The sequence below is a fragment of the Pinus tabuliformis genome, chromosome 9 (assembly GCF_031772625.1).
Source record: "Pinus tabuliformis cultivar Carrire ecotype Pingquan chromosome 9, CPIR1, whole genome shotgun sequence".
In the NCBI taxonomy this organism is placed as follows: domain Eukaryota; kingdom Viridiplantae; phylum Streptophyta; class Pinopsida; order Pinales; family Pinaceae; genus Pinus; species Pinus tabuliformis.
In genome coordinates, this window is record NC_142307.1 from 331,841,356 (window position 1) to 331,913,444 (window position 72,089).

A 72,089-nucleotide genomic window follows, 5' to 3' on the forward strand; every position below is an offset into this window, starting at 1 on the left:
TGCTTCCCTGATCCAGAATTTCAAAGTAGTGTCTTTTCCCAACTATAGGATTATAGAGCACCACCTAAACTATTTTCCTATACCAATGTTATACGAGAAAGGTATAAGGTGTTGGCAGGTACCCTTTGAGGCTTGAAGGCTTTATCAGTTCATTAAATTAATTTAAACTTTATTCTATATGTTAAATGTTTTATTAAATTTTGATGTATTTTTAAGTTTTTACTATTTGGTATTTAGTACATCTATTCACGAACCCTTGCCACTTGCTAGGTATTTGGTGGCAAAACTTGTGTAGTGATACACCAGATTTGAAGAGATTTGTCATTCGAATCTTAAACCAAGCATGTAGTGCTTCAGGTTGTGAGTGCAACTCAAGAATGTTTGAGAAAATACATTCTAAGAAGTGCAACCAATTGACACAAAATCTCTTAAATGACCTTGTATTTTTCCATTACAATATACAACTTCGCAACAAGAAAATACTAGGTGAGAGCTTGAATTTGAAGGTTTCATAATCTGATTTGGAATTTAAAATTTAAACTTTAAAGTTAAAATTCAAACTTAAATTCACATTTCAATGTCTCATGATAATGATAGGTTTGGATCGTTCACCAATAGACCGTGAAGAGATAGATTTGCAAACTACAAATGCAGCGGATTGGGTCTAATTAGAGGAGGCTCCTCTTTTAAGTCTACATGACTTGAAGAACGTTGAGAGTCAAGCAAGTGGAGGAGTGGGAGGAATCTCTTCTAGTTCTCACTGTTAAGAGTCTTAGACTCTTAGTTAGTGATTTTTTCTAAATAGCATGTATTTGTTTGTAAACTTTTAGAAGTAGTTGCTTCTAGTTCTATATAGTAATTAGTTAGGAGTCATGACTCAGTACTTTGGATCATGTTTGGACTCATAACATATATGAGATGCTTATTCATTCATGATATTTTGGACATATATTGATATTATGAAATGTTTTGACACGGCTTTACTGAATATCAATGAAAAAAGTTTTTTTTTTTTTTAATTCAATATATGTGTATATTTTTATTTATTGAATTCATTGTTTTTTTCCCAATTTTTCCCCAATTTTTCCCCAATATGATTAAAACTCTTAGCTATTTTTCCTCATCGATTTATCATTTATTATGAGTTTGGTAACATTGGTTACAAGTTTCATTCTTCACTTATGAGTGCTAAGGTGTGCTAGAGAGTGCCAATGCATGTTGAGGAGTGTTAGGGAGTACTAGGACAACAAAAGGGAGCACTAGGTCAAAATGCATGGAAGTGAATGAATATGAGGGTGTGTTGGGGAGTGTCAATCAGTGCTAGTTATCATGCCAAGGAGGGAGTGACAAGGTATGCTAATAATGGGTAAGGCATGGCAGGGAATATCAGGGAATGTGAAGAAGTGATAGTGTGTGCTAGGTAGTTCCAGGGTGTGCTAACATGTGCCAAATAGTGCCAAGGCATTCCAGGTGCTAAGACATGCTAGGATGTCTAGGGTGCCAAAGTATGTCAATATGCATCAAGGAGTTTCAAGGCAACAAAAGGAATAACCAAGCTAAAATGAAAGGAAATGAACACATAAGAGGGTTAATAAATCGGGACTTTATCTTTTTCAAAATGGGCATGTTAGGCACACTAATAATATGTTCCAATACATGTCAAGTGCCAATATGTGCCAAGTGCTATTTTTTGTCAAAGCAATATTATGCCAAGGAGTTCTAGGGCATGCTAGGGACTGCAGGGAATGCCAACACATGATAGGGGAGTGTTATGCTATGATATTACATGCTGACATGTGCTTTGGTGTCCTACTCATGGCAAGATGTTTTAGGTACAAAGATGTTCCAGTTACAAAGATGTTCCAAGACATGTGAGGTGCTAAGGAATGTTAGTGTATTGTTCCAAAGCATGTTAAGGTGTGCCATGACTATTGACGAGTGCTAGGTCTCTCTCATTAATAGAATTGACATAGCTTGATTATGTATTAAATAATATAGGTCCTACACACACTAGTGGAACTTTATTTAAAGTAAATTTGCTAGATAATAAACCTAATAGAGATGAATCATGTGTTGACTCATAGGAAGACTATATTCTTATGACTTGAGGGAAATGATACACACTATATACTTCTTAAAAAATTGACTAGCTATTATAACCACTATGACCTTGGACACATAATGAAAAAGACTCCACAACAACAGTCTTAAATCATTATATTTTGATGAAAAATATGGTAACAGGTACATAGCGTCATCAAAAACTCATTGGAATGATCAATGATGACGAACATTTTTTGACTGTCACCAAAAGTAACCAAAAAGAGCATTGGTGCAGGTCAATAAAAGATCGTCACTTGAAGTGTCACCAAAGAGAGAATTAGTGATGGACCTTTAATGACCCTCACCAAAAGTGTCACCAAAGAGAGAATTAGTGATGGGAAATTAACGACCCTCACCAAAAGTGTTATTGAAAATGGCTTTGGCGACAAACCTTAAAGGACCATCACTATATACACTTACAACAACAATTTTTTAAAGACCGTCACCATATGCGACATTGGTGATGGACCTAAAAGGTCCGTCACAGGCATGAAGTGTCATCAAAAACTCATTGGAATGATAAATTATGACGAAAATTTATTGACCGTCACCAAAAGTAACCAAAAAGTTCATTGGTGATGGTCAATAAAGATCGTCACTAGAAGTGTCACCAAAGAGAGAATTAGTGATGGGCCTTTAACGACCCTCACCAAAAGTGTCACCAAAGAGAGAATTAGTGACGGGCCTTTAATGACCCTCACCAAAAGTTTCATTGAAAATGGCTTTGGTGACAAACAGTAAAGGACCATCACTATATACACTTACAACAACACTTTTTTAAAGACCGTCACCGTATGCAACATTGGTGGCAGACCTTAAAGGTCCATCACAAGCATGACCCTCACCAATGACCTTTTTTCTTGTAGTGTGAATAAATATTTGTGGGAGAAATTAAAAATAATATCCAATGTGAAAAGTTTAACAATTTCTAAAAACCTGAAAAAACCTCCAAAATGAAAAATATATACGTTATAATAAAATTGCATTTGTTTTATTGCAAGAAAGTATCTCACTCCCTTGGACCTGAAATATAATATGAAAAGCTTGGAAGAGATGATAAGACATAATCAGACCTAGATCTTCCTATCTTTGAGTATTGCATAGAAAAAATGTAGAGGAAAGTTGACTAGGCTAATTCACAAATCCTTCTGGAAAGGCAAACTTATCTTCATCAAAAACCCCAAGAAACAACAACCTCCTTTCTTAATGTGGTTTCCTTCCTTTATTATATTATTTTCATCTTTGTAACCATTTGATAGTTAGGTTTTTCCTCTTTGTATCTAAAAAATCAAGATCAATTTGGAAAATATGAAGTTAGGAATTTGCACTCCAACCTAGGTCCCACTTCAGATATTCCACATTTCTTTTATTTATAAATGATTTTCAAAAAATAATTTGGTGATAGGCCCAAAATTGGTCATGATTTTTATTTTAATTTTCTGAGATGATATGTATAATTTTAGCCATGAAAAACACTCTCATCATGTTCTTAATGCTTCTAGCTTTCCAATGAGCTTTCATTTTCTCAAATTGGACATCGAGAAATCAATGGACTCCAAAAGTTAGTGACTCAACAATTGTTGATTTGCATGATCTCAACAACCATTAATATTCTCCACATAAATTTTGACCTATTGATTTATGAATCTGATAGTTCCAGTATTCACAGGCTGTCACTAGTGATCAAAATGGGCTTTTACTACGTCTGGTTTTCAGAGATGTTTTTCACATGAGCTTCAATGAAAAACATTTCATAACTGCATTCATAAGAAGTGGCTCGGAAAGAGCTTTCTAAAGGTATATCACACTCCTAAAACTGACTTCTGGATTAGAAGATATAACCGAATGAATGATTGACTCAAAGATCTCCCAGTGCAGCAGTTCATGTATTTAATGATCCTGAGGAAAAGGAGATGCAGTTCGTGGTAATTGAGAACCTACTTCCAATTCATGGAATAGGGCACTATACATTGTTGATAGTGATATTATTTTGAATGACAAAGATTTTCAGTTTGCTAAGGTGGCTAGACCATCAATGGCTATGCAGACATATCATCAAGCTCTACATAGTCTGTTGAAGTGTCCAACAAATGGTCCAATTGTTCTTGGCCATGCTATAGCACTAGCTATCCATATGCAGCGAGATTTCAAGAGACTGTTGGGGCCATAAAACCATAGAAGCACAAAACCTCCACTTACTCTCGTTCCTGGGAAGTGGGTTTGCAAGAAAAGTAGAACTAAATGTAAAGTTCACTGTTGGTGAGGAGATTGTAACTTTTCTTGTTTCCTGCAAATTTCTGTTGCCCAAGGCTTGGAAAGAATCTCTTCATGCAAGCAGAAATGTTTCTTTATCAAGTATATTGATGTATGTTTCAGAGTTTATTTAATGATGTATTAATAGTATTATACATGACAGAGACCATTAGTTAATTACACATTTAAGTCAAGAGAGTTGAAAATATCAAGATGCACCTATGCTATGATGCACAAATCATATATTTAGATAATTCATGCCTTATGTTGTTGGGAAAAGTATTTATTCAGAACGCCCCTATCCCACTCTAAGGTGTGACAGTGCCTTAGCAACAAACAAGGAAAACTATTTTCGTATTCTTCTTTATGAAATGTAAACGAAGAGGAAGGATGAACTAACCTGTGTCTTGCGCTAGTTTGTTGATCCAATCGCTCTCCTCTTTGTTTGCTTCCCGCTACCTACTCCCTTACTTGCCCAGCTTCACCAAGTTCTTGCAAGATCACAGAAGAGGAAAACTACACAAAAGACATAGATTTACATTCATAAATAGCTTAGGATCAGATTTAATCTAAACATGCATATATAACAAATATCATTGATACACAAACATGTAGGAGAAACTCAAATAGTTTTATTGATATGATAAGAAAGTCCAAGAGGAGATACAACCAAGTGAGTCTCGATCCAGCATCTACCTCCCAGCAAAGGAATCCCTTCCTCACCTCCAACAAAGCATAAATCACCCAATGCACTAATCTCAATCTGAAAACCAACAACAATTCTCTGCAAAGTACAAAATTCCAGCCCCTGGATCTCTGGGATGAGGGATCCATATATAGATGTAAGCAGAGAGGATGAGTCAGCTTATGTTTTGACTTGTGGCTTCTCTCTATCAGTTCTTGCTTCCACTTGGAGGCTGAGAGCCTCTTACTCATCCTTGGTCGAACTCAGTGAGGCAAGTGTCATTGAGGAAGATTCTGGAAGCTTCCATTGTCTGTCCACCTCGCGGAATGATACTGCCATTTGGCATTTCCCGCTCAGCACACCCTGGTAGTACATTTAGGTGCGTTGCAATGCACCTAGCTAGTGTACTGGGGTGCTTTGCAACGCAGGCAGCTAGTGGAGCAGCTGAATTGATCCTGATTTGACTGATTCTGAGCAGTTTTTGGTGGAGAACTTCTGGGAGAAGCTGTCATTGGTTGACCTTGTTCCTTTAGGGGTAGTAACAACACTTTTACGGACTTTGGATCCCTTGGATTATGGACATTTCATGCTTAAAGCTGTAAGGCACAAAAATGTCTATAACAGTTGCCCCCTAAAGTATGAGGCCGTTTATCGGGTGAAATGCTTTATTAGGAGGATCCGAAGTTCTTTCAATGCTGGGAGGAGACCTGTAATAAGATACAATACAATACATTATTTTCATACTGTTTTCATGATCTAGCTGAGGCGGGAATTCCCATGCTCAGCTTTATAAATTCATTTTTATGTACATAGGACAGACAATCGTCTGATGGTAGACTGATGATCTTGATGAAATCATCATCCTTTTGGTAGGATGATTATCTGTGCTGCAATGCTGTACATGTCAATGTTTTTATTTTTCCTGAATATATATCGCAGCCCGGATGGATGAAACTAGATCCGGGGTCTTCAATATCGTCCGATCTTCACTCTAAGTACAAGTCGATCCATGTGAGAAATGTTCTGAAGTTGAACATGGAAAGACATCGCTTGATTACCAGTCAATGATGTAAACTGTTAACAAGCGCAAGAGGAGTCACCGATAATGATAATGACCCTCAAGGTACTGCAGTACAATTCACGTGGTGTGAATAAAGGACTTGGCGTCGAACACCACGCAAAATCTTTTGGTCGAAGGTCATTGATGTATACCTGTCGCCGGAAGTGAGAAACTTGCCATTGAGGCATGCAAGCTTCAAATTACTAAAGGGGTGTTCCTAGATAAACTTCTTGGATAATGAGATGATGTCGACAAGAAGTGATCCGTCAAAGGAGGGCCTTAATGAATCCCACATCAATGACATGGAACGGATCAAATGATTTTGATGGAGGTGAAAACGATCTGATGATATATGGTTGAGGGTGGCGGTCATGAAAGAATGAAGTATAATGTATGGTAGTGGATGGGACACGGGTGACTTCTCTGGATGACTTCTCTTGAACATATCGGCGACACTTATATGATGGATTGGTAGCATTTACCCCAAAGGTGGATGGTATGGCGAGACCATGGTGATGTGACCGGTGAATGAAACAACCCAACCCGACTCAGGCACGGAGTAGAAGTGTCATGTTCAAGAGCGACTTGCTACCAATAAAGGTTCTTTGAGTTTCTTCCCAATTTTTCCCCAGTCATTGCTGACCAGTACCTCTTTATTTTTGTCAAGCTTGAGAAGGATAACATATGCTTGTTCTATAATTTTCCCTTCGGGCAAACCCATCGCTATGTTTTAATGAGCCTAGCGATAGTGAAACTCGTTCTCGCCTAAAGACAAGTTTGTCGCTATTAATCTTTTTAACGAGTCTAACGACAAAGATAACTCGGTCCTTTTCATTTTTAGAGAGTCTGAAAAGGTACGTAAAGGTAACTCCAAATTTCCTTTTTCGTCATCTAATCCCTTAAGTCCGAAAAAGTATAAAACAATACAGAAGGGATGAATTTTCGATAGTTTTAATGAGCCGAACAAAACAAGCGCTCGATATTTTTGTGCAATAATCCCTCAGGTCCAAAAAGATTAAAATCTAGAGGAGGGATAGCACTTCCGGTCGCTTTAACGAGCTGGAAGGCCAAAACTCGGCAATCTTTTCATATTTTACGAGTCAGATGAAAAGAGCTTAAAGAAGACTCGTCTTTTGAGGAACGAGTGATAAAATGGGTAGCAGCTGATTCTAGGTAAGGGTTGGAATTTTCCAATCACGGCAGTGTCACAAGGATGGCTAGTGAAATCACTCTTCGCAGTTGTTCCTCAAAATGGGTAAACAATCAAATGGAGGTGAATGATCGGCCAATGGAAAAGTGGAGGTGACGGTGCAAACACGACCAAGGCTTTAATGGCTGATAATGTTACATTCACGGTGGTTATTTACCGGAGGATGCTTCATTTTTTAACGAGCTTAAACACGGATTGAAACACTTGCTCGGTCTTATGTTTATTTTATAACGAGCATGAACTATGTGCTAAAACTGCTCGATCTTATGTTTATTTTTTAACGAGCATGAACTATGTGCTAAAACTGCTCGATTAATCCAGTCATATGATAAGAATGTCTCACTGAAGATGCCATTTTTTATGGAGCTTGCACCTTACAAAGCTTTGCCCCACATCCTTTCTTTATGCAAGTTTGGAAACGACTAATCCTACGAGTTTAAAGGGTTAGAGGTCCTAAAAATTTAAAAAATAAATAGCCGCCCCTTGCTTGCACTCCAAAAGTTTTGCATGCCCCCAGGTATAAAGTACGATTTCAATGTTACCCCTCAATTTGCAGATAAAACATTTGTTCTACCAGGAAAGGCCTACCTCTTTCAGGTTATTCAAAGTCTGTTTTATTTGTGGTGCAAACAAAACACTTCTTCGACGATGTCTACCAAGATAAACAAAGGTAAGCGGCACCGACCCAGCTTACATAACTTTGACAAGAGAATCTTATTCTAGAATAACCCTCTTCTAGCATGGGCGGGGTACAGACTAGTCATATTCTCCCGCGGAAACCTACCCTATACCCAAAGTTTTCCTGCCGAAGCAGACCAGGATGCATGCACCCTGGGTTCCAGTCATATCCTTCTGAATTACTCGCGCTCATCAGGAGGACGGACCGTGGGTTGAGACATTTCTTGCATGAAGAGACCATTTAGGGATGGTATATGACTATTTGCGATGCGTGATCCGGGAAATGAAAGTTGGTCCACGAGCTTGACCACTCTTCCTTCGTGCGAAAAACACATTACTCTAAAGAGTGAGGAGACGATGGCTCCCATGCAATAAATATAGTCTCGTCTAAGGAGTAGGTTATAATCCAAGGGTCCTTGAACGACCATCACGTTCATTTGAACGGTCTTCCCTTTCAATGTTATGGGCACATTGGGGAGGATCCCTAAAGGTCGACTGGTTCCTTTATCAAAGCCTCTCAGATTTCTCATTTCAGGCAATAGCGATGGCGAACCAAGCGCTTTCCAAGCAATAGAGGAAAGGATACTCACAGACGCCCCCTCATCAATGATGGTGCCAACCATGACCATTCTGTATATTTGAATGCTAATTCGGAATGGTATGCTTGCTGGCAAACAGGGTCTGCCAAGTTGGTTCCAGTCGAAGGATACAACTAGGTTGCTTGGAGGTGGGACCGAGTAGACGGCCGGGTATGGCTCTGATGAACTTCCTTCCTGCAATAAAGGAATGGGTGGATTGCCCCCGTGTTCGTCGGAGTCTGTGTTGATGAAGAGAATTTGGATGGTGTCATCCTTATCCTCTTCAATGATTGTATCATTCGAAGATAAAACCTCTGAAGGCAAGACCGGGTCAACTGCCGCCTCGACCTTTTGACTTTCGTCTGGTATGGATTCAGTTGGTTTATCTTCAATGATAGACACTTCAGCTGACCACTTGAGCGGGCCAGCTGGATTCTCAACTAACGAAGGACTCGGCAAGAGTTTTTTATATCCAGGAGGAAGTCGTAACGGTGAAACCGGACGATCATCCAAAACTCTTTTAGCTTCGTCTAAGAAGGGACAACGGTGGAGGGCATGGTCGCCTTCGCACAATCTACAGGGAAATCTAGCTCTCCCTTTTTTTCCTGGGAATTCACTTTCGCTAGTTGACGGTGTGCTTTCAACATGGCCATCAGAGGTTGACGACATCGGATTGTGCAAACGGGGAGACCAGTCCCTTAGTATCCGAGGGATGCAAGGACAATCTCTGTGAAAGTGGTCTCCCTTGCAAATGACACATGGCGATTTAGGCCTGGTCAGTGTTGTGTGTGGATTTTCTTTAGACGACACTTGTTTTCCCTTATTTTCCTTTGGCTCCTTCTTCTTTTTCTCTTTCTTCTTCTTTTCCTTCTTCTCCTTAGGAACTTGGTTTTTAGCTTTACCAGTCCCGTCAAGCGAAGAGGAAGGAAGAGAGGAAGAATTAGAGGAAGTAGAAGGTTGGTGGGAAACTATGGACTCGTCTAATTGCTGATTCGACTGTTCAGGAATAATGGTGTTCTGAACGACATTGGTTGAGAAGAGCCAGACTGGCAAGCCAATTGTCAGTCCTGGAAGCAACAATGTGGCCATATGGGGCGCACCAACATCTCCCCAAGAGGAGAAGGGACTAGGATTTCCACCAAGGGGAATTCCTTGGTTGGTATGCTCCATTTTCTCAACCTAAAGATCAACGCAGGAAAAAGGGTATGAATATTCTGTTTAAAATAAATTTTAACGACGCTTGGACACAACTTGTTTTTTCAATTTTAAAGAGTCGAGAAAAAACAAAAGATGACTCTAGTCTCCTTCGATTTTTAATGAGCCTGAAGTGACAAGTGCTCAGATGGACCTTTTCCATTAAGGAGTCTGAAAAGGAACGAAAGGGACTGCTCTGGAGATCTAGGTAGAGGGTGTGCCAAACCAATCGCAAAACCGCAGAATACTTTTTAGGGTACGGGCGGTCAATCTTCCCGAATGCTGTGTTCAGTGCATTGCGATCAGTAGGGCGGCCGACACAGCTTCCTATGGATAAAGGTTTTATGCCTATAGGGGTCTCCCAATATATACTCGACGGTACGTGGGAGCACAATCCGTACTGGCACTTATCGTCTCACAGTGGAGGAATCACCCAACCAATAGTGAGGACAACAGTTACCAGGCTTTATGACACCGGAACACGTCTCTAGCCTAGACCTCTATGTTGTGCGTTAAGTTCCAATGCGTTGTTAAGTTCATTCAATTTATTTTAGGTTGATCTTTCTTAGAAGTTTGCCTTTTTGGATCACCACGAGATGTAGATGTAATTCCTAAATGCAGTCTAAAGATGATAAGCAAGCTTTTATCTCTTTTCAACAATGAAAATCCTAGCTACAAGGGGAAAAGAAAGACACAATCTTTTCTCAAAGAGCAAAGAGCACACTGTAAATGCACTTTTCCTAAATCAAGCCATACAAACTGTCAAAATGAAAATGCACATATGCATGTATTTGTTTTTCACTTTCTTAATATTGATGCCTAAAAAGAAAGTTGTTGTACAAATTTGAATTCGATTTCAAGTGAAAAACACAAACAAGCTTCTTTTCGAAATCAACAAAGTAGAGACGATTACGACACTTTATGATTTTGAAGTAAACACTTGTTTTGACACTAGAAATTCAGAAATTCAAACCAAAGGCAAAAGTAAAAGCACAATCAACTGTCAACAGCAAACAAACTTTCTCCTAAGATCAAAACGACACTTACGACAGGTCTAGATCTAAGGGTGACAGTATGACTAGTTTACTTTTGCAATGGGAAACTGTAAATGACGTAACAAATACACAAAAACAAATACAGTTTCTTTTATACAACTGAGGCGGAATTAAGGCAAAGAAAAGGGGTTTTCAGATAGGTACACACACTGATAATAAGCTGCAAAAATCAGAGACAAAAACTGAACAAAATGAAGCAAAGAACCTCAGCTGCACAGGGCAAAAGCTGATCAGCGCACTTGTTGCACAGAGAAATTGAATTACAGCGCAGGTAGCCCTCTCGGGACCTGCGTTGAAATGCAGAACCTCTTCACAGAGCCTGCGCTGAAGCAGAAACGAGAATTTTCTCTGGGTTCTGGGTCACGGTTTGCAGTTTAATCTATGGTTTTTGGCCGGATAAAAGCTATCAGTAAGGTACAATCAGAGGGATGATTTAAAGGAGGACTAAGAGCTATCACAAAGGGCAATTAGAGCATTTGTGGATCAGTTGTTCAAATCATAAACAAATCCTAGTGAATGGATTGAAGTAGCAGCTACTTTGCACTTGATAATGGCAAGTGCAGTTCGATTGCTACTTCTGTGTTTATGAAACAAACAACAAGAGAAACACAAATAAACTAACTAGACACGATCCCCAGCGGAGTCGCCATTTTGTTGTTGGGAAAAGTATCTATTCAGAATGCCCCTATCCCACTCTAAGGTGTGACAGTGCCTTAGCAACAAACAAGGAAAACTATTTTCGTATTCTTCTTTATGAAATGTAAACGAAGAGGAAGGATGAACTAACCTGTGTCTTGCGCTAGTTTGTTGATCCAATCGCTCTCCTCTTTGTTTGCTTCCCTCTGCCTGCTCCCTTACTTGCCCAGCTTCACCAAGTTCCTGCAAGATCACAGAAGAGGAAAACTACACAAAAGACATAGATTTACATTCATAAATAGCTTAGGATCAGATTTAAGCTAAACATGCATATATAACAAACATCATTGATACACAAACATGTAGGAGAAACTCAAATAGTTTTATTGATATGATAAGAAAGTCCAAGAGGAGATACAACCAAGTGAGTCTCGATCCAGCATCTACCTCCCAGCAAAGGAATCCCTTCCTCACCTCCAACAAAGCATAAATCACCCAATGCACTAATCTCAATCTGAAAACCAACAACAATTATCTGCAAAGTACAAAATTCCAGCCCCTGGATCTTTGGGATGAGGGATCCATATATAGATGTAAGCAGAGAGGATGAGTCAGCTTATGTTTTGACTTGTGGCTTCTCTCTGTCAGTTCTTGCTTCCACTTGGAGGCTGAGAGCCTCTTACTCATCCTTGGTCGAACTCAGTGAGCCAAGTGTCATTGAGGAAGATTCTGGAAGCTTCCATTGTCTGTCCACCTCGCAGAATGATACTGCCATTTGGCATTTCCCACTCAGCGCACCCTGGTAGTGCATTTAGGTGCGTTGCAATGCACCTAGCTAGTGTACTGGGGTGCTTTGCAACGCATGCAGCTAGTGGAGCAGCTGAATTGATCCTTATTTGACTGATTCTGAATAGTTTTTGGTGGAGAACTTCTGGGAGAAGCTGTCATTGGTTGACCTTGTTCCTTTAGGGGTAGGAACAACACTTTTAGGGACTTTGGATCCCTTGGATTATGGACATTTCATGCTTAAAGCTGTAAGGCACAAAAATGTCTATAACACCTTACTAAACATAATTTCTCAAGGGGAGATTGGAAAATGAAGAAAAAGATCAGTGATTGACACATACATCTTACAACTAGCAACTTAGTTGTTGTATCCGTCTTTTTCTCTCACCAATATCAATGCCAAATTCAAATAATATGAAGGCTATAGGATTTCTAGACATGAAGTCCACTAAAATAGGCAAGAGATGTATCACTTTGGATGATGTGTTTTGAGGATGGTTTATTGAAAGATGATTTAGCTTCCTATGATGGAACCTAATAATCAATGGGCCATTATTTCTTCACCTCAGTCTTGGTATGAAGGATAGATAGAACTAAACTCAATTACGTGAATTTTAATGAATTGTAATATTACCCAGATAATCCTGTTATGGGTGATCACAAGAAAATTTTTTGGGGCTACTCAACCATCAGCTTATTTTATCCAATGATTCAATATGCTGCTGCAGGTGTTAGGATTTGTGGACGAGATGTAATTCATGAATTTAAGATGCTTGTTAGAGAAGCACACAAGCATGGTATTGAGGTGTTGATGGACGTTGTATTTAATTACATTGCTTCTGGGGCCAACTATCCTCACTCAAGAAAGTGATTGATCCAGTATATTATTATGGTGCTATGAAGTTATGTATTGGGCCTTGTTTTCGTATTTGGAGGCACTCCATTTTTCTTAAGGCACAAGGCAACTGTCATTCTTGATGAATGTGAACCTTATGGAAACCTCACAGTAGGTTTTGAGATGCTTGAGGCTCCAACACAATTATCAAAAGTTGAGTTGGAGAGGCACATTAATGCAACATTCAACTCCTGAATGGGATCCTCGCTTTTATCATCAGATGAAGAGGATGGAGCTCTCATTGAATATCAGAAAGAAGGAGACTCTTCATCATCAAAATTCTTGTTTTATCAATCTATTGTTAATGAGTGCAAGGCCAGACTTTCTAAATAGTTAGTTGAAATTGTTGAACAACCTATAATGCATGGCTCTGAGTTGTGGAAAGCATTGTCTGGTCTGCTCAGACTTGGTGATGGTCCTAAGGCAATCACATTATTCTTACATTCTTATAGTTCACGACTTGAGAGCAATATACAAAGAGTTTTTCCTTCCATTCCATTCTACCCTGAAACTTATGCTACAAACCTAGCACAACTGGTTTTTTAGTCATTTCACAAGCAAAAAAAGAAATTTTGCAACAATTTCTATAGATGCCCCTGAATATTCTGCAATTCTTTTTGAAATGGGCTCAGAAAGAAATCAAACATTTTGTGAAGCTGGTGAACAAATACACATCCTTCTCAAATCCAGAAGTAGGTTTTGGTGCTGCCATGATGTGTGTCCAGGCTTCTTTCTCTCTTTGTTCATTGTTGAAGAAGGAAGGCTTGATATTATCTCCATATCTCTTAGAGTGAAATCAGCTGTATTAGGAACGGGCTTTATAGGAAAACTTAAAGCAAGTTGAGGAAGATATCTATGCTATTACAAAAAGTGATGATTGGGTCCTCACTTTACCAGTTAATGATATTCTTGTGAACCACACATCATAGATACAAAATGTTGCTAGTTTCATTTGTCAAGGTAAGTTGTCTAATAGTGCATTCAAACTGGCAAAACAAAGGAGCAATGTCTTCTCTTGGGGAGGGCAGTAGGAATGAAAAAAGGAAGCATGGTGAAAGAGCAAGACAAAGGAATAGTGGATCTGTGAAGATAAGCTCCTGAGTCAAGTTTCGAAAATTACAATTTTCATTAAAAAATTGAGCGCCCGCATGGCCAAGCTCAGCTCCAAATTCCATGCGCCCTGCAGCCACAACACACAAGTCAAACATCAAGCCAAGCCAATCCAAGGAGGTGTATAATGTGCACAACGTGTCGAAATATGTTGTGAGTGGTGTCTCATTTGCTTCCGGTACTTTACAACTTTGTGGCAATTTATATTTATCACAGTTTATGCCAGCTTCGTCTGAAGCAAGATTGGTCTTAAACTGCGTTGGTCAAAATGGATGGATCAGTAGCTGATGGCAGTGAATCCACTTTAGTTTGTGCACGTTGTAACAAACCTTCTCGGCTTCAGTGTCCTAAATGCGTTGAACTAAAACTACCACATGAAAATGCTACTTTCTGTTCTTAGGATTGTTCTAATGTGATGTGGAGCTCTCATAAATCTATACATATAGAGGTGAGATTTCCAGTACTTAGGGCAGATAGCCTAGAAGAGCAGATATCTGTAGCACTTAGTAGAGGTTGGTTATATTTCTTATAAAAAAGGGCCAGACTCGAACTACTCGACTTCCATATTTTGACTGGCCAAGGCCATTGAGACCTTATCTAATTTCCTCTAAGCGACTTGTCCTGATAATATTGCAAAGCTGAATTGGGCATATGATGGAATACCGAAACTGTAGCCAACGAGTGATTTACAAAATACAATTGAGATTGAGACTCCAGAACAAATAGAAAGGATGAGAGGGACATGCAGGATTTCTAGAGAGGTCCTTGATGCTACTGCTAGAGCTGTCAGGCCAGGAATAACCATAGATGAAATTGATGAAGTGGTCCACGAGGCAACTATTATTGTCGGTGGATATCCATCCCCATTAAACTATCACTTCTTTCCAAAGTATTGTTGCACATATGTTAATGAGGTTATCTACCATGGCATCCCAAATGCCAGGAGATTGGAGGAAGGTGATATTGTGAACGTGGATGTAACTATCTATTACAATGGTGTCCATGGTGATCTGAATGAGACTTTTTTCGTTGGAAAAGTTGATGATGCTTCTCAACATCTTGTTCGGTCTACGTATGAGTGTTTGGAGAAAGCGATGGCTACAGTGAAACCTGGAGTAAGATTTCGTGAAGTGGGAGAGGTTATCCATTGACATGCTTCAATGGTAGGGGTTTCTGTGGTGAAATCCTATTGTGGGCATGGTATTGGTGAGATCTTCCATTGTGCACCAAATATACCTCACTATGGCCGAAATAAAGTTTTGGGTATCATGAAAGCTGGACAGACATTCACCATTGAACCCATGATGAATGCAAGAGTATGGCGCAACAAAATGTGGCCAGATGGATGGACTATTGTGACAGCAGATGGCAGAATTTCTTAGCCATAAAATCAGTAGTTTTTTCAACATCCCAGATTTCTAGCGATGACACCTTCAACAATTCGAGTGCCAACAAACCAATTCTTCTATTTTAGTGTGATTAGATTTAATTCTTAAATTTTAATTTATTTTATTTGACTGCATAAACATATGTGGTTGTTTGTTATTTATTTTTATTTATTTTGATTCCTATGTTTAGGAAATCACAATGAATATGTAATAGGGTATATATATGATGATTTTAGAAGATGTAAGGGTTCGATTTTGCAGCAGAGTGAGGCTGCTTTGGATTGTGTAAAGCTTTTTCTGAATATTATTTTTAATAGAGCAATTTTTTCCCTTTAGATTTGGGATCCATCACAATGTTTAATGTCCAACATGTGTTCCTTGTAAGATCAGTTACATACTTTGTTTTTTCTACTAATTCTTGTTACAACATTATCTAAGGGAAGTGTTAGAAATCCATCCACACACAATGCTCCTTTCAAAATGATTTTGTTGTTAAATTTAGTGGTTATCTTTGTAGAATCCATCCTCTGTTAGATGCTTTATTGAGTAACCCTGTGTTTCTCTTTCTTCTAAAGCTGCCACTGGATATTCATCCCCCGATTGATGCCTGTAGGGCAGCGAGCTTTCTCCTCTTTTCTTCTCTCATTTACATTTTTTATCTGGATGAGCATTGTGCTTACTTTGCCCCAAGTTTGCTGGCAGAAACCAGCCTCAACTCCGTAGACCAATGGTCCTTTCTCTTATTGTTTCGACCCAAAACTTTCAATCAAATCGTCGTACTCCATAGCTAGCATAAGATTCACTTATTGCAACCACATTTTGTTTGAAAAGAGAGAGCCCTCTCTGGTCTAGCCGGGCTAGATGCCAGATCGAAAGCTTCATCTGTGGTTACCTCGGGATTTCCTTTTCTCAGCCTTGAGGTACAATCCTGAGTGCTAACATATTGGTTCCGTTGCCGGGGAATGAGATGACAGATCTTCTCCAGGAAAGATTGTTCAAGTAGCAGATCTAATTGTTGATGGTGGACAACAGTGAGACACATATGAAGGCTGAAACATCTCCCTGGCGACTCCACTATTCGAAATCCCAAGTTTCAAAGTATTGATGGTGGCTCCACTGGCTAAATGAAGGACTCAGATGTTGTTTCTGTTTATTCAAGGTATTCATGTATCGATTTTTCTAATCTTCCTGGTTTTCCTAATCAATTACCAAAGGATGCATATATTTTGAGCAATGGCCCTAAATTCAATGGGGAAGATCTGACTTTGAATTTTGAATATATAGAAAATTTTAAAACATTTGGGGAAATTGTTAGAGTAAAAAAAGAAGATTTCTTCATCAAATTGTTCTTTGATTCGTTTCAAGGAAAATGTATAAGATGGATTTAAGGTTTTCCTATCATATCTATTAAATCATTTGCAGATTTTTGGCATATCTTTCTTGAAACATGGATGGAGAAAGAGAAATAATTCAAAATAGAGGTGACCTCTATTCAAGGCTTTAGGGAATGGGAAGATATGTGCATAGATGATGAGGTAGATGAGAATTTTGCTTCATCTCTTTCTTCCTATCTGAAATCCTGTCAATGTAGCCATGAAGTTAAGATGGATTATTTGCAAGATTTTGCCATTAAAATTGAAGATCTTGCTAAGCTGGAGATCCAAATACTGTCCCAAGATCTGGACTGTCAAGTCCCATTCTTTGGGGACCTTTTTTAGCAGAAGGAAGGAAAGGTAATGCCGCCCTTGGATGTTTGCATTGACAATTTGCAACTGGAAGCATATATTCAGGAGTTAGGGAAGCAAACATGGTCTGATTTCTATGATCATGTTGTTACATATATGGAATATTTTTTCGGTTTGAATGACAAACCAGATTGTCTTTTACACAGCCAGAAGCATTATGTGCATGTATGGCTGTTAGCATTTCCAATTGTGTCTTGGTTCAAGCACTCCCTAGCATCATCGTTGCCACAACTGCTTGATGGTTGATTTGGCACTATAGCATCACTTGTTCTAGCAATTTTGCAGCAAAGTAGGGTAGGTTTGTATATAAATAAGCTATCCAAGGCAACATTTTAGTTTTCGGCATTTGTTCCAATTTCCCAATAAACAACTTGTAGTATGTGTGTTTTGGGTTGGTATAAGTTGTTTAGGTTTGCAGTTGTTGGTGACCGTATTGGCCCAATCAAATAGGCACTTCATCTACGGCATTTAGGACACCTCCAAGGAGCTTCCATCCCCAATAAGGGCAATGTTAGCTCCAACCTTCGAAGCCTGTCACCAATGATCAAAATGGGTTTTTACTATTTTTGGTTTTCAGAGATGTTTTTCACATGAGAATTAGTGCTAAACATTTCATAAGTGTGTTCATTAGAATTGGCTTGGAAATAGCTTTCCAAAGGTATATCACACTCCCGAAACCAACTTTTGGATCAGGAGATATGACCGAATGAATGATTGAATCAAAGATCTCCCAGTGCAGTAGTTCATGTATTTAATGATCCTAAGGAAGAGGAGATGCAGCTCTTGCTGAATGAGAACCTACTTCCAATTCGTGGCATAGGGCACTGTACATTTTTTATAGTGATATCATTTTGAATGAAAAATATTTACAGTTTGCTAAGGTGGCTAGACCATCAATGGCTATGCAGACGTATCATCAAGCTCTACATAGTCTCTTGAAGTGTCCACCAAATGGTTCAATTGTTCTTGACCATGCTATAGCGCTAGCAATCCATATGCAGCACGATTTCAAGAGACTATTCAGGACATCAAACCATAGAAGCACAAACCCTCCACTTACTTTGGTTCCTGGTGTTATCACCAAAATAGGACCCTGATAGGCTGCTGATCAGACTATCTCTGTGTAACTATTTCAAACCAGTCTTTTAGCTAAGGCTTAGCCTCCTCAGCCTGAGAGGGCTCTCTCAAAGGGTTAATGATTCAGATTAAAGATATGAATAGATGGCTAACTCTATGGTTTGTAATTGTATATGTTTATAGGTTGAAAGATGAAGACTGGCTACAATTGGGCTATGGAGTCAAAGTATGTTTTAGTACCACAAGCAAGATCAGCTTAACATGAATTCAGGGCATAGAGAGTTTTTATGCATCAACAAAACAAAAGATACAATGCAAGGAAACACAGTTTATAAATACATGAAGGAAGTTAGAGCATGATTGATGAGTTCTAAGTAACATGTATTCATACCACCACAAGTAAGTGAAAGAGGAAATCCATGAGACAATATGACATTAAAAACTCTCTTTGAATCCTGAGTAGTGAAGCCAAAGCATTCTACCTAGCATGGAAGTCAAGGCATTATAGAGTTCATGTGCAGAAATGAAAATACAAAACAGTGAAACATAGTTAGTTTATCTATGAAGGAAGTCAGCGCATCATTGATGAGTTCTGAGTATCATAAGTAAACACCACTGCAATTTAAGTATTGGAAAATTCCATCATAACAAGAACATACAAGAACTCTTCATGAATCTTGAGTTGTCTAAGTAGAAATTTGCGTTAGGTTAAAAATATACACAGTCTGCACATAGAGAAGCAGCTGAGCCAAAAAGTCTCCTACCCTTTGCTAATTCGACCTCTTGCTCTATATAAAGCGTTTACAATTAGGATTCTATCATCCCTCATCAAGAGAATTTGAATTTTCCATCAGTGACACCTATTCTAACCATAAAACAAACCATTAATTAGAACTAGCTATTAACTAGGAGTGCTAGTGACCTAATACAACTAGGAGTGTAACTCCTTATCATGATTACAAGAACCTTATCTAAGAATTTGAAGCATTCTTTGACAACTTTCAACCGAAAAATTCTAATTTGATGAAGCCTCCCACGTGGTCATCTGATTGTTGAAGACAAACCCTAGAAATTAGGGAACATGTTTCCCTGTTTTTAGGTTTAGGATCCCTGAAAATGGCACGTGGGACAGAGCCTTTATCTCATCATCCATGATACATTTTTTGAAACTTAAGGATATTTTCGTAATCCATGATTTCTAGAACAAAAACCTCTCTTGGTTTTTTAAAATACTTCTCCAGCTGTCCAAAATCTATCCTTGAAAAATTTGTCAAACAGGAAAAATCCCTTCTCTGAATTTTGGGTTTCAAAGAAAGCTTATTATCTCCCAACTGAAAACACTTGTGAAGAAAGTGAGATAGTTTATTTAATATGGAGATTTGATGAAGAGAAACCTCCTTCATAATTTCAAAATACATTTTCAAGTGACCAGAAACAGATCTTGAAAAAGACTGCTAAAAACAGAAGACCAAGCTTGACTTTCAGCAGTTTCGTAGCGCAAGTTTAACCATAAATTCCTCCCACCTAAAAATGAATTTGAAGAAACGGAAAGAGGTTTTTGTATTTCAGCATGTTAGGAAGAAAAGCCTCTTTCATTTATAAAAATTGGGTTCTCATCTGCTCAGGAAACCGTCTGGAAGTGAACTAGTAAAAACAATTTTTCTGCTGAAACAGGCTGCTTCAGGGGTTTCGTAGCGCGCTACGAAAACTCCTAGTTCATTGATTTCGTAGCGTAAAACTGGTTTTTTACACTGTCTGCGCTACGAAAACACCTAGAGTGATTTTTGCACTATGAAAACCTTGACACAAGTCTGACACATGGAATTTTAGGTGATGTGGGACCAGTGATGGGCAAGAATGGAGTGTTGACCCTATTTGACCATACCAACAAGACTCTTTTATAGATATTAGACACGAAAACAACCATGGAAAGACTAGACCAAGACTAACATGAATCCTTTGGAATCAAACTGATGTCAAAACACATGGTGAGGCTTTTAGGACATGGAATGAGGCTATGAAACTTTTTGGAAAAGAGAATGACACTTGTTGAGATGAGATGACTCAAAACCTATAAGACTATGACTAGAAACAAGACAAACTTTCCAAAGCTTAGAAACAAAATTTTTAGGGTGATAACACCTGGGAAGTGGGTTTGAAAGAAAAGTAGAACTAAAGGTAAAGTTCACTGTTGGTGAGGAGATTGCAACTTTTCTTGTTTCCTGCAAATTTTTGTTGCCCAAGGCTTGGAAAGAATCTCTTCATGCAAGCAGAAATGTTTCTTTATCAAGTATATTGATGTATGTTGCAGAGTCTATTTAATGATGTATTAATAGTATTAAGCATGACAGATACCATTAGTTAATTACTAATTTAAGTCAAGAGAGTTGAAAATATCAAGATGCACCTATGTTGTGATGCGCAAATCAGATATTTAGATAATTCATGCCTCTACTAAAGCTAATTTCTCAAGGGGAGATTGGAAAATGAAGAACAAAATTAGTGATTGAAACATACATCTTACGACTAGCAACGTAGTTGTTGTATCAGCCTTTTTCTCTCACCAATATCAGTGTAAAATTCAAATAATACGAAGGCTATAGGATTTCTAGACATGGAGTCCACTGAAATAGGCAAGAGATGTATCACTTTGGATGATGTGTTTTGAGGATGGTTTATTGAAAAATGGTTTTGCTTCCTATGATGGAACCTAATAATCAATGGGCCATTATTTCTTCATCTCAGTCTTGGTATGAAGGATAGATAGAACTAAACTCAATTACGTGAAGTTTAATGAATTGGAATATTACTAAGATAATCCTATTATGGGTGATCAGAAGATAAATTTTTGGGGCTACTCAACCATCAACTTCTTTTATCCAATGATTCAATATGCTGCTGCAGGTGTTAGGAATTGTGGACAAGATGTAATTCATGAATTCAAAATGCTTGTTAAAGAAGCACATAATCATGGTATTGAGGTGTTGATGGACGTTGTATTTAATTACATTGCTTCTGGAACGAACTATCCTCACTCAAGAAAGTGATTGATCTAGTGTATTATTCTGGTGCTATGAAGTTATGTATTGGGGCCTTGTTTTCTTATTTGGAGGCACTCCATTTTTCTTAAGGCACAAGGCCACTTTTATTCTTGATGAAGGTGAACCTTATGGCAGCCTCATAGTAGGTTTTGAGATGCTTGAGGCTCCAACACAATTATCACAAGTTGAGTTGGAGAGGCGCATCACTGCAGCATTCAACTCCTGGATGGGATCCTCGCTTTTGTCATTATATGAAGAGGATGGAGCTCTCATTGAATATCAGAAAGAAGGAGACTCTTCATCATCAGAATTCTTGTTTTATCAATCTGTTGTTAGTGAGTGTAAGGCCAGACTTTCTAAACAGTTTGCTGAAATTTCTGAACAATCTGTACTGCATGGCTCTAACCTGTGGAAAACATCGTCTGGTCTGCTCATACTTGGTGATGGTCCTAAGGAAATCACATTATACTTACATTCTAATAATTCACGACTTAAGAGAAATATGAAAAGCATTTTTCTTTCCATTCCATTCTACCCTAAAACTTATGCTACAAACCTAGCACAATGTTTTTTTCAGTCAGTTCACAAGCAATAAAGAAATTTTGCAACAATTACTATAGATGCCCCAGAATATTCTGCAAATTTTTTTAAATGGGCTCAGAAAGAAATCAAACATTTTGTGAAGTTGGTGAAGAAATACACATCCTTCTCAAATCTAGAAGTAGGTTTTCGTGTTGCCATGATGTGTGTGCAGGTTTCTTTCTCGCTTTGTTCATTGTTGGAGAAGGAGGCTTGATATTATCTCCATATTTCTTAGAGCTTGCTCAACTTTATTTGGAACAGGCTTTACAATAATACTTAAAGGAGGTTGACGAAGCTATCTATGCTATTATAGAAAGTGATGATTAGGTCCTCAGTTTACCAGTTAATGATATTCTTGTGAACCACACATCATGGATACAAAATGCTGCTAGTTTTGTTTGTCAAGATAAGTTGTCTAATAGTGCATTCAAACTGGAAAAATGAAGGATCAATTTATTCTCTTGGGGAGGGGAGTAGGAATGAAAAATAAAGCAAGGTGAAAGAGCAAGACAAAGAAATAGTGGATTAGTGAAGATAAACCCCTGAGTCAAGTTTCGAAAATTACAATTTTTATTAAAAAATTGAGCGCCCGAATGGCCAAGCTCAGCTCCAAATTCCATTCCCCTGCAGCCACAAAACACAAGTCAAACATCAAGCCAAGCCAATCCAAGGAGGTGTATAACGTGTACAATGTGTTGAAATATGTTGTGAGTGGTGTCTCATTTGCTTATGGTACTTTACATCTTTGTGGCAATTTATATTTATCGCAATTTATGCCAGCTTTGTCTGAAGCAAGATTGGTCTTGAACTACGTTGGTCAAAATGGATGGATCAACAACTAATGTTGGCGAATCCACTTTAGTTTGTGTCCATTGTAGCAAACCTACTTGGCCTTAGTTTCCTAAATGCGTTGAACTAAAACTACCATGTGCAAATGATGCTTTCTTTTCTCAGGATTGTTTTAAGGTGATGTGGGGCTCTCATAAATTTGTTCATACAGAGGTGAGATTTCCAGCACTTAGGGTAGATAGCCTAGAAGAGCAGATATCTATAGCACTTAGTAGAGGCTAGATATATTGCTTACAAAAAGAAAGTGCCAGACTTGAACCACTCGACTTCTATATTTCTAGTAGCCAGGGCCATTGAGACCTTATCCAATTTCCTCTAAGCAACTTGTTCCTAATAATATTGCAAAGCCTGATTGGGCATATGGTTGAACACCGAAAGTGAAGCCAACGAGTGATTTAAAAAATACAGTCGAGATTAAGACTCAATAATAGATAGAAAGGATGAGAGAGACATGTAGGATTGCCAGAGAGGTCCTTGATGCTGCTGTCAGAGCTGTCAGACCAAGAATAATCATAGATGAAACTAATGAAGTGGTCCACAAGGCAACTATTACTGTCAGTCGATATCCATCTCTATTAAACTATCACTTCTTTCCAAAGTCTTGTTGCACATCTATTAATGAGGTTATCTGCCATGGCACCCCAGATGCCATGAGATTGGAGGAAGGTGTTGTTGTGGGGAAAAGTATCCAACACGGAATGACCCTATCCCACTCTAAGGGTGATAGTTCCTTAGCAACAGTCAAAGCAAAGCTATCTAAGATTACTTCTTTATGACATGCAAAAGAGGAAAGGAAGAGATCCACTTACCGATGTCGTGCGCAAATGGTCGATCCAATCTTCTCTCTTTGCTGCTTGCTCCCAGCTCCTTGTCTTCTCACAGGCCCAGCTACACAAGATCCTGCAAACAAGACGAGAAAGGGAAACTACAAGAAGCATGCATTCATAATTGATTCAAGGATTAGCATAAATCAAATACGCAAGTAAGACAATACATCATTGAAACACGTGCGAATAGAAGAACCTCAAATGCTTTATTAATGGAAGAAAGTAAGGCTCAGGCGGTGATACAACCATAAGAGGCCCAATCCAGCATCACCTTCCCGACGGAAAGAAATCTCCTCTTCACCTCCCTCAAGCAATCACCCAATACTCTCAACTGTAAACCAATAGCAATTCTTTACACAAAATTCCGACCTCCAGATCCCATGGGATGAGATCCTTATATAGAGTTTTGGAGTGAAGATAAGTCAGCTTGATGTGTGACTGTTGTCCTCTTCAACCCCAGATGTTCTTTAGTTCTTGAGTCCACTCGGAGATTCTACCTTCCACTTGGAGTTTTAGAACCTCTTTACTCATCATTAGGCGAATCTTCTGATCCAAGTGTCAATTTGGAAGCTTCCTGGGCATTGACACATTGAGGAAAGATTCCTCCACATGTCCAAACTCGCTCAGCGCAGGTAGCCTTTGATGGAGTTGAAATTCAGCGCAGGTACACCATGGAGCAGTTGACATTCAGCGCAGATGCTCAGTGGAGCAGCTGCTTTGATCCAAAATTGACCTGTTTTTGAGTGTTTTTCAGTGGAGAACTGATCTGAAGTGCTGTGGTTTGCTGACCTTGTTCCTCTAGGGGTAGGAACAACATGTTTAGGGACTTTGGATCCCTTAGATTATTGACATTTCATGCTCTATGTTGTAAGGCACAAAAATGTCTATAACAGTTGCCCCCTAAAGTATGAGGTCGTTTATCGGGTGAAATGCTTTATTAGGAGGATCCGAAGTTCATTCAATCGTCGGGAGGTGACCTGTAACAAAATACAATACAATACATTATTTTTCATACTGCTTTCATGATCTAGCTGATGCGGGCATTTCCCATGCTCAGTTTTATAAATACATTTTCTGTACATAAACAGACGATCGTCTGATAGTAGACTGATAATTCTCTGCTTAAATTATCATCCTTTTAGTAGGATGATCATCTGCTGCACATGTCTATGTCTTTATCTCCTAAATATATATCACAGCCCGGATGGATGAAACTAGATCCGGGGTCTTCAAACTTGTCCGATCTTCACTCTAAGTACAGGTCGATCCATGTGAGAATTTCTTGGAGTCGAACATGGAAAGACATCGCTTGATTACCAGTCATTAATGTAAACTGTTAACAAGCGCGAGAGGAATCACCGATAATGATGATGACCCTCAAGGTACTACAGCACAATTCACGTGGCATGAATATAGGATTTGGCGTCGAACACCACGCAAAGTCTCCCGGTCGAAGGTCATTAATGTATACCTGTCGCCGGAAGTGAGAAACTTGCCATTGAGGCATGCAAGCTTCAAAGTACTGAGGGGGTGTCCCTAGATCAACTTCTTGGATAATGAGCTGATGTCGACAAGAAGCGATCTGTCAAAGGAGGGCCTTAATGAATCCCACATCAGTGACACGGAATGGAGCTAGTAATTGTGATGATGGTGAAAACTATCTGTGAAATATGATTCAGGGTGGCGGTCATGAAAGGATGAAAGATGATGTATGGCAGTGGATGGGACCCGGTTGACACTCTCTGAATGACATCTCTTGAACATATAGCGACACTGATGTGATGGATCGGTAGCATTACCCCAAATGTGGATGGTATGGCGAGACCATGGTGAAGGGACCGGTGAATGAAAACAACCCAACCCGATGTTTTTACGGAGGAAAAAGTGTCATGTTCAAGAGCGACTTGCTACCATTAAGCTTTGAGGTCCTCCCAATTTTTCCCCAGTCATTTCTGACCAGTACCTCTTTATTTTTGTCAAGCTTGAGGAGGATAACATATGCTTGTTCTATAACCTGCCCTTCGGGCAAGCCCATCGCTATGTTTTAACGAGCCTAGCGATAGGGAAACTCGTTCTCGTCTAAAGACAAGTTTGTCGCTATTCAATATTTTTAACGAGCCTAGCGACAAAGACAACTCGGTCCTTTTCATTTTTAGAGAGTCTAAAAAGGGTACATAAAGTTAACTCCAAAGGTCCTTTTTCGTCATCTAATCCCTTAAGTCCGAAAAAGTATAAAACAATACAGAAGGGATGAAAGTTCGATAGCTTTATCGACCCGAACTAGACAAGCGCTCGATCTTTTTGTGCAATAATCCCTCAGGTCCAAAAAGATTAAAATCTAGAGGAGGGATAGCTCTTCCGGTCCTTTTAACGAGCTGGAAGGCCAAAACTCGACAAACTTTTCATTTTTTACGAGTCAGTGAAAAGAGCTCAAAGAAGACTCGTATTTTGAGGAACGAGTGATAAACAGGGATAGCAGCAGATTCCAGGTACATGTTGGAATTTTCCAATCATGGCAGTGTCACAAGGATGGCTAGGTGGAATCACTCTTCGCAGCTGTTCCTCAAATAGGTAAACAATCAAGTGGATGTGAATGAACGGCCAAATGACGAGTGGAGGTGACGGTGCAAACACGACCAAGGTTTTTATGGCTGATGAATTTACGGTCTCAAATGGTTATTTACCGGTTCATTTTTCTTGATGAGCTTGAACTCTGGGGGAAGCTTGCTCACATGTGCATTTATTTTTTAACGAGCATGAACTCTTGCTAAAACTGCTCAGTTTTGCGTTTATTTTTTAACGAGCATGAACTTTGCCAAAACTGCTTGTTTTTGCGTTTATTTTTTAACGAGCATGAACTTTGCCAAAATTGCTCGTTTTTACCAGTCATAAAGTAGGAAGGTCTCCTGGTAGGTTGCTCGCTATTTTTTAAGGAGCTTCATCTCGCTATGCTTTGCTCCATATACTCTCTTTATGCAAGCTGGGTATCAACTTATCCTACGGGTTAGAGGGGTTAGATCTACCTAAAAACTAAAAAGTCGCCCGTGCTTGCATTCCAAGAGGTTTTGCATGCCCCCAGGTATAAAGTCTAATTTCAAGGTCGCCCCTACTTTTCCGTTAAAAACCCTTGTTTTCAACGGGTGAGGCCTACCTCTTTCAGGTTACCCAAAGATTGTTCGTTAATCTTTCAAACAAAACATTTCTTCGGCTATGCCTACTAAAGATAGACAATGGTGAGTAACGGGCCCCCGTCCTCCCACATAACTTTAACAAAAGAATCTTTTTCCAGAACAACCCCATTCCTAACTGCCCCTTCTTCTTCATGAGAGCCGGACTTTCTTGCCGGCTCTTACTCTTACGAAGATGAAGGAGGGGACGGGGTACGGACTAGTCATATTCTCCCGCGGAAATTCTACTTTACACCCAAGGTTTTTTCTGACCCCAGCAGACCAGGATGCATGCCCCCTGGGTTCCGGCCCTACTTTCCCAAATCACTCGCACTCATCAGGAAGAAGAACCGGAGGTAGAGACCTTTCTTGATCGAAAAGACCATTCAGGATAGGTATGTGACTATTTGCGATGCGTGATCCCGGAAATGAAAGTTGGTCTACGAGTTTGACCATTCTTCCTTCGTATGGAAAACACATTATTCGAAAGAGTGAGGAGACTATTGCTTCCATGCAATCTATGTAGTCTCGTCCAAGGAGTAGGTTATAATCCAAGGGTCCTTGGACGACCATCAAATTCATCTTGACAGCCTTCCCTTTCAATGTAATAGGCACATTAGGTAGAATCCCTAATGGTCGACTAGTTCCTTTGTCAAAACCCGAGAGATTCCTTATCTCAGGCAAAAGCGCCGGGCAACCCAGTGCTTTCCAAGCAATAGAGGACAGGATACTCACAGATGCCCCTTCATCAACGATAGTTCCAGCCATCACCATTTTGTATATTTGGACTATAATTCTAAATGGTATACTGGCTGGCAACCGGGTCTGCCTAGTTGGTTCCAATCAAAGGACACAACCAGGTTGCTTGGTGGTGGGACCGAATATACGGCCGGATATGATCCTGACGATGCTCCTTCCTGCGGTAAAGGAGTGGGCGCACTGCCCTGATGCTCATCAGAATCGGTGTTGATGAAAAGAATCTGGATGGTGTCATCCTTACTCTCTTCGGTGAGGGTGTCAGCCGAAGATGAATCTTCAGTGATGGTGTCATTTGAAGACAAAACTTCTGAAGGGAGAACCGGGTCAACTGCCGTTTCGACCTTTGGACTTTCGTCCGGTCCGGATTCAGTAGGTTCATTTTCAGTGACTGACGCTTCAGCTGGCCCCACGAGCGGGGCAGCTGTATTTTCAACCAACGAAGGACTTGGCGCGAGTTTTTGATATCCAGGAGGAAGTAGCAACGGTGCAACCGATTGATCTCCCAAAACTCTCTTTGCTTCGTCTAAAAAGGGACAACGGCGGAGGGTGTGATTGCCTTCACACAGTTCGCAGGGGAATCTCATTCCCCTTCGTCGTCTAGAACCTTCACTTTCGCTGGTCGATGGTAAGCATTCAACCTGGCTGTCAGAGGTTGATGCTTCCGAACTGTGCAAACGAGGGGACCAGTCCCTTAGTATTCGGGGAATACTGGGACAATCACGGTGGAAGTGGTCTCCTTCACATATGACACATGGCGGCTTAGGCCTGGTCTGTGCCGTGTGTGGATTTTGGTTAGATGTCTTTTGCTTGCCCCCAGCCGCCTTTGGCTCCTTCTGCTTCTTTTCCTTCTTCTTCTTCTCCTTTTTCTTCTCTATGGGAGCTCGGCTTTCGGCGGCTCGACCTTTCGAAGAGGAAGGATCAGAATCCTTCTTCTTCTCTATGGGAGCTCGGCTTTCGGCGACTTGACCCTTCGAAGAGGAAGGATCGGAGGAAGATCTGTAAGAAGCGGAAGGCTGGAGGGCAGCTCTAGACTGGTCTAACTGTTGACTCGACTGTTCAGGAACCGTGGTGGTCTGAACTACAGTGGTTGAGAATAGCCAAACTGGCAGGCCAATTGTCAGTCCTGGAAGTGACAACGTGGCCATGTGGGGCGCACCAACTTCTCCCCAAGAGGAGAAAGGGCTAGGGTTCCCATCATGTGGAATCCCTTGGTTGGTGTGTTCCATGTTCTCAACCTCAAGATCAACGCAGGAATAAGGGGTGATTATGTTCCGTTTAGAATGAATTTTATATGACGACGCTTTAGACACAACTTGCTTTTTCACTTTTTAAGAGTCGAGAAAAAGCTAAAGATGACTCTAGTCTCCTTCGATGTATTAACGAGCCCGAAGTGACAAATGCTCGGATGGACTTTTTCAGTTATAGAGTTTGAAAAAGGCCAAAAGAAACTACTCTGGAGTTCTAGGCAGAGGGTGTGCCAAACCTTTCGCGAAACCACAGAATACGTCTTACGGTACGAGTGGTCGATCTTCGTGAATGCTGTGTTCACTGCATCGCGATCAGTAGGGCGGCCGACACGGCTTCCTATGGATAAAGGCTTTGTTCCTATAGGGGTCTCCCAATATACGCGACGGTACGCGGGAGCACAAATCCGTATTAGTGCTATCGTCCCTCAGGAGGAATCACCCACCTTCGTAGAGATCGACAGTCACTATGTTTAACGACGCCGGAACACGTCTCTACCTAGACCTCTACTGTGTTTCGTTATGTTTCAAAGCGTTGTTATGTAAATTCAGTTCATTTTAGGTTGATCTTGCTTAGCAGTTTGCCTTTACGGATCACCACGTGATGTATGATACAACTCCTAAATGCAGTCTAAGAATGATAAGCAAGCTTTTTCAATTCTTTCAACTTATGAAAATCTTAACTACTGAGGGAAAAGAAAGACATCATCTTTTCGAACAGATCATAGAGCACACACTGATGCACTTTTCCTAAGTCGACATGCAAACTGTCAAAATGCACATGCACAATGCAAGTATTTCTTTTCTTCTTTCTTAATGTTGATGTATTACAAAAAGAAAGCTGTTGTGTGATTTCGAATTCAATTTCAAGCGAAAGCAAACAAGTTTTGTCCAATAATCAAAAGATCACCTTAAGATTCACTCATTTCAACACAAGAAATACTGAAATTCGAACCATATAACGAAAGCAAATGCTCAAGCAGCTATGAACAGCAATAAACTAGCTCTTAGAATCACAACAACACTTTATCACAGGTCTAGATCCAAGAGGCCACAGCAAGACTAGTTCACTTTCGCTATGGGAAACTGTGAATGAAAGTAAGAAATACAATAAGAACAATCACGGTTTCTTCACACAACTGAGGCGGAATGATGGCAAAGAAAGATAGTTTCAGATGGGTATACAGGTTGACAACAGGCTGCAAAAAACAATACTGAAAACTGGGCAACAGAAAGCAGGGAACCCCAGTTGCATAATGCAAAACTGGTTCAGCGCAGGTAGGACACTGTCAGTTTGACATTTAGCACAGGTAGCCCTTCGGGACCTGCGTTGCAGCGCAGGTAGCCTTCACTGCAGCTGCACTGAAGAGAAAACTCTCGTCTCTCTTTGGTTCTGGGTCACAGATTGCTCAAAAATCAATGGTTTTTGGCCAAATCAGAGGCTATCAGTCAAGTATACACTAGAGGATGATTAAAGGAAGATGAACACTATCACAAAGAGCTAATAAGAGTCTTTGTGGATCAGCTCTTCAAATCATAAACATGCCCAGCACTGAGCTAGAGTAGCTGCCCTCTACTTTGCCTTCGAAGGATTCGAATGCAGTTCGATTCGGTACTCCCTTTGTTTAGGAAATGAATAGCAAGAAACACAAGCTACCAACAAGACATGATCCCCAGTGGAGTCGCCAGTCTGTTGTGGGGAAAAGTATCCAACACGGAATGACCCTATCCCACTCTAAGGGTGATAGTTCCTTAGCAACAGTCAAAGCAAAGCTATCTAAGATTACTTCTTTATGACATGCAAAAGAGGAAAGGAAGAGATCCACTTACCGATGTCTTGCGCAAATGGTCGATCCAATCTTCTCTCTTTGCTGCTTGCTCCCAGCTCCTTGTCTTCTCACGGGCCCAGCTACACAAGATCCTGCAAACAAGACGCGAAAGGGAAACTACAAGAAGCATGCATTCATAATTGATTCAAGGATTAGCATAAATCAAATACACAAGTAAGACAATACATCATTGAAACACGTGCGAATAGAAGAACCTCAAATGCTTTATTAATGGAAGAAAGTAGGGTTCAGGCGGTGATACAACCATAAGAGGCCCAATCCAGCATCACCTTCCCGACGGAAAGAAATCTCCTCTTCACCTCCCTCAAGCAATCACCCAATACTCTCAACTATAAACCAACAGCAATTCTTTGCACAAAATTCCGGCCTCCAGATCCCATGGGATGAGATCCTTATATAGAGTTTTGGAGTGAAGATAAGTCAGCTTGATGTGTGACTGTTGTCCTCTTCAACCCCAGTTGTTCTTTAGTTCTTGAGTCCACTCGGAGATTCTACCTTCCACTTGGAGTTTTAGAACCTCTTTACTCATCATTAGGCGAATATTCTGATCCAAGTGTCAATTTGGAAGCTTCCTGGGCATTGACACATTGAGGAAAGATTCCTCCACATGTCCAAACTCGCTCAGCGCAGGTAGCCTTTGATGGAGTTGACATTCAGCACAGGTACACCATGGAGCAGTTGACATTCAGCGCAGATGCTCAGTGGAGCAGCTGCTTTGATCCAAAATTGACCTGTTTTTGAGTGTTTTTCAGTGGAGAACTGATCTGAAGTGCTGTGGTTTGCTGACCTTGTTCCTCTAGGGGTAGGAACAACATGTTTAGGGACTTTGGATCCCTTAGATTATTGACATTTCATGCTCTATGCTGTAAGGCACAAAAATGTCTATAACAGGTGTTATTGTGAAAGTGGATGTAACTGTCTATTGAAATGGTGTCCATGGTGATCTAAATGAGACTTTTTTCATTGGAAAAGTTGATGATGCTTCTCAACATCTTGTTTGGTCTACATATTAGTTTTTGGAGAAAGCGATAGCTATAGTGAAACCAGGAGTAAGATTTCGTGAAGTGGGAGAGGTTATGAGTCGACATGCTTCAATGGTACGGGTTTCTGTGGTGAAATCCTATTATGGGCATGGTATTGGCGAGCTCTTCCATTGTGCACCAAATATACCTCACTATGGCCGAAATAAAGCTGTGGGTATCATGAAAGTTGGAAAGACATTCACCATTGAGCCCATGATCAATATAGGAGTATGGCGTAACAGAATGTGGCCAGATCGATGGACTACTGTGACAACAGATGGCAGCATTTCTTAGCCATAAAATCAGCATTTGTTTCAACAAACCATATTTCCAGCGATGACACCTTCAACAATTCGAGTGCCAACAAGCCAATTCTTCTATTTTAGTGTGATTTAATTTAATTCTTAAATTTTAATTTATTTTATTTGACTGCATAAACATATGTGGTTGTTTGTTTTTTTATTTTTTATTTATTTTTATTTATTTTTATTCCTATATTTAGGAAATCACAATTAACATGTAATAGGGTATATATAGGATTATTTTGGAAGATGTAAGGGTTCGATTTTGTAGCAGAGTGAGGCTGCTTTGGTTGTGTAAATCTTTTTCTGAATATTATTTTTAATGGAGCAATTTCTTCCCTTTAGATTTGGGATCCATCACAGTGTTTAATGTCCAGCATGTGTTCCTTGTAAGATCACTTATATACTTTGTTTTTTCTGCTAATTCTTGTTACAATGCTATCTAAGGGAAGTGCTAGGAATCCATCCACGCACGATGCTCCTTTCACAATGATTTTGTCGTTAAATTTAGGGGTTATCTTTGCAAAATCCATCCTCTGTTAGATGCTTTGTTGAGTAAACCTATGTTTCTCTTTCTTGTAAAGCTGCCACTAGAGATTCATCCCCTGATTTATGCTTGCAGGGCAGCAGGTTTTCTCCTCTTTTCTTCTCTCATTTACATTTTTTGTCTAGCTAAGCATTGTGCTTACTTTAACCAAAGTTTTCCAATAGAAACCAACCTCGGCTCCATAGCCCAATGGTCCTTTCTCTTACTGTATCGATCCAAAACTTTCAATTAAATCCTCGTACTTCATAGCTAGCCTAAGGTTCACTTATTGCAGCCACATTTTGTTGGCAAAGAGAGAGCCCTCTCTGGTTTGGTAGGGCTAGATGCTAGATCAAAATCTTGGTCTATGGTTACCTCAAGATTTCCTTTTCTCAACCTTGACGTACAATCCTGAGTGCTAACATATTTGCGTCGTTGTCGGGGAACGAGGTGACAGATCTTCTCCTGGAAAGATTGTTCAAGTTGAAGATATGATTGTTGCTGGTGGACAACAGTCAAAAGCATATGAAGGCTGAAACATCCGTCTGGCGACTCGAGTATTCAAAGCCTCGAGTTTCAAAGTATTGATGGTGGCTCCACTGGCTAAATGAAGGACTCAGATGTTGTTTCTCTTTATTCAAGGTATTCATGAATCTGTTTTTCTAATCTTCCTAGTTTTCCTAATCAATGACCAAAGCATGCATATATTTTGAGCAATGGTCCTAAATTCAATGGGGAAGATTTGACATTGACTTTTGAATATATAGCAAATTTTAAAACATTTGTGGAAATTATTAGAGTAAAAAAAGGAGATGTATTCATCAGATTGTTCTTTGATTCGTTTCAAGGAAAATATAGAATATGGATTAAAGGTTTTCCTATTAGATCTATTAAATCATTGAAATATTTTTGGCGTATCTTTCTTGAAACATGGATGGAGAAAGAGGAAGAATTCAAAATAGAGGTAGCCTCTATTCAAGGCTTTAGAGAATGGGAAGATATGTGCACAGATGATGAGGTAGATGAGAACTTTGCTTCATATCCTTCTTCTTATCTGAAATCTTGTCAATGTAATCATTAAGTTAAGATGGATTTTTTGCAAGAGTTTTCCATTAAAATTGAAGAAGATCTTGCCGAGATGGAGATCCAAATATAGTCCCAGGATCTAAACTGTCAAGTCCCATTCTTTGGGGACCATTTTCAATAGAAGGAAGGAAAGGTAAGGCTACCCTTGGATGTTTGCATTGACATTTTGTAGCTGGAAGCATATGTTGAGGAGTTAGGACAACATACATGGTCTGGTTTCTATGATCCTGTTGTTGCATATATGGAATATTTTTTCAATTTGAATGACAAACCAGATTTTCTTTTACACAGCCAGAAGCATTGTGTGCATGTATGGTTGTCAGCATTTCCAATTGTGTCCTGGTTCAAGCACTCCCTAGCATCATCGTTGCCGCATCTACTTTATTGGTTGATTTGTCACTATATCATCACTTGATTTAGTAGTTTTCTAGCAAAGTAGGGTATGTTTGTATATAAATAAGCTATCCAAGGCAGTGTTTCAATTTTCGACATTGGTTTCAATTTCCTAATAAACATGTTGTAGTATGTGTGTTTTGGGTTGGTATAAGTTGTTCAGGTCTGCAGTTTTTGGTGACCGTATTGGCCCAATAAATCAAACACTTCATCTATGGAGTTATTGGTACCTCCAAGGAGCTTCCATCCCAAATAAGGCCAATGTTAGTTCCAATCTTCACAGCCTATCACTAGTGATCAAAATGGGCTTTTAATATGTCTGGTTTTCAGAGATGCTTTTCACATGAGCTTCAGTGAAAAACATTTCATAAGTATGTTCATCAGAAGTGACTCGGAAAGAGCTTTCCAATGGTATATCCCACTCCTGAAATTGGCTCCTGGATCAGAAGATATGACCAAATCAATGATTGACTCAAAGATCTCCCAGTGCAACAGTTCATGTATTTAATGATCCTGAGGAAAAGGGGATGTAGTTCTTGGTAATTGAGAACCTACTTCCAATTCATGGCATAGGGCACTATACATTGCTGACGGTGATATTATTTTGAATGAAAAATATTTTCAATTTGCTAAGGTGGCTAGACCATCAATGGCTATGCAAACGTATCATCAAGCTATACATAGTCTATTGAAGTGTCCAAAAAATGGTTCAATTGCTCTTGACCATGCTATAGCACTAGCTATCCATATGCAGCAGGATTTCAAGAGACTATTGGGGCCATCAAACCATAGAATCACAAACCCTCCACTTACTCTCTTTCCTGGGAAGTGGGTTTGCAAGAAAAGTAGAACTAAAGGTAAAGTTCACTGTTGGTGGGGAGATTGCAACTTTTCTTGTTTCCTACAAATTTCTATTGCCCAAGGCTTGGAAATAATCTCTTCATGCAAGCAGAAATGTTTCTTTATCAAGTATACTGATGTATGTTGTAGATTTTATTTAATGATTTATTAATAGCATTATACGTGACAGAGACCATTAGTTAATTACTCATTTAAGTCAAGAGAGTTGAAAATATCAAGATGCACCTATGCTATGATGTGCAAATTAGATATTTAGATAATTCATGCCTCTACTAAACCTAATTTCTCAAGGGGAGATTGGAAAATGAAGAACAAAATCAGTGATTGACACATACATCTTACAACTAGCAACTTAGTTGTTGTATCAGTCTTCTTCTCTTACCAATATCAATGTGAAATTCAAATAACACGAAGGCTATAGGATTTATAGACATGTAGTCCACTGAAATAGGAAACAGATGTATCACTTGGGATGATGTGTTTTGAGGATGGTTTATTGAAAGATGGTTTAGATTCCTATGATCGAAGCTAATAACCAATGGGCCATTATTTCTTCATCTCAGTCTTGGTATGAAGGATAGATAGAACTAAACTCAATTACTTGAAGTTTAATGAATTGGAATATTACTCAGATAATATGGTTATGGGTGATCACAAGATAAATTTTTGGGGCTACTCAACCATCAACTTCTTTTCTCCAATGATTCAATATGTTGCTACAGGTGTTAGGAATTGTGGACGAGATGCAATTCATGAATTTAAAATGATTGTTAGAGAAGCACACAAGCATGGTATTGAGGTGTTGATGGATTTTGTATTTAATTACATTTCTTCTGGGGCAAACTATCCTCACTCAAGAAAGTGATTGATCTAGTATATTATTCTGGTGCTATGAAGTTATGTTTTGGGGCCTTGTTTCCTTATTTGGAGGACCTCCATTTTTCTTAAGGCATAAGGCAACTGTCATCCTTGATGAAGGTGAACCTTATGGCAGCCTCACAATAGGTTTTGAGATGCATGAGGCTCCAACACAATTATCACAAGTTGAGTTGGAGAGGCGCATTAATGTAGCATTCAACTCCTGGATGGGATCCTCGCTTTTGTCATCAGATGAAGAGGATGGAGCTCTCATTGAATATTAGAAAGAAGGAGGTTCTTCATCATTAGAATTCTTGTTTTATCAATATGTTGTTAGTGAGTGTAAGGCCAAAATTTCTAAACAGTTTGCTGAAATTGTTGAACAACCTGTAGTGCATGGCTCTAAGTTGCGGAAAGCATTGTCTGGTTTTCTTAGACTTGGTGATGGTCCTAATGCAATCACATTATTCTTATATTCTTATCATTCACAACTTGAGAGAAATATACAAATTATTTTTCCTTCCATTCCATTCCACCCTGAAACGTATGCTACAAACTTAGCACAACTGGTTTTTTCAGTCATTTCACAAGCAACAAAGAAATTTTGCAACAATTTTTGTAGATGCACCAAAATATTCTGCAAAATTTTTTTAAATGGGCTTAGAAAGAAATCAAACATTTTTTGAAGCTGGTGAAGAAATACACATCCTTCTCAAATCCATAAGTAGGTTTTTGTGCTACCACGATGTGTGTGCAAGCTTCTTTCTCGCTTTGTTCATTGTTGGAGAAGGAAGGCTTCATATTATCTCCATATCTCTTAGAGCGAACTGAGTTGTATTGGGAATAGGCTTTACAAGAAAACGTAAAGCAGGTTGAGGAAGAGATCTGTGCTATTACAGAAAGTGATGATTGGGTCCTCAGTTTACCAGTTAATGATATTCTTGTGAACCACACATCACGGATACAAAATGCTGCTAGTTTCGTTTGTCAAGATAAGTTGCCTAATAGTGCATTCAAACTGGAAAAATGAAGGAGCAGTGTATTCTCTTAGGGAGGGCAGTAGGAATGAGAAAAGGAAGCAAGGTGAAAGAGAAAGACAAGGGAATAGTGAAGCAATGAAGATAAGCCCCTGAGTGAACTTTCGAAATTTACAATTTTTATTAAAAAATTGAGCGCCGAATGGTCAAGCTCATCTCTAAATTCCATGCGCCCTGAAGCCACAATACACAAGTCAAACATCAAGCCAAGCTAATCCAAGGAGGTGTATAATGTGCACAATGCACTAAAATATGTTGTGAGTGGTGTCTCAATTTCTTCTGGTACTTTACAACTTTGTGGCAATTTATATTTATCACAATTTATGCCAGCTTCATCTGAAGAAAGATCAATCTTGAAGTGCGTTGGTCAAAACGGATGGATCAACCGCTGTTGGTGGTGAATCCACTTTAGTTTGTGTCCATTGCAACAAACCTGCTTGGCTTCAGTGTCCTAAATGTGTTGAACTAAAACTACCACGTGCAAATGCTGCTTTCTGTTCTCAGGATTGTTTTAAGGTGATGTGGAGCTCTCATAAATCTGTGCATACAGAGGTGATATTTCTAGCACTTAGGGTAGATAGCCCAGAAGAGCAGATATCTGCAGCACTTAGTAGAGGCTGGTTATATTGCTTTAAGAAAAGGGCCAGACTCGAACTGCTCAACTTCCATATTTTGATTGGTCAGGGCCATTGAGACCTTATCCAATTTCCTCTAAGCGACTTGTTCCTGATAATATTACAAAGAGAGATTGGGCATATGTTAAAATACCGAAAGTGGAGACAACGAGTGATTTACAAAATACATTCGAGATTAAGACTCCATAACAGATAGAAGGGATGAGAGAGACATGTAGGGTTTCCAGAGAGGTCCTTGATGTTGCTACCAGAGCTGTTAGGCCAAGAATAACCACAAATGAAATTGATGAAGTGGTCCACGAGGCAACTATTATTGTCACTGGATATCTATCCCCATTAAACTATCACTTTTTTCCAAAGTCTTGCTGCACATCTGTTGATGAGGTTATCTGCCATGGCATCCTAGATGCCAGGAGATTGGAGGAAGGTGATATTGTGAACGTGGATGTAACTGTCTATTACAATGGTGTCCATGGCGATTTGAATGAGACATTTTTTGTTGGAAAAGTTGATGATGCTTCTCAACATCTTGTTCGGTCTACATATGAGTGTTTGGATAAAGCGATAGCTATAGTGAATCTGGGAGTAAGATTTCATGGAGTGGTATAGGTTATCAGTTGACATGCTTCAATGGTAGGGGTTTTTGTGGTGAAATCCTACTGTGGGCATGGTATTAGCGAGCTCTTCCATTGTGCACCAAATATACATCACTATGGCTGAAATAAAGCTGTGGGTATCATTAAAGCTGGACAAACATTCACGATTGAGCCCATGATCAATGCAGGAGTATGGCGTGATAGAATGTGGCCAAATGGATGGACTGCTATGACAGCAGATGGCAGAATTTCTTAGCCATAAAATCAACAGTTGCTTCAACATCCCAGATTTCCAGCGATGACACCTTCAGCAATTCAAGTTCCAGTAAACCAATTCTTCTATTTTAGTGTGATTTAATTTAATTCTTAAATTTTAATTTATTTTATTTGACTGCATAAGCATATGTGGTTTTTTGCTTTTTATTTTATTTATTTATTTATATTTATTTTGATTCCTATGTTTAAGAAATCACAATTAATATGTAATAGGGTATATATAGGATGATTTTGTATGATGTAAGGGTTCGATTTTGCAGCAAAGTGAGGTTGCTTTCGACTGTGTAATGCTTTTTCTGAATATTATTTTTAATGGATCAATTTCTACCCTTTAGATTTGGGATCCATCACAGTGTTTAATGTCCAACATGTGTTCCTTGTAAGATCGCTTACATACTTTGTTTTTTCTGCTAATTCTTGTTACAACATTATCTAAGGGAAGTGCTAGGAATCCATCCATGCACAATGCTCCTGTCACAATGATTTTGTTGTTGAATTTAGTGGTTAGCTTTGCAGAATCCATCCTCTGTTAGATGCTCTATTGAGTAACCATGTGTTTCTCTTTCTTCTAAAGTTGTCGCTAAAGATTCATCCCATGATTGATGTCTACATGGCAGTAGGCTTTCTCCTATTTTATTCTCTCATTTACATTTTTTATCTGGCAGAGTTACTTTGCCCCAAGTTTGCCGACAAAAACCAGCCTCGGCTCCATAGCCCAATGGTCCTTTCTCTTGCTGTTTTGACCCAAAACTTTCAATCAAATCCCCATACTTCATAGCTAGCCTAAGATTCACTTATTGAAACCACATTTTGTTCACAAAGAGAGATCCCTCTCTAGTCTGGAAAGGCTAGATGCCAGATCAAAAGCTTGGTTTGTGGTTACCTTGGGATTGCCTTTTCTCAGACTTGAGGTACAATCCTGAGTGCTAACATATTGGCATCATTGCCAGGGAACGAGGTGACATATCTTCTCCAGAAAATATTGTTCAAGCTACAGATCTGATTGCTGATGGTGGACAATAGTCAGACATGTATGAAGGCTAAAACATCTACCTGGGAACTCCATTGTTCGGAATCCAGAGTTTCAAAGTATTGATGGTGGTTCCACTAGCTAAATGAAGGACTCAAATGTTGTTTCTATTTATTCAAGGTATTCATGATCGATTTTTCTAATATTCCTGGTTTTCCTAATCAATTACCGAAGGATGCATATATTTTGAGCAATGGCCCTAAATTCAATGGGGAAGATTTGACTTTGACTTTTGAACATATAGCAAATTTTAAAACATTTGTGGAAATTCTTAGAGTAAAAAAAGAAGATGTCTTCATCAGATTGTTCTTTGATTCGTTTCAAGGCAAATGTAGAAGATGGATTAAAGGTTTTCCTATCAAATCTATTAAATCATTTGCAGCTTTTTGGCATATCTTTCTTGAAATGTGAATGGAGAAAGAGGAAGAATTCAAAATAGAGGTGGCATCTATTCAAGGTTTTAGAGAATGGGAAGATATGTGCACAAATGATGAGGTAGATGAGAACTTTGCTTTATCTCTTTCTTCCTATTTGAAATCTTGTCAATGTAGCCATGAAGTTAAGATATATTATTTGCAAGAGTTTGCCATTAAAATTGAAGAAGATATTTCCGAGTTGGAGATCCAAATACAGTCCCAGGATCTAGACTGTCAAGTCCCATTCTTTGGGACCTTTCGCAACAGAAGGAAGGAAAGGTAAGGCCGCCCTTGGATGTTTGCGTTGATAGTTTGCAGCTGGAAGCATATGTTGAGGAGTTAGGGCAGCATACATGGTCTGGTTTCTATGATCCCGTTGTTGCATATATGGAATATTTTTTCCAGTTTTAATGAAAAACCAAATTGTCTTTTACACAGATAGAACCATTATGTGCATGTATGGATGTCAAAAGTTCCTATTGTGTCATGGTTCAAGCACTCCCTAGCATCATATTTGCCACAACTGCTTGATTGGTTGATTTGGCACTATAGCATCACTTGATCTAGTAATTTTGCAACAAAGTAGGGTAGGTTTGTATATAAATAAGCTATCCAAGGCAGCATTTCAGTTTTCAGAATTCGTTTCAATTTCCTAATAAATAGGTTTCAGTATGTGTGTTTTGGGTTGGTATAAGTTGTTTAGGTTTGTAGTTGTTGGTGACCATATTGGCCCAATCAATTAGGCACTTGGTCTATGGTGTTCTTGACACCTCCAAGGAGCTTCCATCCCCCATAAGGCCTTTTACTATATCTGGTTTTCATAGATGTTTTTCACATGAGCTTCAGTGCAAAACATTTCCTAAGTGTGTTCATCAAAAGTGGCTCAGAAAGAGCTTTCCAATGGCATATCACACTCCTGAAACTAGCTTCTGAATTAGAAGATATGAGCAAATGAATTATTGACTCAAAGATCTCCCAGTGTAGTAGTTCATGTATTTAATGATCTTGAGCGAAATGATATGTAGTTCTTGGTAATTAAGAACCTGCCTCCAATTCATGGCATACGGAACTGTAAATTGCTGACGATGATATTATTTTAAATGACAAATATTTTCAGTTTGCTAAGATGGCTAGACTATTGGGTTGTGTTATTCTTTCCACGATTAGATCTAGGGGATTCGAGGGTGGGTGGAGGCCCCCTTTTGTTGTGCTAGTTGTGCAGCATGGGGGTCATGGGGGGTTGCTACCCCACTATCTAGGGGATTTGAGGGGGATGGGTAGCCCCCCTCTATGGGGTCCGGGGCAGCGCCTCAGGAAAAAAAATTTTGGACCCTATATTAGGTTGGGTAGACCTACCTATGGTTTTGTGCATGATTTTCGCACATGATTTTGGATGCGATGGTTTTCATTCCATGGTTTTGGAGACGATTGTTTTCAGTCCATGGTATTGGATGCTTCAACATGTATAAATATGTATTGTAACATTGAAAGGAACATAATGAAAAATCAATCTGGTAGTCTCGATTTTGGGATCAAGGGGAAAATCTCTGTGTGTATGTGTTTTATGTGTTATGCTCTCACATTGTTTATTTTCTGTGTTTTAGAATTCATATGCAGGTAATTTCTGTATAGGGTTAAAACCTACATAGACAATCAATGGCTATGCAGACATATCATCAAGCTCTACATAGTCTGTTGAAGTGTCCACCAAATGGTTCAATTGTTCTTGACCATGCTATAGCACTAGCTATCCATATGCAGTAGGATTTCAAGAGACTATTGGGGCCATCAAACCATAGAAACACAAACCCTCCACTTACTCTCGTTCCTGGGAAGTGGGTTTGCAAGAAAAGTAGAACTAAAGGTAAAGTTCATTGTTGGTGAGGAGATTGCAACTTTTCTTGTTTCCTGCAAATTTCTGTTGCCCAAGGCTTGGAAAGAATCTTTGCATGCAAGCAGAAATGTTTCTTTATCAAGTATACTAATGCATTTTGCAGAGTTTATTTAATGATGTATTAATAGTATTATACGTGATAGAGACCATTAGTTAATTACTCATTTAAGTCAAGAGAGTTGAAGATATCAAGATGCATCTATGATATGATGTGAAGATTAGATATTTAGATAATTCATGCCTTTATAAACCTAATTTCTCAAGGGGAGATTGGAAAATGAAGAACAAAATTAGTGATTGACACATGAATCTTACAACTAGAAACTTAGTTGTTGTATTAGTCTTTTTCTCTCACCAATATTAGTTCCAAATTCAAATAATACGAAGGCTACAGGATTTCTAGACATGCAGTCCATTGAAATAGGCAAGAGATGTATCACTTTGGATGATGTGTTTTGAGGATGGTTTATTGAAATATGGTTTAGCTTCCTATGATGGAACCTAATAATAAATAGGTCATTATTTCTTCATCTCAGTCTTGGTATGAAGGATAGATAGAACTAAACTCAATTACATGAAGTTTAATGAATTGGAATATTACTCAGATAATCCTATTATGGGTGATCACAAGATAAATTTTTGGGGCTACTCAACCATCAACTTATTTTCTCTAATGATTCAATATGCTGCTACAGGTGTTAGCAATTGTGGACGAGATGCAATTCATGAATTTAAAATGCTTGTTAGAGAAGCACACAAGCATGGTATTGATGTGTTGATGGATGTTGTATTTAATTACATTGATTCTGGGGCCAACTATCCTCACTCAAGAAAGTGATTGATCTAGTATATTATTCTGGTGCTATGAAGTTATGTGTTGGGGCCTTGTTTTCTTATTTGGAGGCAATCCATTTTTCTTAAGGCACAAGGAAACTATCATTCTTGATGAAGATGAACCTTATGGCAGCCTCACAGTAGGTTTTGAGATGCTTGAGGCTCCAACACAATTATCACAAGTTGAGTTGGAGAGGCGCATTAATGTAGCATTCAACTCCTGGATGGGGTCCTCGCTTTTGTCATCAGATGAAGAGGATGGAGCTCTCACTAAATATTAGAAAGAAGAAGATTGTTCATCATCATAATTCTTGTTTTATCAATCTGTTGTTATTGAGTGTAAGACCAAACTTTCTAAAGAGTTTGTTGAAATTGTTGAACAACCTGTAGTGCATGTCTCTGAGTTGTGTAAAGCATTGCCTGGTCTGCTCATACTTGGTGATGGTCCTAAGGCAATCACATTATTCTTACATTCTTATCATTCACGACTTGAGAGAAATATACAAAGTATTTTGTCTTCCATTCCATTCTACCCAGAAACTTATTCTACAAACCTAGCACAACTCGTTTTTTCAGTCATTTCACAAGCAACAAAGAAATTTTGCAACAATTTCTGTAGATGCACCAGAATATTCTGCAATTTTTTTAAAATGGGCTTAAAAAGAAATCAAACATTTTTTGAAGTTGGTGAAGAAATACACATCCTTCTCAAATCCAGAAGTAGGTTTTCGTGCTGCCACGATGTGTGTGCAAGCTTCTTTCTCGCTTTGTTCATTATTGGAGAAGGAAGGCTTGATATTATCTCCATATCTCTTAGAGCGAACTTAGTTGTTTTGGGGAACGGGCTTTACAAGAAAACTTAAAGTAGGTTGAGGAAGATATCTGTGTTGTTACAAAAAGTGATGATTGGGTCCTCACTTTACCAGTTAATGATATTCTTGTGAACCACACATCACGGATACAAAATGTTGCTAGTTTCGTTTGTCAAGGTAAGTTGTCTAATAGTGCATTCAAACTGGAAAAATGAATGAGCAGTGTCTTCTCTTGGGGAGGGGAGTAGGAATGAAAAAAGGAAGCAAGGTGAAAGAGCAAGACAAAGGAATAGTGGATCAGTGAAGATAAGCCCCTGAGTCAAGTTTCGAAAATTACAATTTTTATTAAAAAATTGAGCGCCCGAATGGCCAAGCTCAACTCCAAATTCCATGCGCCCTGCAGCCACAACTCACAAGTCAAACATCAAGCCAAGCCAATCCAAGGAGGTGTTTAATGTGCACAACGCATCGAAATATGTTGTGAGTGGTGTCTAATTTGCTTCTGGTACTTTACAACTTTGTGGAAATTTATATTTATCATAGTTTATGCCAGTTTCATCTAAAGCAAGATCGGTCTTGAAGTGTATTGGTCAAAATGGATGGATCAGCAGCTGATGGTAGCGAATCCACTTTAGTTTGTGTCCGTTGCAGCAAATCTGCTCAGCTTCAGTGTCCTAAATATGTTGAACTAAAACTACCATGTGTAAATGCTATTTTCTTTTCTTAGGATTGTTTTAAGGTGATGTGGAGCTCTCATAAATCCTGTGCATACAGAGGTGAGATTTCCAACACTTACGGCAGATAGCCCGAAAGAGAAGATATCTGCAGCACTTAGTAGAGGTTTGTTATATTGCTTAAAAAAAAGGGTCAGACTAAAACTGCTCGATTTCCATATTTTGATTGGCCAGGGCCATTGAGACCTTATCCAATTTCCTCTAAGCGACTTGTTCTTGATAATATTGCAAAGCCAGATTGGGCATATGATGGAATACCAAAAGTGGAGCTAATGAGTGATTTACAAAATATAGTTGAGATTAAGACTCCAGAACAAATAGAAAGGATGTGAGAGACATGTAGGATTTCCAGAGAGGTCCTCGATGTTGTTGTTAGAGTTGTCAGGCCAAGAATAACCACAAATGAAATTGATGAAGTTGTCCACGAGGAAACTACTACTTTTGATGGATATACATCCCCATTAAACTATCACTTCTTTCCAAATTCTTGTTGTACATCTGTTAATGAGTTTATCTGCCATGGCATCCCAAATGCCAGGAGATTGGAGGAAGGTGATATTGTGAACGTGGATGTAACTATTTATTACAATGGTATCCATGGCGATATGAATGACACTTTTTTTGTTGGAAAAGTTGATGATGCTTCTCAACATCTTGTTTGGTCTAAATATGAGTGTTTGGAGAAATTGATAGCTATAGTGAAACCGGGAATAAGATTTTGTGAAGTGGGAAAGGTTATGAGTCGACATGCTTCAATGGTAGGGGTTTCTGTGGTGAAATCCTATTGTGGGCATGGTATTGGAGAGCTCTTCCATTGTGCACCAAATATACCTCACTATGGCCAAAATAAAGTTGTGGGTATCATGGAAGCTGGATAGACATTCACCATTTAGCCCATGATCAATGCAGGAGTATGGCATGACAGAATGTGGCCAGATGGATGGACTACTGTGGCAGCAGATGGAAGAATTTCTTAGCCATAAAATCAGCAGTTGTTTCAACATCCCAAATTTCCAGCAATGACACCTTCAGCAATTCGAGTGCCAGCAAACCAATTCTTCTATTTTAGTGTGATTTAATTTAATTCTTAAATTTTAATTTATTTTATTTGACCGCATAAACATATGTGGTTGTTTGTTTTTTATTTATTTATTTTGATTCCTATTTTTAGGAAATCACAATTAATATGTAATAGGGTATAATATAGGATGATTTTGGAAGATGTAAGGGTTCTATTTTGTAGCAGAGTGAGGTTGCTTTGGACTATGTAAATGTTTTTCTAATTATTGTTTTTAATGAAGCAATTTCCACCCTTTAGATTTGGGATCCATCACGGTGTTTAATGTCCAGCATGTGTTCCTTGTAAGATCACTTACATACTTTATTTTTTCTGCTAATTCTTGTTACAACATTATCTAAGGGAAGTGTTAGGAATCCATCCACGCACGATGCTCCTTTCACAATGATTTTGTTGTTAAATTTACTGGTTATCTTTGCAGAATCCATCCTCTGTTAGATGCTCTGTTGAGTAACCCTGTGTTTCTCTTTCTTCTAAAGCTGCCACTGGAGATTCATCCCCTAATTGATGCTTGCAGGGCAGCGGGCTTTCTCCTCTTTTCTTCTCTCATTTACATTTTTTATCTAGCTGAGCATTGTGCTTACTTTGCCCCAAGTTTTCCAGCAGAAACCAACCTCAGCTCCATAGCCCAATGGTCCTTTCTCTTGTTGTTTCGACCCAAAATTTTCAATCAAATCGCCGTACTTCATAGCTAGCCTAAGATTCACTTATTGTAGCCACCTTTTGTTGGCAAAGAGAGAGCCCTCTCTGGTCTGGCAGGGCTAGATGCCAGATCAAAAGCTTGGTCTGTAGTTACCTTGGGATTGACTTTTCTCAGCCTTGAGGTACAATGCTGAATGCTAACAAAATCCACTCTAGTCATCCCATATGCATTATTGGATGGCATTTATAATGATTTATAAATAAATGGTCTCCTTATATTATTTGTATAGGAAGTAGAAAGAGACATGGAGCCTTGCATAACTTATAGTAAAATGTAGTTTTTGGTTATGATCTCATTGCCTAGACATTGTGTTATGTCATTTCCTAGTAATATGTGTCCAACAAATACCTTATTAGTGTCACCCCAAGATATGCCCAGTTGGATACCATGTGTCATAAGGATATATGCCAAAAGAACTTAGAATAAAACTAATATCATAAATACTAATAATACACAGGTGAGATGTGGGAATTTGAAAAATAAGCCAAGTGAATTTTGAAAATAAGTTAAGTGTGAACAAGTAAATAAAGGTAAAATTCACTAAGTAACAAAGAATGGAGTGTGAAGTGTGTGAGGAAAATGGTTTTGTGGAGGGAAGGCTTGTGAGGTGTGCAGAGAATAAGTAAAATGTGTAGATGAATATGGGGTCTGGAGGTTAAATGATGTGCAGAAGAATATGAAGTGGGGTAATGTTTTGCACACTTGGAAAATGACTAAGTAAAAAGGGAAAAGGAATTAAGGTAATTGTACAAGAAAAAAGCAATCAATTAAAGAGACGGAAAATAGATAAATGACATGAATTATGGGAATAATGATAAAAGAGGAAGTAAAGGGGATATATGGGGAAAATATTGGTATATTTGGAATATGACCTTTTTTTTTTATTTCATAAAATGTTGGATGAAGATGAGACATAGAGATATCCAATGAGAATATGAACATGAGAAATATCTTTATTTATGGTATATTTTGTTTTCTTCTCTTGTGTGAAAAATATTTGCAAAATTAAACCTAACTAAATCTTCTTGCTTCAGGATCACTCTATTTGATGTGCGAGATGAAATACATTAACAACCCGTAATGATAGATTATAGTTTCAATTTTTATCCTTTTCACATCATTATAGTTTCAATTTTTATCCTTTTCAGAGGTGGTGTAAAATAGGACAATAGAAACAACTCCTCCTTTGACATCAATGATTATAATGCCTTCACACTCGTGGAAATGGAAACATGTTCACTTTGTAAATATGGTTGGTCTGAAAAGGCTTGAAAATAATAGAATGTGTCAACATATTCATACTTTTTTAACATTTTGGAACAAATTGTAGCTAGTTATCTTATTGTATGACATGGTACATGAAAGTTTAAAATCTCCCCGTCATCTACAATGTCAACCACATTGGATACCCCCTAATCAAGAACATATGCTTATATCCATATCAAATATCTCTCTCTCTCTCTCTCTCTCTCTCTCTCTCTCTCTATATATATATATATATATATATATATATATATCTATATATATATATATATATATATATATATATATATATATATATATATATATATATATATATATACCCAATAGAACTCATATTTGTCTCATCTACATTTTGATACTACGCAATGCATTAGAGATCCAAAGCTTCTTAGGTTTGTAAAATATTATCACAACACTTTTTTTCCTAAGTAATGATCAATTGATGACATATAATTTATAAACATGGATACAATATATAGACTCTTCAAGAAGCCAACTAATTCAAAATTGGTTGGGATTCTTGATGAACTGCATTTCCACAACTTGTACTTGCTCTTAATATACCTATAATATTTTGTATAACTATAAATAGTTTATTTTGGAGCAACATTTATCTCCCATGATTCTATATTATCAATTCTCATTTTGTATATTTGTAGCTAGTGCATTTAATAATAGGTTGATCAACACACACACACATATATATACATATATACAAAATTGATGATCAATTGATGACACATTATTTATAAACATTAATATAATATGTAGACTCTTTGAGAGGCCAACCAATTCGAACTAGGTTGAGATTCTATGTGCATACACTCAGTTTAACTCAAAAGAACTTTACCATACTTGGAAATGTTAGAATAATGATCACACTAAGAGGGGGGAATGAATTCGTGTAACAACCAATTGTGCAAAATTAAGAAATTTTACAATTTGATCATACTGAAACTATGAAAGAGCATCAATAAACATCATCATCATAACAACACATGAAAATACAATATGTATGTGGAAACCCTTGAGATACAAAACCACACATATTTTTATGTTATTCAATCTTTGACTACATTAATTTGCAGGCACCAACCCCCAAAATAGATTTGCATGCACCAAGCTAGTGTAGACTCAAACTTTATTGAGGCACCCAACGCCTTTAAAAAAATTAGTGGGCCACTATTAACAATATTTCAAACTTGATCCACAATCTCAATAAAATACACATTTCTTCCAAATCTGATATCATATTAACACAACTTCAACCAATTCTTTAAAAATCAACATTAGCTCATTCTTCATTTCTTGTATCAGCACTAAACTTGTTCATATGGTCCAGAACATTTTAACAAAAAAGAAAGAAATACAAATTATTGTCCTCAAACACCTGTCTTCATGAATTATCATGTCCTCCTTATCGATCACAAAAAAATTCTAGCCAAATTTTCAATTTTTTCAAAAATCAAATTTCCCCTCAAATTAACCCATAAGACATTATAAAAGTTAATCTTTCTACAAACTACACCTCTTTGGTCTGTTTTCTACAAAATGCACCTTTTTGGTGTGAGTTTGACAAAATGCACTTCTTTAGTTTGTCAGAAAGTTCGACGGAATGAAGTCCTAAGGGAAAAATAAAAAATTTGATGAACCCAACCAAACTCGAACCTGTGACCTCTTATGGCATAACAATTCTCAATATGAGCTCAACTACTATGTGACTTGTCTATGGTAGTTAAAAAAAATATGTTTGTTGTGAGACATCTGTAGAGCCACACCATGTTGCATATGAATCTGAAATCAAATTAAAAGGTGTACCTTCAAGCTTAAACATAGAACCATAGCCATGCAATGTGTGTGTGTGTGTGTGTGTGTGTGTCAGACTAGAATTGAACTCATGACAGAGCTAATATGACTTTGAACATAACCATCAAGCCACATGATATGCATTACCATATGCGTATATGTTGTAGACCATACTCGAAGTCACCACTGAGCCATACTATATCATGTTTATGTATATGTTGTAGACTAGACTTGAACTCATGCCACCAAGCCACACTTTATGTTGTATGTTTATACGTTTTTTAATAGACTTGAACTAATGAAAAAACCAATATGCCATTGAGCCACACTACGTATTGTATGTGTATTTTTGTAGACCAGACTCAAACTCATGAAAAAACCAATACAACATTGATAGTAACCAGGAATCAAGATTTGTGTTATATATGTCTCGAACCAATACGCCTTTAGGCTTAAACAGGAGATATGATATATATCTCAGGTTGACCAAACCATTATTCATTTAGGCTTAACCATTAACCAAATCAACACACCATTAATCTTAACCATGAAATTGAGGGATATAGTATATATGTCTCAAATATACCAACCAATATGCCTTCAAGCTTAACCTGTAGCCACGATATATAACTCTCATAATGACTAAACCATTACACCTCCACTAGTACAAATAGGGCCAAAATATCACAAGTATTATTTGGATATGAGACATATTGGCATCAACTATCTGACACATCATTTCTCAGCAAATAATCGTTGGAATTATGTCGAATAGTTGACAATTTAGTAACTGTCAAATATTTAGTGACAAAGATGTAGCTTATCCAACACATAAAGAGGTAGAAATATGCATTAAAAACCGACATTTAGAAGTCAGTTTTTCGAAGCTAAAAATCATCATATATTTGATAGACCGAACATCAAATATACGATAGGTATTGCACGAGTCCAAAGTTGTATATTCAACACATAGACCCCATTTTGTCTGATGAGAAAAAGCAATGTTTAGGCGTTGAGTAATCGACGGTATAGGTAAATTGTGTGACATGAGTGTTATCACTTTGACGCTCGCATGCCAGCGGTGAGGTGTTAGATATCCAACAGACAAGATTTCTATCCAACATGAGTGCTAAACTACTCACATTTCTATCTATCGATTTGGGCGTCGATTATCCAACAAGTACTCCAACCAATACCAGTTGAATATTTAATGACCAACCTTTTCCATCGAATAGTTAATGAAGGTTTATGTTTTTAAAAAATATATATAATACAGTCTTGGAATGATGATGAAGAGGAAAACATGTTGGAACAACAAGACCTACGAGATTAAGGGCAAGATCACTACCTCTCTAAGCAACTTGAATTGAGATAAATTAAAAAGTATGATTATTAAATAAGCATAATGAATCAATAGGATGAAGTAGTTGATATCAATGAGGCAATATCAATATTAACAAGTAAGGACCAGTGCCTAATTAACAATGCTCAATATAGATAATACCACTTGTGAAATATGAAAATTTCAAGTTACTAGATAAGCAATGTTGTAAGGAAAGTTTGTAAGATCGATCAAGACAACTAGAAATATGGGAGGTATACAATTTAAGAACAACTTGCAAGTAATTGTGATTTACAAAGTACAATCAGCTTGCAACTACAAAGTAACCCTACAATTCTAGTTATAATGGTCAAATGCCAGATGAGGATTCAAATGTTAATCCTAAGATGCAAATAAGAGATGATGACCAATTTAGATAGCTTCAAAGAGATGAGATAATGACATATCCTTCAATGTAAACCACTTATAACCAAGCATTGTTGAAATATCCAATTTAGAACATAAGGCTACAAGATTCCAATATCAAATAAATGAAGCAAGTTTACAACTCTTAATGAAACAATGGTAAAGACAATGAAAATATCGAGTGCCTCTAGTTATAGTGTTTAATATAATGTTCCTCACTTTATGATAAATAGAGATTAGGAACAAGTGAAACTCAAATAATATTGACACAATTAACTAAAAGACAAATCTGAGATTGCTAACATAGATTTTAGGTGACTGAAGTGCAACCCAAAAGATTGTAACTTACCACATAAGAGAGAAGAAACTATGCAATGGAGTGCAATCACGAAATGAAATTATTTAAGAATGCGGAAAAAGATAACCTAACAAGGGAGAAAAAGGTTAGCCTTGACAAAAATCACAATATGTTATTCAAGATACCGCAGAAATGCAAATAAACCAACTTCAAAAGATGCAAGATATTGATGTCTAGATGAAATAGGATTGTTGTGTCCACTGTCAGTGTATATCATCTCACACTAATGTAAGATCAACTACTACAGGAGCAAGAAAAATCCAAAATGATAACCAATACAAATTTGTTATTTCCCAGGCTAAAAATCCAAAAACAATCAGCTCCAAGGATGCTCCAAACCTCAAAGGTACCACTGTGAGCCAAAGATCAGCTACCAAAGAGGAAAGAAACAAAGGCTTAGATACTTGTTATGATCCTTGTGATTACTAAGTGACAATTTCGAGTGCTTAGGGTATGCAATGAAATACTTTATATCTAATCATTTTAATCGCCAAATTTAGATAATTATGCAAATGAAATCCTAAACTAGGAAGAGATCAAGTTATTATCAAATCCTACCAAGAACACAAGTAATCAACCACTAGAAGCCTACCTTTGAGAAAAATATGCAGCAATGTGATGCAAAAGAAGACAAACCCTTACCACAAATCAACAATAAAATCCCTCCAAAATATGAGAAAGACACTATGCAAAATTATTTGAAATTTGAAATTTAAATTTTATTAAGTGTATGAGGGTAATTCAATTAAGGTTCCAAGGGTTCTTAAATCATCCAAAAATGGTTGAAAAAATTTATTTGAATAACCTTCCTTAACAACGATTTTACACTAGATCTAGAAACTTTTCAAATTTGCTCTCTGCCCAAGGAAAAGGAGTTTAAAAGGTCTAATTTTGTGCCCGACAGTTTGCTCAAAGAAAAATCTTTCAAACCCAAAAGGATTTGGATATAGTAATGGAACATATTGCAAATCCAAATTAATATATGTTCTCTATCTTGGTTTCAATCCCATGTGTTGGTCAAGAAAGAAGCATACAATGTAGATATTAGTGTACAAGTTCAACTTCCTATAGTGATATGACACGTTAACCAAAATACACTCAACTTTTATAGAGACCGAGTTTAGAGACAACAGACCAAGCACATCAAGATTCACATGCACTACATATGAGAGAATATGAATAAATGAGTAATTAATATGAAGTATTTCCATTCTTTTGAGTATTATATAGACATCCTCACTAATATTTTCATGCAACAAAGATTTACATCTTAGTGGGAGCTCTTAGGAGTGAAGGCGACATGTTCTTAGTAGTTGAACCTTTTTTATAGAAGCACTCTTATTTTGAGTGGGGGGGTTATTCCCACTATATTTTTCCTCCTTACATAACTTTATATTCTATTTATGTTGTATATTAGTACCTAATATGGTTGAAATTTTCCAAGTCATTAACTAGGATAATCCTCAATTGTGATTTGGGGTGGGGGGGTTGTGTTGTTGGCATCATTTCGACTACCATCAAGCTCATCAAATTCATTATGCAATTGAAAATATTTCAGTATTCTATTATAGGGTATATCTACAAGTGTTAAGAATCTTAAGAAGGTTATATCAGCTGCAGTTTGGTTCTCCTCAAGGGTTCATTGATACAATGACTTGGATTGCTTATATATCTATTTGTGTTGATACTTTGGCCAATAATTGTAGAGAGCTTCACTCTCCCTTTTTTGATTACTCCTAAAGTTTACCAAATATATTTTATGGGGAGTTAGTTGGTTATTATAGTGGTGAATTCAACCCTCCTTGATAGTGACTCCAGGATTTCAATTCGGCCCTCTTATTCAAACTATTCTTGTTGGACAAAAGTGACATCTCAGCCAACAAATATGAAGTCGGCCAACAAATATGAAATCAGCCTGGAGAGGCCTAGTCAAGACCATGGAAGACTATGTAAAGAGGAAGAACTTGACCTGCTAGAAGAGCCGGCCTCAAAGAATGAAATATCACGATATATGTATATATATATGTATATATATATATATATATATATATATATATATATATATATATATATATATATATATATATATATATATATATATATATATATATATATATATATATATATATATATATATATATATATATATATTATATATATATATATATATATATATATATATATATATATATATATATATACTGATTTAAGGGTGGGTGTCGTTGGCATCATTTCAACTACCATCAAGCTCATCAAATTCATTATGCAATTGAAAATATTTCAATCTTCTATTACAAGGTATATATACAAGTGTGAAGAATTTTAAGAAGGTTATATCAGCTGTAGTTTGGTTCTCCTCAAGGGTTCATTGAGACAATGACTTGGATTGCTTATATATCTATTTGTGTTGATACTTTGGTCAATAATTGTAGAGAGCTTCACTCTCCCTTTTGTGATCACTTATAAAGTTGACCAAATACATTTTATGGGAAGTTAGTTGGTTATTATAGTGGTGAATTCAACCCTCCTTAACAGTGACTCCGAGATTTCAATTCGGCCCTCTTATTCAAACTATTCTTGGTGGAAAAAAGTGACATCTCAGCCAGCAAATATGAAATCAGCCAACAAATATGAAGTCAGCCTGGAGAGGCCTAATCAAGGTCTTGGAAGACTATGTAAAGAGGAAGAAATTGACGTCCTAGAAGAGCCTGCCACAAAGAATGAAATATCATGGTATATATATATATATATATATATATATATATATAGATTGTTATTAAACCAGCTCACAAAAAGATAGATCAACGCCTTAGAAATAAGCCTCTTCGAGGGGGAAACCTCCTTTACATTTACACAAATGAACAATTCTTAGATGATACAAATGACAAGACCTCCTTTCTATATATAGGAGTCTAAGGGGTCATAATATAGTCAAAGCTGACATAAAAATAATAATATAAGGGCACAATGATAACAATATGGGGACTACATGGGCACAACAATATAATAAGGGGGTTGTACTAATAAAAATAAGGGGTTACACTAGTAGTATAGGGACCTAACATGCCCCTCTCCTTCAAAAAGTGTTGTCCTCAATGCTTGAGTATTTCTCAATGCTTCTGTATAAATTCTTGTCCTCCCATGTGGAAGCTTCAGTAGGTAACTTCTTCCACTTGATGAGATACTTTGAAATTGATCTATTTCGTAGCTTTCAATTTCTCGGTTCAGTGACTGCTTCAGATTCCAATATGATTTTTCTTTCCTTGTCAAGTTCTCACAATATTGTTTGAATTGGGATATTCTACAACTTTTGAATGAGTGGCCACACTTCTTTTTCCTTCTTCCATTCATCCCTTGCTTTGTTTATCCATTCTGGTTGGATAATAGAAATAACACAAAACAATGCTTCCACATCCTCATCCTTTCTTGAGAGTGCATCTGCAACAAAAATTTTCTTCTCTTTTCTTTAGATGATATCAAAGTCATAACCTAACATATTTGTGACCCATTTTTTCTATTCTTCTAAAGATAATATTTGTTCTAAAAATTATTTAAGACTATCATGATCCATTTTTACCTTGAAGTGTCTTCCCATTGGATAAGGTCGCCATTTCTTAAGTGCATGTAGTATTTCCAACATTTCCTTCTAATAAATAGCTTGCTTGAGATGTAGCCGTAAAAATACCCAATCACCTACATCAAATGTTTTTTCGCTACGATGTTGATCTACTTGTTGTTTCATTCGATTATGCACCAAAGTGGTGTTATCCTTTACAAGTTAGAGAACTTTTTGTTGATGCTCGATGTGATCTTTCACTGCTTGAACCTTTTTCTTCTTGATATGTCCTTCTATCTTGAGAGTTTGAGGAGTGGTAATTTCTTCCAATGCTTTACAAGATATGGTCAGATTCATTTCTTGATGCTCGATGCGATCTTTCACTTCTTGAACATTTTTCTTCTTGATATGTCCTTCTATCTTGATAGTTTAAGGAGTCGTAATTCCGGCCAATGCATTACAAGATCTGGGTGGATTCATTTCTTCTTTCTTGATGTGATCTTTCACTTCTTGAACCTTTTTCTTCTTGATATGTCCTTCTATCTTGAGAGTTTGAGGAGTGGTAATTCTTGCTAATGCTTTACAAGATATGGTCAGATTCATTTCTTCTTTCTCTGGGGTTGGGTCCTGGCGTATATCCTCTTCTTTTGATGTTTCTTGATCCTTTACTTCCTTCTCTTAATACTCTATGTAAAATAATTTCTTCTCAGCACACTTATGACCTTTAGTGCATTTGCTATCTGTTAAGGGATAAATTCCCCTAGGGTCTTTGGGTTGATACCCTAGTAGATCAAAGGTTATTTACAGAAAGAAACACACATTAGCCATGATGCTAATATAAAAAAACTATACGAAAAATGGGTGCACCTAAGGGTCCTTCATTTGAGAAGATCCAGTTAGGGTCCAAACCCTCTTTGAGTTCCTTTTAGTCCTTCAACCTACAAAATAGACAATTCTAGAAAGTACAGCAGTATATTGACCAAGCATCATAAACAAATCATCTTCATAACATAAGGAAAGGTAGTTAGCTATATGATTAGAAACAACCATTCACATATGAATTATAACATTGAAATCATGAACATGAAGAAGATTTATATCAGGAACAAGACAAGTGTTTCTTTTATTATAAATAACTAAAGTACAGAAAGGAATGATTTCACCTAATTCGTCCTTTCGCAGGCTCCAAGCGGAACCATCCTCCGGATTTGTCCAGTCTCAAGCCTTCAACAAACTCCTTCCATGACTTACTCCATGATCTCTCAAGTAGAAAGACATCATCACACAAGGAAACAAGGGTTTCCTGTAAATGGGGGAAGTGTTGGAAGCACAAGGATCTTCAGACCTGGTCAGGGAAAATCTCAGCAGAGTGATCTTTCTCTCTATTCTCTCCTCCCTTAGGCCTTCCCATTGAAGCCTTTTTATACTTCTCCCAAAGTAGTTTTTTAGTTGGGAATTCATTGGGAACAGTTGGGCCACAGGCACTAATAGGTAATCAGCAGGTAAAACCCGCGATCTCCACCCGAAATTAAGGAGTTTTAATTTTTTTAAGTGTTTTAAGACATATACATGGGTTGGGTATACACAGACCCGCGTACACATGTGTTTAGCTCAGGGAAATGTCGCGTATAGGGAGTAAAACACTGTTTTTTGAATATTTGGACCAGGTCTGGAAGGAGGGGTTGCCCTAGGCCATGAGTGCAGCATCACAAACATCAAGAGTGAGGTTTGGAGCTATAATAGATGCCCCCTAATATATGAGGTCAGAAGGGGTACATGATGGCCGAAATGTATTAAGCAAGTTCATGGAAAGGAAATCTGCCAAAAACTGAGAAGGACTTCACTAGAGGTCAGCCTGCCAAGCCACAAAAGGAGATAAGAAAGAAACACTGTCTGAGGTAGGCATACCCATGCTCAGAGAAGGTAAAGCATGTCCGCCTATCAAGTACAAGCATATCCACTAAGTATACAAGTATAAAGAACTAGAAAATACATAATGGATCATCTTATCACGATCGAACAAGTACATGTCTGAATATCACATATAAGAATGTCAATGATGCTGAAGAATGAACTGGATCACTGATATCAAAGACTGATCACAAAAGGTACCAAATGAACATGATGGAGTAGGATGGTACTACACTTCAATAGTGAATGATTGAGCGATGTTGGTTAGTCTTCTGAGTTGGCTGGCCGAGAAGGTGCGGCCAGAGGGGAATGAGGAGGCTATGGTAAGTCTCTGGCAAGTATCTACGGGCTAAGTGACCTAGGCATAGGCTTAAGGCATTCTAAAGTGGACCTTTGGAAGTCTTTAGAGCTTAATACGGAAGCGGAGGCAAAACCTTAAGTCTATTTACCGTACCGTAGAGCTATTACCGTAAGCAAGACCTTAATTAAGGCAGTCTCTCTCTAATACCTTAGGGCAAGTTACTAAGACTGAAGCTAGATTCTCTCTAGTAGGATTTACTGTATGGCCTTCACTCTCTCTTTCACTCTCTATAGTTCATAGGGCAAACTCAGGTGCCAGCATATAGGATGTCACCATGAATGACTGCAACATATAAGGTAGAGTGGTATCAACTAACAGCAACAGGAACAACTGTCAAGTGACCCAGTGAATGTTGATGCAACCTAAGGTCTTCACTGACCGCGGTGGTACATTTCTACACTATGGGAATAAATGATCTATATTCGACCATGTGAGAAATCGTTTGATTACCGGTCATTGATGTATACCGTTAACAAATGTGATACTACTCACTGATAATGATAATGAGCTTCAAGATACCCAGTACAATCTAACAAGTGTGAATAGATGAGCTGGAGTTGAACACCTATAAGAATCTATCAATCAGGAGACAATGATGGTTTCCCACTGTCGATAGCGAAGGATCTGCCACTAATGACTGCAAACCCCAAGGTACTGCCAAATGGACTCTAGATCTTTTCCCCATAGTAATGTGTCATAGTTGATAGGGACAGATCCACTAGAAGGAAGGAATTAAGGCATCCATCATCAATCTAGCACGAGTGTAACCTGTAGGCCAATAATGTGGAAGGAATCAGACGAAAAAGATGTAGTAACCCGACCAAAGCACATTTCCGGTGTACACAAGATGTAGCTAGCGCATGATAGAAACCCTCTGAACCAACCAATAATGAAAGCTGACACAGAATCGAGGTATCTACCAATAGAGTCAAATGGAAACCGAGGTACTGCACGAATCCCAATGTGTGATAATGTAAGCTGATGTTGAACACAAGGGAAACCACTCAGTCAAAGACCCATGATACTGATCGATGCTGAGCACAAGGTGACCCATCAATAATGAAAATAGGGCCAGGGTGCAGCTCTGGGCCTGCCCTCAAAGCAAGATGTCGTCGTCGATAAGGACAAGACCCGCCAGCAAGAAGTCAATGGGGACCTTCTCAAACTGGCATGAGTAAACGACCAATATAGCTGATGTGATGATAGACATGATACTGACAACCAGGGATGGCCTACTAAAAAAATGAGTCAAGAGACACTGCAAAGAGGCCGACTCAGGCTAACTTCCCTTGAACAAAAGCACGACTCAATGTGACCATGTGGTAGCACATGATGACTCTGTATAAGTTTGTCATGCAGGAGGCACGAACTAACCCTCCATATGATTGGAAGAGATAACCAATTGGGGTAGAGCTGACTCAATAACAAGGTTAAGGCATACCTAAGTCAAACTAAATCCCGCCCAAATGAAGGAGACTTTGTTTTTGAGTGCTTTGTTCAAGGGCAACACGACTGACTCTAGCTGCCAACAATAAATGGAAATATTGTCCCGTTCCTGCTCTTTTTTGGAATATATAATTTTTTTTTGTCTTTTTCTTTTAAGCTAGAAAAAGAATAAAAGAATGCTATAGTACAGTGGAAAGAACGAGTGTTGGTGAAGCAGATGATCAAGTTCCTGGGATTGGAACGTTCCTATGCTCAATGCAGGGAAGTGAAAACTAGTCAAAGACACTCAAAGATGTGTTCCTTCCACGGATCAAGGTGTGTCAAGTTGCAGAAGGCAAAGGCATGCAAGTTTTATTTTGCAATAGTCATGGTCAAAAGTTGGCTTAAACATGAGTCCAAGTGAAGCCGGCTCAAGGCCAAAAGGTGCAAATGGTCAAAATGCAATGCAGTAGTACAACTCAACACAATGGAGCCTCCAGGTTATAAGGCCAGAATGAAGCAAAGAAGCAAAGAGCAATGATTCTTCATCGCATAAGTTATGACGGGACCAAAGAGGACTCCCAAGCGCAGGGAAAAAAAATTAGCATGAGTGTTAAGTGACAACAAGGTACTAACTAGGGCACCCATGATAAGGTAGGCTCTACCACACAAGTCATGATACTTCTAAGCAATGAGAAGGTTTCACACCACAACTTGGTGGGGTCGATCCTAAGGCTAAAATGGAAAAGAAAACTGATAAGTGCACAATGCACGCAGAAAAACCTAACCTATATGCCAGTTTCGAGGACCAATACCTATCAGAATGGACCAACCATAAAAATTTCCAAAGGATAAATCTTCCAAGTTTTGTATGCATAAATAGGAACATTAGACAAGAAGTTAATACATCCCACATATAAACTTCATATAAAATCTTGTGTTATAGAATACAAAACTTGAAAATCCGTACCTCATATATACAATATGGTACAGGGAACCACACAACCTTGCGGCTTACGCATAATAGTTCCTCTAAAGAAACCCCTTGCAGGGCTCAGGCCAAGGATTCCTTTGGTAGTTGAAACTCATGGCTTCAAAAAGTTCCTCCAGTGAAGGCAAAACAAGTTCTGAGAAATCATGAGAACTACAAGGATCAAAAGAGGGAATTAAGGGGTCCCATGTCCCTATAGGAAGAATCTCTCAATCAACTGTCGGGACCAAGTCCCAAGAAGGAGAATAATAGGTCAAAGGATCCTTCCCAGAAGCGATTGAACCTTGAGGATTCAATGCCACATAATTGACCCGTGGCAGGGTAGAGTCAACTTGAACACTCGGAACAAACCAAGGGGTATTCTGCAGTAAAGTTGAATTAGGGTGGTAATTATCAGATGCAAGCTTATCAATAATGACAATATTCCTGTTATGAGGAAAGCACATTACTCGAAAGAGTGAAGACACCACAGCATTCATAGCATAGACATAATCACGCCCAAGTAGTATATTAAAGTCTAAAGGGATATCAACCACCATCATATCAATTAAGATAGTCTTCCCACCTAAAGTGATAGGCAATTGAGGAAGAACACCCATAGATTCACCAGGTCTTCTATCATAGGTTAACAACTCACTTTGAGCTGTCAACAACTTTGGGGAACCCAAAGCTTTCTAAGTCAAAGAGGATATAATACTTGCAGAGGATCCTTCATCCACCATACATCGATAGACATTTGTGGAATTAACTCTGACCTTTATTTGGAAAGGTGCAGCGGAAGGAAGACGAGGCTCGACAAGATTATCCCAATCAAAGGAAAAACTCTTGGAACTTGGAGGGGGAACATTCAAAGCAACTGGAATGCCCCCTATACTAGAAGACTCTGTACTAGAGATCAAACTGACTCTTTTGTTAGGCACTTCATCCCCCAAAAGAGGAGTGTAATCGGCCAGAGATTGCACTGACTCTACCACATTATCAAACAATGGTTCATGGGATTGACAAGAAATCATATCAGATCTAGGAGTAGAAGTACTTTCAGACTTGGACCATATCCTTTGAACCTCTAGAATAACAGGGCATAAATGAGTAAGATGGTCTCCCTTGCATATCTTACAAGGGAACTTAGGCTTAAAACTTCTACGTCCAGGTTTCTTATCAACCTCCAATCCGTCAACATGACTAGCAGTGGTTTGCGGAGAGTCCTGAACATGACTTGCAGAGGTCAGTGACTCTTTGCTAGTATGACTTGTAGCGACTAGACTTGTGCCCCCAACATGACTAGCAACGGCTAAAGGCTCATCTCCAACATGACTAGCAGAGGTTGCTGATGAAGTGCTAGTATGACTTGCAATGACTAGACTTGTGCCCCCAGCATGACTAGCAGCGGCTGAAGGCTCATCTCCAACATGACTAGCAGAGGTTGAAGATGAAGTGCTAGTATTATTCTTCTTCTTTGACTTCCTCTTTCTCTTCTTTTTAGATTTCTTATTACAAGAAGGAGGAGAAAAAGGAATACCATATTTCTCTTTGAAAGAAGATGAACAATTAGCACCCATGTGATGCCCTTGAAATAAAGCATTCATCTGAGAAGCTTCAAGAGCATTTGGAATATTCGAAGTGGACCACAGCCAAACTGGTAGTCCAACATTCAATCCAGGAATATTCAAAGTGGCTATCAAGGGAGTACCAACATTTCCAAAGAAAGGAAAAGCACAAGGATCCCCTTTTGGGAGGGTACATTGGTTGGTTTCCATAGGAATATTGGCCATATCTAACTAATTTGCAGACCCTTCCCTTATGGGAATGTAGAAATTACTTTTCAAGGAAGATAGATACGCAATCAAAACCTTCGCCCTTGAGGAGGCAACTCCCCAACTTCCGAAAGAACAACCAAATGCATTTCAAGATCGGCAGAGTGGCAAGTCGGTCACTCAGGATATAAAGTCCAAAAAGTGACTAGACAAAAATACCTAAAGTCAAATATATACAAGGAGCAAAGAGCACTCAACTATAAAGTCCCTAAAAGATGTCAGCCAGTCAAACAACTTCCAAGTATTTCCACTCCGGGTGATTAGGACCAGACACCAAAATACAAGAAAGTGAAGTAAGGGGCCTTCCAAAGATAGTCTGGGATAATGACGGCCCAGTCCTACCAGCGAAGGTAACAGAGGAAGTTATGCTAACCTCCTAACAACAGCCTGTGCCGGTGCAAGCCCCCAAGTTTCGCAAGGGTGCCCTCCAGTAGTACCGTTGAGAGTGATACAACGTCGACCTGAGGTGCCACGAGATTCCCCTCCACAGCCACCTATGTAGATCCTTAGGAGTAACAACTAAGATTACCAACTCGTATCAGAAGCCAGGCGAAACAGACTTGAGGTTAGACCCGACAAGTAGGAGAGGGGGTATCTCTTTTCCTTATCTTAAAAAACCCTCGTGCTTAACTCCCAGACCTGGAGCTTTCCTGGTCTCCCTAACGCTATTGTATTTTCACTCACTATTCAGACTCCTATGTTTGATATTTTAAATGGCCTTGGAGACTTTTCTCTCCACTCGCCTAATCCAAGGCCCTAAAATATCGTAAAACTTGTTGGTGTGTCTAACTTGACAATTATGAAAAGTTCTAGTATATTTTAATTAGCGCTTGCTTTTAAATGGGTTGTTCTTAAGTCAAGGGATAAGCAGAAATGAAAATTGTGGTTTTTTGACGCAAAAGAAATTAATAAAAACCAAACTATATGAAAATGCACTCGTTTTGTTCTTCGATGAAAGAAATTTCTACTAGGTTCAGAGGAACTTCAAAGAAAGCAACAAATTTTTCTTTTCTTTTCTTTTACTCAAGATTCACACTCAAAAAAGTTAACAAAACTATGGATGTCCTAAAAACATGTGAAAATTTATCCCAATGCAATGAGTACATGCTGATGCAAGACTTAAGACTACTCTAAATCAAGAAATGAAAGTAACTTGTTTATCAATATGATTTGCCACTTAAAATGTTTAGATGGAATATGAGTTGCTAATGCTCATTTTCGTCCCTACACTAAAAGCAAGTTTCAAGACAAACAAAAATGCACTTTCATTCACTAAAAGAAACTAAATCAAAACAAAGTTCAAGAAAGCAAAACCAAGTTTTTCAAGAAGTTTTCTTAAAAAGCAAAAGCAAAAAGTCTTTTCAAAAGTGCTCTCAACAAGATTGAATTTTATGATTGAAAAATCGGCAATAAAACACTTTGCAAGCTGAAAACACAACATGGATGAAAACTCAACAAAAAAAATGTGTTTCGAGATGCTCTTAACAATAAAAGTAGCAATAAGAGCTTGGCAACAAAGACCAAAAGAGCAAAAAGACAATTTCCAAGAAAGTGTCAATCAACAACTTTCGGAAAGCAAGAAAAGTAGATGGTCTCAAAAATGTAGTTTCGACAAGCAAAAAAAAGGTCACCAAAACAAGATTTGACACAAAGATTGAGATCAATCTTCCTACCCTGAGGAATTAGAGCAGCCAAGATTCCTAGCAAGAAATCTTGCGTGCTTAAACAAAAACGATGACACTTGCAAAAACAATAAGACCAAAACTTTCCACAATCAAAGAGAATTTGAAATCAGATACTTGCTGTAAAACTAAAGACTGACACAGAAAATTAATTGTTCAGGACTGAATCAAACCAACAGACAGACCTTCAGAAACAAAACGATTTGAAAAATATTGAAAATTACATGATATACGCAACTATGTTAGTGCACAACTGCGTGTATACATGACTCAGCCTAAGGAAACATGCGTATACGCTGATTTACTTAAGGAAACATGTGTATATATGCTTCTGTAAACTGGAAAAACAACGTATATAAAAGATTTCAAGAAAAAACAAAAAAAAGTCTGAAGAAACTGATCAAACTTACAATTCAAGTTCCTATGGGAACAGACAACACAGTAACAGCAAGCAAACAGACATCTGAGCCCTGATTGGCTTGAATAAACCCAAACTAGGAACAACAATACGATTGTCCCCATTGGAGTCGCCAATTCTGTTAAGGGAAAAATTCCCCTAGGGTCTTTGGGTTGATACCCTAGCAGATCAGAGGTTATTTACAAAAAGAAACACACATTCCATACAGCCATGATGCTAATATAAACAAACTATATGAAAAAGGGATGCACTTGAGGTTCCTTCATTTGAGAAGATCCAGTTAGGGTCCAAACCCTATTTGAGTTCCTTTTAGTCCTTCAACCTACAAAACAGAAAATTCCGTAAAGTACAACAATATATTGACCAAGCATCATAAAGAAATCATCTTCATAACATAAGGAAAGGTAGTTAGTTATATGATTATAAACAACCATTCACATATGAATTATAACATTGACATCATGAACATGAAGAAGATTTATATCAGGAACAAGACAAGTGTTTCTTTTATTATAAATAACTAAAGTACAGAAAGGAATGATTTCACCTGATTCGTCCTTTCGTAGGCTCCAAGCGGAACCGTCCTCCAGATTCATCCAGTCTCAAGCCTTCAACAAACTCCTTCCATGACTTACTCCATGATCTGTCAAGTAGAAAGACATCATCACATAAGGAAACAAGGGTTTCCTGTAAATGGGGGAAGTGCTAGAAGCAAAAGGATCTTTAGACCTGGTCAGGGAAAATCTCAGCAGACTGATCTTTCTCTCTATTCTCTCCTCCCTTAGGCCTTCCCATTGAAGCCTTTTTATACTTCTCCCAAAGTAGTTTTTTAGTTGGGAATTCATTAGGAACAGTTGGGCCGCGGGCACTAATAGGTAATCAGTAGGTAAAACTCGTGATCTCCGCCCAAAATTAAGGAGTTGTAATTTTTTTTAAGTGTTTTAAGACATATATGCGGGTTGGGTATACACAAACCCGCGTACACATGTGTTTAGCTAAGGGAAATGTCGTGTATAGGGAGTAAAACACTATTTTTTGAATATTTGGAGTAGGTCCGGAAGGAGGGGTTGCCCTAGGCCATGAGTGCAGCATCACAAACATCAAGAGTGAGGTTTGGAGCTATAACACTATCACAATTGTAAAAAATCCCTTTTTCTCTTTTTTCTTCCAATTGTTGTGGTGTAACCCTTGTAGGTTGTGGAAGGGTGAAGAAACAACACTTCCATCTTTATATTTGTGAGGGGTAGACTTCCTTGTTGCCATAATTTTTCTTTCCGCTTTGTAACAAAGCTTGTTTTCTCCTTCTTCTTCCAATTGTTGTGGTGTTGCTCTAAAGAAGGTGTTGCTCTTTGTATCCTCATAATGTGCTATCATTTCCTCTGTGAAAATTGACCACGTAACAAGTTGCTTACAAGAACAAATCCCTTTATACAATAACAAATTGATCTTGTTCTAAATATGAAGATACAACACATACCTTTTGTAACAGTGGTACGCCATGTAGATCAAAATATTTCTCCATCTGTAGTATCCAATTTACTGGATCCTTGCCATCAAACTTCCTCATATTGCTTTTTCTTGATTTTAGGAGCTCAATCTTGAAACGACTGTAACTCTGTAATTTCAAATCTTCCAGTTCTAAAATCGTAACCTGTAGTAGCCCTCTGTGTCCTCTTTCCAATTCCACCAATCTGATCGAATTTAGATTCTCCAAGAAAGAGTTATGCACAATCTCTCAGGATGACCTGATTATATACCTTTTCAAAAGAGTGAACTTGTATGAAGTATCACGTGTCATTGTTTTGACCTTCGGGTGTAAACAATCGAAACCGGAAACTATATTCCATCCTCTTATTATAACTTCTTACGAAATTGCAATCTGATGCACAAAACAAAAGTTATGACGATCTTCCGCCGGTCACCTGTTTGGAATGTAATTCGGGAGTCTACAAAAAGGCCAACTTCCTCAGATCATATATGCACAAATATAGTGCGAAAATCTCTAAAATTTGAACTTGAGGTTCAGAACTATTTCGGCCCAAATTGGTTTTTGTTTTACCGTCTGAAACGTCGCAGAAAAAAGAAGTTATAGCGAAAATTCCATAATGACCTGTTTGGAGCAGCGAAACCCTAGAATCCAAAGCTCTGATACCAAATGTTATGAAACCAGCTCAAAAAAGATAGAAAAGATAGATCAATGCCTTAGAAATAAGCCTCTTCGAGGGGGCAACCTCCTTTACATTACACAAATGAACAATTCTTAGATGATACAAATGACAAGGCCTCCTTTCTCTATATATGAGTCTAAAGGGTCATAATATAATCAGAGCCGACATAACAATAATAATGTAAGGGCACAATAATAACAATATGGGGACTACATGGGCACAACAATATAATAAGGGGGTTGTACTAATAACAATAAGGGGTTACACTAGTAATACAGGGACCTAACATATATATATATATATATATATATAGACACACACACACACACACACACACACACACACACATACATATATCTATATATATATATATATATATATATATATATATATATATATATATATATATATATATATATATATATATATATATATATTACAAGATCATTGTGAGACGGTCACAAAACTTAGATAGTGAACCTTAAAAATAGAGATACAGAGTGCGAGTCTCAAATCATAAGTGTGAACCATACTGTAAATGTGAACTATGACTAATCATAGATAAACACTACACAAATAATGGAAATTAGAGAATAAACACTTCAATAAAACTCTGATTTGGTCAAGAGGTCCCTAGGAGCTTGTATTTTATGATTGAGTCAACAGGGATCAAATATAGCCAAAATTGACTTCACATATATAATTTTATTCATTCAAGTGAAATGGATACAAGTCTTAGACATATAATCACCATAAATGTTTTAATACCATGTGAAATGCAACACATAAAGGTACTAGGAATGAAACACATAGACTAGCCTTATATTTAATTATTAGGGTATTTTACCATTAGCATGGGAATATTTCGCTAATTGGTGGGCTTATACACTTTTCTTCTCTCTTTCTTATTGACATAAAGGGAATAACTAATGGTATGGTTCTATTTAAACTCTAATAGGATTTATGTCTATAGTTATCCATAACTTTTCCCCTACATCACCCCTAGGAGCATGATCTTATTTCAAATACCTACTTTGAGATCGTTGCTTCACATTTCATTCATGGTACCCCAAGGGTGGTTCTGGTCAATCCAATAAGAATTCATTCATGCAAAGGAATTCCACATGATAAAATTATAAGACATATGTGGTCTACAAATAAATATCTATATTGCTTTACAAATCTCCATGCTTTTGTCTCATCTTTCAGTTCATTCTGATTTTTTTTCTATAGCATTGATTACAAGTTTAATAAAGAAATATTTTGGATCCTCTCCATAAGAAATGTGATCAAACGTCTTGAAAGGGATGTTGTGCTCGACTTATAGCTTGTTACACATATTTCCAAGGAGTTTATACTTGGGTAACAAACATAATTTTCATCTCTTTCAACTTTTATCATCGACACTCGAAAATGGATCAGTTTACATGGAAATATTTTGTTAACAAGAAATGTTCCTTTGATTGCATAGAAACTATAGAAAAGACAACATCCAATGAGAAATGGGTAGGCCTTCAAAATCTAATTTCTTAAATATTTTCCTTCAAATACATTTTTTGGGCATTGTGAAGCCAAAATTTTCTTGAGTCAAAGTTAATCATTTTTGTAAGTGGCCTTTCTTGGGCTCCTTAAGGTCAAGAAATGAAAAATGTTTTGTGTCTAAATATCTCCTCCACCAAATTAGTTCCTTCTCCCAAAGATTACCATTCCTCCTTCAAAACTGGACTCCAAATAGAATATAATCAAGTCAGCCTTCATTACAAGCCTACAAGTCGAGTTCAAGTCAAATTGTTCATGTAGGCTCAAATGCACAATGATCAATAATTATGAATATCCTACTATTTCACCATTTGAAGGAGAGAAGTGAAGCATTCACTCAATAATTAAGAGAAACTATCACAAGACCAAGAAATGGAGAGGAAGCTGAAAATGTGAATTCCAGAAACAATTACAGGAAGGTCGAAGTTCTTTGTTGTAGAGATGATTACGGAAAGCCCTGAGACTATTGCAAAAGGAAGGTTGAGATTTATGAATGAGGAAGGTCGGGATTTCTGAAGTAGGAGGGTTGAGACTATTGTAGAAGGAGGGTCAAAATTTTGAAGTTGAAATAGAAGGAGACAAGAACCATGATTGCAGAGACAATTGTGGGAAGAACCATTCTAGTGGTTGGATTAAGTTTATTTCTTTATTCAAAGGGTCAAGTGTGTCTCAACCTGATTTAATCTACTGGAGAAAGAGTTGATTGGGTTTTCTCCAACATAAGGGTTTTTCCCTGCCTGTGTGCATACATCTTGTGTTCTTGTCTTTGCAATCTTCATGTTGGCATTTATTTGATGAAAGAAACACTAACATAATCAACATATAATTTCACAAGTAAATTTCAAGATAAGAAAATCAAATTGAAGAATCTAACTCACACAATGCCCTAGGTTTCTCAACAAAGGAGAGGTATTGGATCTCATTTGAGTCACATAAGTGATTCGAACTCTTCAAGATGTCTGAGGAAAATTCAGAGTAAGAAAGAGGTGAAGGATAGAGAGGAAAGAAAGAAGGTATATTTGTTTGGCTTGTGTATCAATTCTTTGTCTGGAAATTTTGCACGTATGGGAATAAGATATATTTGTTCAAATTTCAAGATAGAGAAGAGCATCAGACAGAATTATAGAGAGAAGAATTGTTGTTTGGGTGGCTAGCCTATCACTTGGTGAGTTGTCTTGATCAAAGTCCTTAGAAGTCTTCCTTGAGTTTCTATAAGAAGATAAGTTTTGGGTTTTTCCCCTTTGGAGCGGTTTTTCCCTAGCCTAGAGCCTATTTCTGGTGTTATTATTTTCATTGTGATCTTATTTATTGGAATTGTCTTGATGATGAACACAAAATAGTAATGATGATAATGCACTAACATTTTATCACAAGAATTTTCAATATAACAAGAGAAAACATTATAAAAGAAACCTTAATTCTATTTGCCCTAGGTTTTATCAAAATCTATGGTCCTGGAATATTTGCAATGTATAAATAAAAAATTTCTTGAAATAAAATGCAACGCAAAGCTAAATCATGCACCTTGTAGCCAAGCGCTTGGTGGGCTAAACTTGAGGAATACTTCGATGAGGTTTTTTCATGTATATGCCTCCAACCGTAGTTGATCTTTCAAATCCATACATGTGAATGAAAGTACTTGAAAAATAAATGGAGGAGGAGAATTTAGATGTGATAAATAATTAATAAAATAGAAGAAAAATCATATTAGTGCCTTATGCCCAATTAATAGAGTAAGAGTTTCTCCTACTGCCTTGCATGAAAAATTACAGTTTGTGGTCTTTCACTCAAATACTGATCCGAACTTAAACAAGAATGCAAACAATTACATATATAACCATAAATATAGAGATGCAGTAGAAATAACACTTCATTTCATTAATATCAAATACTGAAATATGCTTACAGACAGAATGGAGACAGAACTAGCTCGGGCAATGGTAGCTTATCTTTGAGAAGAGATGTGGTGGCTACATACCTCTGAACTATGTTACATTGAGGCTCAAAGGTCTATTTATTATTGAGAAATAATGTAAAACCCTAAACATCCAAAAACCTAACCCTAGGAGATGAAGCACCAAAACTAAGGGCCCCGTTTGGGTAGATTGATACATCAACTTCTCGGGGTTGTAACTTTGGCATTTGATCTTCGTTTAACGCGTACAATACCTAGTTAGAAAGATCTATCTAAGGACTAAAACTTCCAACTAGATATCACTATATCATAAAATTTTTGGCCCCAATTTTCCAACAAAAATGTCATTTAGGGCCTCAAAATGACTCCAGAAGTTTAGGACTCGAAAACTGCCAAAAATAGTAAACTGTGCTACAATTAAGGAAACTAAAAAACTAAAAGAGACAGTGGAGGGGTTACTAGTGGAATAGGTGGGTGGCCACCAACATCCATCTGGATTAGTCCTACCCCCTTAGGAAGAAATGGTCCCTATTGCATTGAGTGCCTCCATGAGATGGGGAAACTTCGGTTGAACTTGGTCCCTAGTGAGCCACTTGCCTTGATGCAGGAATTGGCCAGATTTGACAACTCGATATAGTTGGATCTTCTGTTGGCGATTGCTCTTGAGCTATGTGTCCATAATTCAATCAGTTGTGGCCTGTTCCAGCATTTTGGGTTTAACTCTGCTGGTGTGAGTTGTTTTGAAATGTCTGATGTGTCCAATAATGGTGGGAAGCATGGCCAAAGGCGATCCACATTGAACACTGGGTGCATGCCAAGGAATGGGGTAATGTTGAGCTCAAAAGCATTGTATCCCACAAACTTGGTAATTGTGTAAGGACCATATTAGAGTGATCTGAGCTTCCGATGGGCTCTAGTAAAGCGTTCTTTCTACAAATGCAGCCAAACTTTGTCACCCACTTGAAACTTGTTTGGCTCCCGATGTTGATCATGTCGCTACTTGTACTTGACATTTGACTTCTCCAGGATGTTGAGAACCTGTTGGTAGATGTGTTGTATGCATTCAATAAATATGGTCGCTTTATGAGCCTCGGACAATCCATTTTTGGATTTTTTCTATGCAGTCGCATGAGGCATGGCAACATCAATCGGACATAATGGTTGAAATCCTAGAACCACTTGAAAGAGACTGTGACCAGTCGAGCCATGGAGAGATCTATTATAATTGTGCTTCACATATGGAAGACTCTCATCCTAAGTTTGAGGATTCTTAGAGTTTTGCATGAGGAGTATGTGCACTATCATCCTATTAATGACCTCCATCTAGCCATCAGTCTGGGGATGGAAGGAAATCGACTTGGTGAGCTCACTCTCCAATAGTGTCTAGAGGTTTGATCAGAATGTGCTAAGGAACCTACTATCTCTATTTGATATAATGGCATGTGTAATCCCAAAATGTACCCATACCCATTTAAAGAAGAGTTTCGTAGTGTCCTGTACAGTTATACTCTTCTTGCAGGCTTCCAATATAGCCATCTTAGATAATATTTCCACGACAAGAAATATAGATTCATTACCATGCTTGGTAGAAGGGAGGCTAGACATATAGTCCATGGAGATGGATTCCCACAGCTGGCTGGGAGTAGGAAGAGGAGTGTATAGGCCTTGCTTCTTGATGGTTAGCTTGGCGATGGAGCAGGCAGTGCTAGATCTAATATATTTCCCAACATCTAGTCAGAGTTTGGACCAATAAAAGTACTTTTGTAGTAAAATGATGGTTTTATCCACACCAAAGTGTCCTACGACCCGATTGTAGTGTGCCTCCAAAATCATCTTGGCACGCTCACTTGAAGGAATACAAAGGTGGCCCAGGCAGCATAATAATGCATCTTGGAGATAGAAATTGAGAACTTTCTTTCCATCTAATAGCATCTGGTATGTGGAGGTTAACTCTAGATCATTTTTGTATAGTTGCGGCCATCCAAAGGTCTCATGACCACAAGAGTTGAGAGCAGTAGTTGGGGCTGCAATTAGGGGCTGACTGAGGTAGTTGGCAACATGATTGGTGTTGCCTTTTTTTATTTTATGTTCAAGTGGAATTGTTGTAGATATGTAGACCACTTCTGATGGTGATCATTCTACAACTTGCCCTGTGTCTATATAATCTGAATAGATCGGTGATCGTTGTGGATGACCGTCTCCTTCCCCAGAATGTAGTGCTTCCACTGTCGAAAAGCCTGCATGATGGAATCCATCTCTTTATCATAGGTGGGGTACTTCTGAATTGTATCAGAAAGTGTCTCACTATGATAGGCCATTCGATGCTCGTGTTGGGTGAGGACTACACCAATAGCATAGTTCTAGGTGTCTGTCTTGATTTCAAATGGATGTTGCAAGTCCAGCAGTGTGAGTACCGTGTAGAGTAGAGGTGGTGCTTCAACTCAACGAATTCCTTCTGTTGGGAATCAGACCATGAAAACTTTTCTTTTTCCCCACCCTTAGTAATCTGACTCAAAGGACAAGTAATATGCGAGAAACCAAACACGAACCTCCAATAAAAATTTGCAAGGCCCAAAAATCTGCGAAGCTACGATAGAGTGGTCAGGGCTGACCAATCCCGAATGACTTAGATCTTAGTTGGGTCCACATGCACGCCATGCTCATCTATGATGTAACCCAAGTATTAAACCTAGCTCAGGCCAAAGGTGCATTTCTCCAAGTTGGCACATAGTTTGTGTTTCCAAAGGGTTTGAAGGACCTGTCGAATGTGTTGCAAGTGTTCTTCCCAACTCTTGTTGAAGATGAGGATGTCGTCCAAATAAACCACCATGAATGAGTTGGTGAAGGGTCACAAGATATCATTCATTAGCCTCATAAAAGTAGTAGGGGAATTTTTCAACCCAAAGGGCATAGCCAACCATTTGAAAAGGCCTTCCTTGGATTTAAAGATGATTTTCCATACATCTGTGGGCTCTATTGGAATCTGTTGATGACTAGACTTCAGATTGATCTTGCTGAAATACTTGGCCCCTTTTTGTTGGTTGAGCAGGTCATCAATTTGTAGGATTGGATACATGTTCCTGATAGTAGTATTGTTTAATGCCTGATAATCAATGCAAAGCCTTGAAGTCCCATCCTTCTTACATACAAGTACAATCGGGCCCCCACAAGGTGAGGAACTTGGTCAGATGTGCCCTTTTTTCAGCAATTCCTGGATACCTATTCCTGACAATGATTTTTTTTAATGCCCAATAATCAATGCAGAGCCTC

At 38.1% G+C, this 72,089-nt stretch overlaps 4 pseudogenes; all 4 read left to right on the plus strand.

The window, feature by feature from the left end:
- Positions 1-14,408: 14,408 nt before the first annotated feature.
- LOC149148549 (methionine aminopeptidase 1A pseudogene) lies at positions 14,409-15,625 on the plus strand (annotated as a pseudogene).
- Positions 15,626-21,534: 5,909 nt separating this feature from the next.
- On the plus strand, positions 21,535-32,088 carry LOC149148550 (methionine aminopeptidase 1A pseudogene; annotated as a pseudogene).
- A 1,141-nt stretch (positions 32,089-33,229) lies between these two features.
- LOC149148551 (methionine aminopeptidase 1A pseudogene) lies at positions 33,230-38,344 on the plus strand (annotated as a pseudogene).
- Positions 38,345-43,945: 5,601 nt separating this feature from the next.
- Positions 43,946-45,061, plus strand: LOC149148552 (methionine aminopeptidase 1A pseudogene; annotated as a pseudogene).
- Positions 45,062-72,089: the final 27,028 nt, after the last annotated feature.